We start from the raw sequence: 67,438 nt of genomic DNA, 5'->3' as shown, positions 1-67,438 counted from the left end.
TTATCAGCGACCATCACTCCCGTGTTCCAATGCCACGTGTTAGCAAATACAAGTTTATAATTTTAAAGGTAATTGATCATTAGAAAACCCTTTTGCAATTGTTAGCACAACTGAAAACTAGTACTGATTAAAGAAGCAATAAAACTGGCCTTCTTTAGAATAGTTGAGTATCTGGAGCGTCGACATTTGTGGGTTCGATTACAGGCTCAAAATGCCAGTCTCAACATCAACAGTGAAGAGGTGGCCACAGGATGCTGGCCTTCTAGGCAGAGTTGCAAAGAAAAAGCCATATCTCAGACTGGCCAATAAAAATAAAAGATTAAGATGGGCAAAAGAACAGACACTGGACAGAGGAACTCTGCCTAGGATGCATCCCGTTGTTGCCTCTTCACTGTTGACGTTGAGACTGGTGTTTTGCGGGTACTATTTAATGAAGCTGTCAGTTGAGGCGTCTGTTTCTCAAACTAGACACTAATGTACTTGTCCTCTTGCCCAGTTGTGCACCGGGGCCTCTCACTCCTCTTTCTATTCTGGTTAGAGAATGGTACTGGTTAGACTGGTACTGTAAATAATTTTTTATATATTTCATTAAAATCATTCAATAACTTTGTCTTAGAGGCGATGATAATATATTATCAAGCTTATCCACAATTTATCTTCCCTGCAAGATGTTAGGTTGATCATTGTGGACAATATCAGATTTATTTGAAATACACAAACTATACATTTAGCAAATTCTTTTGGTATCACAACGCAGAAGTGTAAAATGACTCCAGCTGTGTATTATACAGTGCCTTTGGAAAGTATTCAGACCCCTTTTACTTTTTCCACATTGTTACATTACAGCCGTATTCTAAAATGGATTAAATAAATAAAAATCTACACACAAAACCCCAGAATGACAAAGCAAAAACAGGTTTAGACATTTTTGCAAATGTATCAAACCACAAACAGATATCTCATTTAGGTAAGTGTTCAGACCTTTTCTATAAGACTCTAAATTGAGTTTAAGTGCATCCTGTTTCCATTGATCATCTTTGATGTTTCTACATCTTGATTGGAGTCAACCAGTGGTAAATTCAATCGATTGGACATGATTTGGAAAGGCACACACCTCTAAATAAAGGTCCCACAGTTGACAGTGCATGTCAGAGCATAAACCAAGCCATGAGGTCGAAAGAATTGTCCGTAGAGCTCAGAGACAAATTTGTGTCGAGGCACAGATCTGGGGAAGGGTTAAAAAATAATTCTGCAGCAAAGGTCCCAAAGAACACAATGGCCTCCATCATTCTTAATTTGAAGTTTGGAACCACCAAGACTCTTCCTAGAGCTGGCCACTTGACAAAACTGAGCAGTCAGGGGATAAGGGCCTTGGTCAGGGAGGTGACCAAGAACCCGATGGTCACTCTGACAGAGCTCTGGAGATCCTCTGTGGAGATGGGAGAACCTTCCAGAAGGACAACCATCTCTGCAGCACACCACTAATCAGGCCTTTATGGTAGAGTGACCAGACGGAAAGCCACTCCTCAGTAAAAGGCACATGACAGTCCGCTTGGAGTTTGCCAAAAGGCACCTAAAGACTCTCAGCCCATGAGAAACAACATTCTCTTGTCTGATGAAACCAAGATTGAACTCTTTGGCCTGAATGCCAAAAGTCATGTCTGGAGTAAACTCTGGCACCATCCCTTCGGTGGGGATGTTTTTCAGCGGCAGGGACTGGTAGACTAGTCAGGATCGAGGGAAAGATGACCAGCGCAAAGTACAGATAGATCCTTGATGAAAACCTGCTCCAGAACCCTCAGGACCTCAGACTGGGGTGAAGTTTCAACTTCCAACAGGACAACAAGCCTAAGCACACAGCCAAGACAACACAGGAGTGGCTTTGGGACAAGTCTCTGAATGTCCTTGAGTGGCCCAGCCAGAGCCCGGACTTGAACCCGATCTAACATCTCTGGAGAGACCTGAAAATAGCTGTACAGCAACGTTCCCCATCCAACCTGACAGAGCTTGAGAGGATCTTCAGAGAAGAATGGGAGAAACTCCCCAAATACAGGTGTACCAAGCTTGTAGCGTCATACACAAGAAGACTCAAGGCTGTAATCGCTGCCAAAGGTGCTTCAACAAAGTACTGAGTACAGGGTCTGAATACTTAAGTAAATGTGATATTTCCGTTTAATATTTAAAGGGGAGCGAGGAGAAAATATTTTCTAAAAACCTGTTTTTGTTTTGTTATTGTGGGGTATTGTGTGTAGATTGATGAGGGAAAAACTATTTAATACATTTTAGAATGAGGCTGTAACATAACAAAATGTGGAAAAAGTCAAGGGGTCTGAATACTTTCTCTAGGCACTGTATATTTCTATTGACTGTATGTTTCCAGTAGTAATAATAAAGAAAATAACTGTTTTTTCAGTGTTTTCAGTATATGTGAATAATTAAAACATGCACATAATGGACCTTTGATATGTTTGTAGATTTTATACACTCAAATAAGAAAATCTACAAGACCTGGAGTTAAGACTGTGCTGAAATCGGATATTGTTATTGGACACAAAGTCTATTGTAGATAACAAATTAATGAAAAATTCCTGCTGCATGTGCAGGCTAGGTAAGATTAAGAATGCTGCACTTTATATAAAGTGATCTTATTTTTCACAGATACTGTATAATGAAAAGAACAGCTCCATTTGAAAATGTAGACTAATATTTAATTTAAAGCTGTGGGATTATCAGGGCTGTATTTACTAGGAACCAAACAAAAGTAAATCGGCCAAAACTGGGCGGGACTAACCTGTATTTGTCCAATAAGAAACACTTGTTTTCCTTGCTAAACGTTTTCCATTTTACCTGATCTCACTTCAGTTATTTTCTTTGATAATGCAATTGACTATTCGCCCTTTAATAAAAAATACTTAATATAAAAAAATGTGGAAGCATTGCAAAATTCTCCAAATAGGTTAAATGAGAGAGGAATGGAAATGTGTGTTGCTAATAGTAGCCAACTCTTTTTTTTCTCCTTGCCATGCATTAGCCAAATTACAATAAAAGCGTATGAACTTTTCTATACGAGTGCCTTTATATTTTTGAAAGGGTTTGCTAATGCTTATGCACTTTTCACACTACCAGAATAAACTTTTTTGCTTGTTTAACTGTTCATCACCATTTCAAAGAGCACCTATCATCTGTCATAGATTGCCAAAGAGGCGCTCCTCCTCTGTTTTGTTAAATAGATCATTATTAGATGTGATAATGATCTGTAGGAACTATACTGTTTAAACCTGCTAGAATGAGCCAGATTTATTTCTGGATACCTAGCCACTCCTGTGTTTTGTTAAATAGAGCATTATTAGATGTGACAATGATCTGTAGGAACTATACTGTTTAAACCTGCTAGAATGAGAGAGATTTATTTCTGGATACCTAGCCACTCCTCTTCTGCTAAACCTGAACCCTATAGAGGGCGGGGTCTACTGACAGTTGAAGTCGGAAGTTTACATACCCCTTAGTTAAATACATTTAAACTCAGTTTTTCACAATTCCTGACGTTTAATCCTAGTAAAAATTCCCTGTCTTAGGTCAGTTAGGATCACCACTTTATTTTAAGAATGTGAAATGTCAGAATAATAGTCGAGAGAGAGATTTATTTCAGCTTTTATTTCTTTCATCACATTCCCAGTGGCTCAGAAGTTTACATACACTCAATTAGTGTTTTGTAGCATTGCCTTTAAATTGTTTAACTTGGGTCAAACGTTTCAGGTAGCCTTCCACAAGCTTCCCACAATAAATTGGGGAATTTAGAAAGAAAATTGTTGTTTTGGCAGGATACAAGATGGTTAAGCAGGCGCTGGTGAATCAGGCAGAGGACTTTGGGGACAGGGACATCACTCCTGTGCTCAGTGAACTAAACCAAAGACATGGTAATGATTTTTGACTTATTCTGGCTTTGTCACATTCTTAAAGAGCTAGTTCACCAAAATTACAAAATCACATATTGGGTTTCCTTACCCTGTATGCAGTCTATGGACAAGCTAAGACAGCAATCCATGCTTTAGTTTTGTTTTCCTGGCCAGAACAGCCAAGTCAATATCCCCACATGTTTTGTTTTGTGTTTTATGTCCAAATCATCTTAAAGTAATTGTCCAGTGTTTCCACATATCTATGAAATATGACCGATAATTAGTTACAATATGAGGGACATATTTTCCATTCCAAAACAATTGTAATTGAGCATGTTAAAAATAAGCTTTTCTGTGTTGGAATGGTGTGGGCATACCACAACAAAATTGTGTGGGCGTATACCAAAATATTAATGTGAGTCGACTACTTTTTGGCATTTTTTAAATAGTCTGTTTGAGATAGAAGTTTTTGTGTTTTTCTCCAATTTATGTTAAGCCACAAGGAGGAGTCAACAATATTATGTGGGTATAAGTTAACAGAATATTAACTTTTAAAAGTGGGATTTTCACTGGAGAGTTACTTTAAAGCTGCAATAGGTACGTTTTTGGGCAACCTGACCAAATTCACATAGAAATTATAGATATGTTATTCTCATTGAAAGCAAATCCATCAAAGGTTCTTATACTAATCCTCTGCAAATAATATAAATGTCTATGATTAATTAGATGATGATCATGCCCAGAAAGGATGCATAGATAATTTGGCAGATTATTCATTTTCTTGGTATATGATAATTAATAGGAAAGAGTCAATAATTATGAAATGTCATATTATTGTGAATATATTATGTTTTTTTATTTCACTTTGAATTGTCATGGAAACCGACTAGCTTTTTTACAGGGATTCTGTTTGCCAATGGAGACTCATGGAAAGAGAAGAGGCTCTTTGCCCTGACAAACCACTATAAAGTCCATGGAGAACAAGAGCACCTCCTCCCAGCTGCCCACTGCACTGAGGCTAGGCAACACGGTCACCAATCGAAAATTTCAATAAGCATTTCACTACGGCTGGCCATGCTTTCCTCCTGGCTACCCCAACCCCGGCCAACAGCTCCGCACCCCCCGCAGCTACTTGCCCGAGCCTCCCCAGCTTCTCCTTCACCCAAATCCAGATCGCAAGATGTTCTGAAAGAGGTACAAAACCTGGACCCGTACAAATCAGCTGGGCTAGACAATCTGGACCCTCTCTTTCTAAAATTATCCGCCGCCATTGTTGCAACCCCTATTACCAGTCTGTTCAACCTCTCTTTCGTATCGTCCGAGATCCCTAAAGATTGGAAAGCTGCCGCGGTCATCCCCCTCTTCAAAGGGGGTGACACTCTAGACCCAAACTGTTATAGTCCTATATCCATCCTGCCCTGCCTTTCTAAAGACTTTGAAAGCCAAGTTAATAAACAGATCACTGACCATTTCAAATCCCACTGTACCTTCTCCGCTGTGCAATCCGGTTTCCGAGCTGGTCATGGGTGCACCTCAGCCACGCTCAAGGTACTAAACGATATCATAACCGTCATCGATAAAAGACAGTACTGTGCAGCCGTCTTCATCGACCTGGCCAAGGCTTTTGACTCTGTCAATCACAGTTTTCTTATCAGCAGACTCAATAGCCTTGGTTTCTCAAATGACTGCCTCGCCTGGTTAACCAACTACTTCGCAGACAGAGTTCAGTGTGTCAAATCGGAGGGCCTGTTGTCCGGACCTCTGGCAGTCTCTATGGGGATACCACAGGGTTCAACTCTCGGGCCGACTCTTCTCTCTGTATATATCAACGATGTCGCTCTTGCTGCGGGTGATTCCCTGATCCACCTCTATGCAGACGACACCATTCTGTATACATCTGGCCCTTCTTTGGACACTGTGTTAACTTCTTACATGTAGGGGGCAGTATTTTCACGTTCGGATGAAATGCATGCCCATATTAAACTGCCTCCTACTCAAACTCAGAAGCGAGGATATGCATAATATTAGTAGATTTGGATAGAAACACTCTGAAGTTTCTAAAAATGTTTGAATGATGTCTGTGAGTATAACATAACTCATATGGCAGGCAAAAACCTGAGAAAAATCCAACCAGGAAGTGGCGAATCTGATGCTTGGAATCTTTCCATGTCATTGCCTATCTAACACACAGTGACTTAGGTTTAATTTTGCACTTCTTAAGGCTTCCACTAGATGTCAACAGTCTTTAGAACCTTCTTGCAGCCTTTTGCAGTGAACAGAGAGCGAACAAGAAGGTGGGGAAGTTGGTGACCCAGAAAATGACATGAGTTCACTAGCGCGCATTCACTTGAGGAGGTAGCTGTGTTCCATAACATTTTTCAAGACATTGGAATTGTCCGGTTGGAATATTATTGAAGTTTTATGTTAAAAAGGCCCTAAAGATTAATGCTTTACAACATTTGACATGTTTCAACAAACATAAATATAACTTTTTTAAACTTTTTGTTATGAAATTTTCCACGCGCTTCCTACATTTGGAGTAGCTTACTGAACGCACAAACAACAAGGAGGTATTTGGACATAAATTATGGACTTTATCGAACAAAACAACATTTATTGTGGACCTGGGATTTCTGGAAGTGCCTTCTGATGAAGATCATCAAAGGTAAGTGAATATTTCTAATGATATTTATGATTTTAGATGACTCCAAAATGGCGGGTATCTGGTGTATTTTTCTGAGCGCAGTACTCAGATTATTGCAAAGTGTGCTTTCCCTGTGAAGCTTTTTTGAAATCTGTCACAGTGGTTGCATAAAGGAGATGTTCATCTATAATTCATTGAATAACAGTTTAATATTTTATCAATGTTTATGATGAGTATTTTTGTAAATTGTTGTGCTGATTCACCAGAGGTTTTCGAAGAAAAAACATTTCTGAACATTACGGGCCAATGTAAAATGGGTTTTTTGGATATAAATATGAACTTTATCGAGCAAAACATACATGTATTGTGTAACATGAAGTCCTATGAGTGCCATCTGATGAAGACCATCAAAGGTTAGTGCTTAATTTTAACTGTATTTCTGGTTTTTGTACGAGGCGCGCTGGACTTGTCGTCACGTAATGTGAAAAAAAAATAGATTTAAGTTCGTTCAAACATGTCAAACGTTGTATAACATAAATCTTTAGGGCCTTTTTCAACCAGAGCTTCAATAATATTCAAGGGGGACGATTGCATTGTCTTACTAAATGTTTCGAAAGGGGAGGGTAGCCAGGGGAACCCGCGTCATAATGGTAATGGCCCTCCCCTGTGACCAAATTCCACAGCCTCTCTTTGGGTCCGTTTGTACCATAGAAGACTCAAACCACTTTGTAAAGACTGGGGACATCCAGTGGAAACCTTAGGAAGTGCTCAATGAATCCTAACTCACGGTGTGTTTTATAGGCAAAGTGCTGGAGGTGAGTCCGCAAATCAGATTTCCACTTCCTGTTAGGATCTGTCTCGGGGTTTTGACTGCCATATGAGTTCTGTTATACTCACAGACACCATTCAAACAGTTTTAGAAACTTTAGGGTGTGTTCTATCCACATCTACTAATTATATGCATATCCTAGCTTCTGAGTTTGAGTAGGAGGCCGTTTAAAATGGGCACGTATTCTTTTCAAAATTCGCTGTAGCGCCCCCTATCCTTGGCGTGCGTTAAGAGGATAATCTAATGTTTTGCTTTCGCTGTAAAGCCTTTTTGAAATCGGACAATGTGGTTACATTAAGGAGAAGTGTATCTTTAAAATGGTGTAAAATAGTCGTATGTTTGAGAAATTGAAATTATTAGATTTTTGATGTTTTGTATTTCGCGCCCTGCTGTTCCATTGGATGTTGGCTAGCGGAACGCCTGTCCTCAACATTAAATACAGGTGAAACAAAAAATTAATTGATTAGATGTTTTGTCTCTTACAGGTAAGGCATTTGACACCACCCAGCCTGTGATTTATGCCGTCTCCAACTTAATCTCGGCCATTGTCTATGGCAGCAGGTTTGAATACACTGACCCCCTATTCACCGGCATGGCGGATAGGACCAATGAGACCATACACCTTACAGGTTCTGCATCACTCCAGATACAGCCTGCTCATTCAGTCCACCCTGTTTTTAACTCTACTTTCTCACTAGACAATGGCTGTTTCAGTGCAATCAATGAAACTAGGGGGAAAAGAAATCAAGGACAAAAATGTAAGCATCTTCCCCGCTCTGCAGATGGCTATATCGGTCCACTGATACAGGACTATTAAAGGCCCAGTGCACTACTTTTGTGAAAAAATATGGCATTTTTTTTTGTACATGTTTCTCAGCACCCCAACTTCCCTGTGGATGTGAATTTTCTGGTAGCATATTCCTACCTAACCAGTTTGAAAACAATGGGAAGTCTATCCAATGTTGATGGACCATCAACAGGCTATTAAATATAATAAGTGAAAGGTCTGCGAAAAGGTCTGAGGGTTTTGTGTATGCAGGTAAAGTAATTTATTCTTTTTACAGAATAGTGTAGGTTAACAGGATGAAGAAAAACGACATCACAATATGCCTTGCTGACATTAATATAAAACAATATTGATATATCAAATTATCAATATTGTTGCCCACTACAAATAATGACATACAATAAATATACATATTCATAAATACACTATCTATAAAATGTATATATTATTGAATTGACATACGTTTAATATTATGGTAGTTGTGTATAGTATGTTATATGTAATATTGTTAGAAATAATTGATATAAGCAGATATTAAAATAGAGTTTTATGCATATTTTACCTGTATCTCTGTGTACATGTACATGTTTCCCTGGTTGGACCCATGGATAAATAGCCTGACACGTCTGAAAAAGAATATTGTTGATATGAAGATGGAGGTGACAGAGCTGGTGAGGGGCCTGAAGGAGACTCTGAACCCTCAGATGTGTAGAGGCTTTGTGGACTCGTTCCTTGTCCGAAAGCTGACCCTGGAGGTATGAAGACTTCATGCAGAATCTGCATACATAATAAAGTGTTGCATTAATATTGCTCAGTATAACTACAGAATCGAATTAATTGATAAGGTCCGCGGGGGTGTGGTATATGGCCAATTTAGGCGCAGTGCATGGATACAGCCCTTAGCTGTGGTATATTGGCCATATACCACAAACCCAGAGGTGCCTTGTTGGTACTATAAACTGTTTACCAACATAATTAGAACGGTAAACTAGTAATTTTGCATCATACCGGCCAATCAGCATCCAAAGAACCCAGTTTATAATTCTAATTATGCCACCATGTGGTGCACTTGGATACTGCAGCAGAACACAACTAACTTGACTTGTCCACCACTAACATACCAATGTGCACAGATGTCAATTCAACGTGTATTCAACATTGGTTCAACGTAATTTCATTGAAATTAAGTAGAAACAACGTAGATTCATCCAGTGTGTGCCCAGTATACATATGACTGAATGCCAGATGAGGGAGGATAGAATTACAGTTCTCCTTATCAGCAGAATCACATGGAAACTCAAACACTTCCTCAAGCTGCTTTAATAGAATGTGTTGATTATCTGTGAATAACTTACAACAGCTCCTTAAGTAACTGTTGTACATAATTCATATGTCATCTGAGGGTCTGTTTCTTTTAGGAATCTGGCAATATGGCAATATGGATTCTCTCTACCATGACAACAACCTGGTATTTAGTGTTGCTAACCTGTTTGGTGCTGGTACCGACACCACCGGGACAACCCTGCGCTGGGGTCTACTGCTAATGGCCAAGTACCCCCATATACATGGTAAGGATTGATATAAACACAAACACATGCACGCACACTCACCACAGGAGGCTGCTGAGGGGAGGACGGCTCATAATAATGGCTGGAATGGTATCAAATGCATGTGTTTGATACCATTCAATTAATTCTGTTCCAGCCATTACTGTGAGCCCGTCCTCCCCAATTAAAGTGCCAGCGACCGCCTGTGATGCACGGACGCACGAACACACAGAGAGAGAGACAAAATACTAAAGCACTCATGGTGTTACAAGTTATAAACATTGGCAAAGGGCTAACTTGAAGCAGAGGTTATGAAACTAGTTTAGGATGGCTGGGTTAATAAAGGTTAAACAACTCAGCTTTATAAGTTTCAATGCAGTAACTCCAACCCCTCTCTCGTTTCTGTCTCAGATTGAAGCACATACCTTGTTAAAGATCATTCAGATTAATCTTCACCTCTGGGTTAGAGTAACAGTGGCACTTTTCCTGTATTTTTTCCAGATCAGGTCCAAGAGGAGATCAGCAGCGTCATAGGAAGTCGTCAGCCCTTGGTAGAGGACAGGAAGAACCTGCCCTACACTGATGCAGTGATTCATGAGACCCAGAGACTGGCCAACATTGCACCCGTGTGTCACGCCCTGACCTGAGAGAGCCGTTTTTCTCTGTTTGGTTAGGTCAGGGTGTGACATGGGGTGGGCATTCTATGTGTTATATTTCTATGTTCCATTCATGTTTTCTATTTCTTTGTGTTGAGCCGAGTATGGTTCCTTATCAGAGGCAGCTGTCTATCGTTGTCTCTGATTAGGAATCATACTTAGGCAGCCCTTTTCCCTCCTTCAGTGTTGGATCTTGTTTTTGTTCAGCTCAGTTTAGCCTGCAGAACATGACGTTCGTTTTCCGTTGTTTATTGTTTTGTTTTAGTGTTCTGAGTTTAATAAAAATTGAAATATGTACACGTACCACGCTGCACCTTGGTCTACTCATTTTGACGATCGTCACAGAAGATCCCACCACCAATGGACCAAGCAGCGTGGTCGGGAGAAATGGACCTGGGAAGACATCATGGACGGAAAGGGATCCTGGACGGAAAGGGATCCTGGACGTGGGAGGAGATCCAGGCTGGATGGGATCGCCTCCCATGGGAACAGGTGGAGGCAGCGAGAGCAGAGCGGCGATGAGAAGAGGAACTAGCACGGCAACGAGGCAAGCACGATAGGCAGCCCCAAGATAATTTTTGGGGGGGGCACACGGGGAGATTGGCAGAGTCAGGGTGGAGACCTGAGCCAACTCCCCGTGCTTACCGTAGGCAGCGTAGGACTGGTCAGGCACCGTGTTATGCGCACAGTGTCTCCAGTGCGTAGCCACAGCCCGGTGTGCTCTGTTCAAGCTCCCCGCAGTTGCTGTGCTAGAGCTGGCATTCAGCCAGGAAGGATTGTGCCGGCTCAGCGTTCCTGGTCTCCAGTGCGTCTTTTCGGCCCAGGTTATCCTGCGCCAGATCTACGCACGGTACCCCCAGTTCGCCAGCACAAATCAGTGCGGCCTGTTCCAACTCCCCGCGCTTGCCGGGCTACGGGGCGAATCCAGCCAGGACGGGTTGTGCCAGCCATACGCTCCAGACCTCCAGTGCGCCTCCACGGCCCAGTATATCCTGCGCCAGCTCTGCACACCCGGTCTCCAGTGCGTCTCCCCAGTCCGGTGAGACCGGTTCCAGCTCCACGTACGAAGCCTCCAGTGATAATCCATGGCCCGGAGCCTGTAGGGATGATCCATGACACGAAGCCTCCAGTGAAGATCCATGGCGCAGAGCCTGCAGCGACGGTCCCCAGTCCGGAACCTCCTGAGACGGCCCACGGTCCGGAACCTCCTGAGACGGCCCACGGTCCGGAACCTCCTGAGACGGCCCACGGTCCGGAACCTCCTGAGACGGCCCAGAACCTCCTGAGACGGCCCAGAACCTCCTGAGACGGCCCACGGTCCGGAACCTCCTGAGACGGCCCACGGTCCGGAACCTCCTGAGACGGCCCACGGTCCGGAACCTCCTGAGACGGCCCACGGTCCGGAACCTCCTGAGACGGCCCACCGTTCGGAGCTTCCGGCGACGATCCACGGTCTGGTTCCTCCGGCGACACAAAAGCGGAGAGATCAGCGGGCGGAGTGTGGGCTACGCCCTGAACCGGAGCCGCCACTATGAGTAGATGCCCACCCGGACCATCCCCTATAGGTTCAGGTTTGCGGCCAGGAGTCCGCACCTTTGGGGGGGGTACTGTCACGCCCTGACCTGAGAGAGCCATTTTTCTCTGTTTGGTTAGGTCAGGGTGTGACATGGGGTGGGCATTCTATGTTTTCTATTTCTTTGTGTTGAGCCGAGTATGGTTCCTAATCAGAGGCAGCTGTCTATCGTTGTCTCTGATTAGGAATCATATTTAGGCAGCCCTTTTTCCCTCCTTCAGTGTGGGATCTTATTTTTGTACAGCTCAGTTTAGCCTGCAGAACGTGACGTTTATTTTTTCTTTGTTTATTGTTTTGATTTAGTGTTCTGAGTTAAAATTAATTTATCATGAGCACTCACCACGCTGCACCTTGGTCCACTCATTTTGACGATCATCACACCATGGCCATCCCTCACAACACCAGCCGAGATGTTACCTTCCAGGGATATTTCATCAGAGGTCAGGTTCTATAAATGGCTATCTAATAAAATAAGGCTGAAATGATTGTAATCCACTCATTAAAACAAGTTATCACTTTTACTCTTAATAATACAGTGTCCTACGCTTCACTCTCACTGCAGGGGGACGTCTGTGATTCCTCTACTGACGTCCGTCCTACAGGACGATAACGAATGGGAGAGCCCTAACACCTTTAACCCCTCCTACTTTTAGGGAGGATTTGTCAAGAGGGACGCCTTCATGGCTTTTTCTGCAGGTATATTAACTTAATTATTTAGTTTATTATTTCATTGCAAGAAGTAGAGATTGTGGTATCCTTTTGGATAGACTTCATGCTATTTTCCATATCATTGGTCTCTCTCACAGGTCATAGGGTGTGTCTAGGGGAGGGTCTGGCCAGGATGGAGCTCTTCCTCTTCTTCACCTCCCTCCTGCAGCGCTTTCGTTTCACTCCTCCTCCTGGAGTAACAGAGGATGATCTGGACCTGACACCATCCATGGGGTTGACCCTCAATCCTTCACCTCACCAGCTCTGAGATTTGAACATGAAAATATTGGTGGGGCAAACTCAATCAAAAAAGCTAATATGCATCGAAACCACTACACATGAAATGCACCATTCTAATAAATAATCCCAGAAATGAGTTTGCGCGACACACACAAACATTATTATATTTAGTTTGATCAATGCGTAGGCTAATTCCAATATCCTTTTTGATCTAATTGCACGTAAGACCACAGTAGTCGAATATACTTAATAGAGTAAAGTTTATTTTAATTCCAAATGTCATGTTCCAGTTAAGAATAAAGTTTATTAAGCTTCTGCTTTGCTTCAACCATTGCATTGTATAACGTTCCATGGGTAATTAAAACAGTCTGATATCAGGGTAAATCCATTTAAATTCCATCACTTTTTGACAGCACCCCATTTGATTTGAATGAAACCTTCCATACATATACTCACCAGCCAGTTTATTAGGTACACCCTGTTCACGAAAATGGATTGCACTTATACAGTGAGTCACGTCAATTGCTATATAAAGCTGGCAGACAGACATTGAGACATTCATTTACTGTTCGAACATTAGAATGGGCAAAACGTGTGACCTAAGTGACGTTGAAGGTGGTATGATCGTCGGAGCAAGGCACGCCGGATCAAGTATCTCCTTTCACGCACGGCATTGTCTAGGTTTTACAGAGAATGATGTGACAACAAAAAACATCCAGTCAGACGCAATCCTGTGGGGGAAAACAGCTCATTGATGAGGGAGGTTGAAGGAAAATGGCAAGAATCGTGCAAGCTAACAGGCGGACAGCAAACAGACAAACAGTTGTGTGTAGAACGACATCTTGGAACGCACACCTTGTTGATCCTTGTCACAGATGGGCTGTTGACCACACAGGGTTCTACTCCTAACAGCTAAAAACAAGAGGAAGCTCCATTGGGAACGCAATAGCCAACACTGGACAATTGAGGAGTGAAAAACATTGCCTGGTCTGACGAATCCTGGTTCCTGTTTTATCATGCTGACAGCAGAGTCAGGATTTGGCGTAAGCAGCATGAGTCCATGGCCCCATCCTGCCGGTGTCAACGGTACAGGCTGGTGGCGGTGGTGTAATGGTGTGGGTGGTGTAATGGTGTGGTTAATGTTTTCCTGGCACATGTTAGGTCCCTTGATACCAATTGAGCAATGATTGAACACCACAGAGTATCTGAACATTGTTGCTGACCAAACCCAATAGAGTATCTTTGGGAAGAGATGGAACGGGCTGTATTCAAGAGCATGTTGGTGGGCACCACATAAAAACCTAGGGTCTAAGCTACATATGCAAATATATATAAAACGAGTTTAAGTGTTTTTAGATAGATGTTAAAGAACAACAAAGTAACAGAGTTATTTTCAATTAATAGTGTACAGAGTGAAATGCAATGATACAGAGTTAAATATCAACAATAAATTGAGCATATACAACTCTGAAAAAAATGACTCTGTTGCCAGAGTAGGTTTTACTCTCTTTAGACTGGGACCAAATGTTATCTGTGGCAGAGTTACATTTCTTCAATAAGAGTTAAATTTACTGTCATTTTTATTGTGCGGGCTATCCGGTACACCAGTATCTATAGGTAGACTTTATCTGTATGCTTTATCCCTCCAGCTATCCAATAAATATGGCTCCATCTTTACGGTTCACTTTGGACCCACAAAAGTGGTCATCCTGGTAGGATACAACCAACCAGAGGAGTTTGGGGACAGGGGAATGCCTCCTGTGTTCTAAGATTTCCCCAATGGATATGGTAATGTTTGATAAGTCAAACTTGAATTCTACTCAATGGTCTGTTAAGCAGGCATTCTTAGTGCTGTAACTCCAGCCCCAAATATTTGATAAAGATATTATTCTCTCATAACATGATTAATTCCTGACACCTGCACAATGTGACTTTTCTACAGGTATTCTGTTTGCCAATGGAGACTCATGGAAAGAGATAAGACACTTTGCCATGGCGAACCATAGACCTTGGCATGGGCTAGAAAGGAAGTGAAGAGGAAATTCGCTACCTAATTCAATTGTTTGAAAAACATGAGGGTAAAAATTTGAAGTTCTGATTTGTGAAAACCCCAAATAAGATAACAAATATATACATGTTCTTAGTTTTGCTAATTCTGTTGGTCTTTGTGACAGGTAAAGCATTTGATACAACCCAGCCAATGAATTATGCTGTCTCCAATGTAATCTCCAACATTATGTATGGCAGCAGGTTTGAATACTCTGACCCCAAGATCCAAGCCACTGTGAATCAAGCCAATGAGAACCTTAGAAATAGTGGCTCTGTTTCAATGCAAGTACATGATGTTTACTTTGTCATTTTTCTCTAAGAGTGAGAAACAAACTGGTCACACTTGACTAAACCAGGAAAATTAAATAAATATTATATTTGTAGCGGGCTACATTTATGCTTTACTCTTTGTTTATGTGAAAATAGTTGTACAACATGTTCCCATGGCTGGGACCTTGGCTGAAAACCAAGTAGCTTTTGTTAAAGAATATTGACAACAACAAGAAGGAGATGAGGGAGGTCTCCAGGAACAGGATTGAAGTTAAAACCTACAGGAGGGTACAGTATCTCTCCAGGAACCGACAGGATGGTAACTCTCCAGGAATAGGGTTAGAGTTAACCTACAGGAGAGTAGCACTACAGGAACAGGGTTAGAGTTAACCTACAGGAGAGTAGCACTACAGGAACAGGGTTAGAGTTAACCTACAGGAGAGTAGCACTACAGGAACAGGGTTAGAGTTAACCTACAGGAGAGTAGCACTACAGGAACAGGGTTAGAGTTAACCTACAGGAGAGTAGCACTACAGGAACAGGGTTAGAGTTAACCTACAGGAGAGTAGTACTACAGGAACAGGGTTAGAGTTAACCTACAGGAGAGTAGTACTACAGGAACAGGGTTAGAGTTAACCTACAGGAGAGTAGCACTACAGGAACAGGGTTAGAGTTAACCTACAGGAGAGTAGCACTACAGGAACAGGGTTAGAGTTAACCTACAGGAGAGTAGCTCTACAGGAACAGGGTTAGAGTTAACCTACAGGAGAGTAGCACTACAGGAACAGGGTTAGAGTTAACCTACAGGAGAGTAGCACTACAGGAACAGGGTTAGAGTTAACCTACAGGAGAGTAGCACTACAGGAACAGGGTTAGAGTTAACCTACAGGAGAGTAGCACTACAGGAACAGGGTTAGAGTTAACCTACAGGAGAGTAGCACTACAGGAACAGGGTTAGAGTTAACCTACAGGAGAGTAGCACTACAGGAACAGGGTTAGAGTTAACCTACAGGAGAGTAGCACTACAGGAACAGGGTTAGAGTTAACCTACAGGAGAGTAGCACTACAGGAACAGGGTTAGAGTTAACCTACAGGAGAGTAGCACTACAGGAACAGGGTTAGAGTTAACCTACAGGAGAGTAGTACTACAGGAACAGGGTTAGAGTTAACCTACAGGAGAGTAGCACTACAGGAACAGGGTTAGAGTTAACCTACAGGAGAGTAGCACTACAGGAACAGGGTTAGAGTTAACCTACAGGAGAGTAGCACTACAGGAACAGGGTTAGAGTTAACCTACAGGAGAGTAGCACTACAGGAACAGGGTTAGAGTTAACCTACAGGAGAGTAGCACTACAGGAACAGGGTTAGAGTTAACCTACAGGAGAGTAGCACTACAGGAACAGGGTTAGAGTTAACCTACAGGAGAGTAGCACTACAGGAACAGGGTTAGAGTTAACCTACAGGAGAGTAGCACTACAGGAACAGGGTTAGAGTTAACCTACAGGAGAGTAGCACTACAGGAACAGGGTTAGAGTTAACCTACAGGAGAGTAGTACTACAGGAACAGGGTTAGAGTTAACCTACAGGAGAGTAGCACTACAGGAACAGGGTTAGAGTTAACCTACAGGAGAGTAGCACTACAGGAACAGGGTTAGAGTTAACCTACAGGAGAGTAGTACTACAGGAACAGGGTTAGAGTTAACCTACAGGAGAGTAGCACTACAGGAACAGGGTTAGAGTTAACCTACAGGAGAGTAGTACTACAGGAACAGGGTTAGAGTTAACCTACAGGAGAGTAGCACTACAGGAACAGGGTTAGAGTTAACCTACAGGAGAGTAGCACTACAGGAATAGGGTTAGAGTTAACCTACAGGAGAGTAGTACTACAGGAACAGGGTTAGAGTTAACCTACAGGAGAGTAGCACTACAGGAACAGGGTTAGAGTTAACCTACAGGAGAGTAGCACTACAGGAACAGGGTTAGAGTTAACCTACAGGAGAGTAGCACTACAGGAACAGGGTTAGAGTTAACCTACAGGAGAGTAGCACTACAGGAACAGGGTTAGAGTTAACCTACAGGAGAGTAGCTCTACAGGAACAGGGTTAGAGTTAACCTACAGGAGAGTAGCTCTCCAGGAACAGGTTTGGAGAGCCCTGTGATAGAGGACAGCGTAAAGATGAAGATAGCTGAAATAGCAGTGGGCTGCGTTCAAACCCATACAGCAGTGGCATCTGTTCTGGAGGCTAGACCATCCTATGCCACGCCCCTTTTGACAAATAATTCCTACCCTTTAAAATGCATTGTGTTTTTATGTATGTATGTATAAGGAATCAGGCAACAAACTCTCATTAACATGACAACAACCTATATCTTCTGTTTTCTGCTGTTACAGACACCACAGGGACAACCCTACGCTGGGTTTTGAAGCTAATGGCCAAGAACCCCCTTATACAGGGTAAGCATCAATGAGCACACAGACCACCACACACAGACAGTGCAGGTGATTAAAGTAATGCAAGACAATCAACATTTTACTTCCTGTTAACATTGGCAAATTGCCCACCTGCGTTTTACCCAAGCAAAACTGTTTTGGAACAGGGAAACCTGGTTCGAGAAAAGTGTTCAAGCAATCGAGAAAACCTATATAAGGTCAAGGGTAAATGTTCTCTGAAGGTAGTCATTTTGGCTCTTCCTTTCCTTTATTTTACAGACCGGGTCCAAGAGGAGATCAGCAGCGTCATAGGAAGTCGTCAGCCCTTGGTAGAGGACAGGAAGAACCTACCCTACACTGATGCAGTGATCCATGAGACCCAGAGACTGGCCAACGTTTTACCCATGGCCATCCCTCACACCACCAGCCGAGATGTCACCTTCCAGGGATATTTCATCAAGAAGGGGACACTTGTTTCCTCTACTGACATCTGTCCTACAAGACGGGAGCGAATCGGAGAGCCCACACACCTTTGACCCCGCCCACTTTCTGGATGAGGAAGGTCGATTTGTCAAGAGGGATGCCTTCTTGCCCTTCTCTGCAGGTGATTCCACTGTTTAATTTACACAGTCAGGAATTAAATAAATCAGATATCAGATATCATTCTATGGTGCTCATTACTTTGGCCCAGAGAAAGTTGACGGGATGGAAGTGTCTGTGACAGATATCGATATTGATAACACTAAATGAATCATTCAGAATCCATGGTGCTCTAAACTTTTTGGGCATTGCTTTGACCCAGAGATGTTATGGTATAGTTGATGGTATAGAAATGTGTGAACAATTTGACATATATTGATATTGTTGTCTTCCTCATGTTATCTTCTTCCAGGTATTAGGGTGTGTCTAGGGGAGAATCTGGCCAGGATGGAGCTCTTCCACTTCTTCACCTCCCTCCTGCAGCGCTTTAGTTTCTCTCCTCCTCCTGGAGTAACAGAGGATGATCTGGACCTCACACCATCCGTGGGGTTCACCCTCAACCCTTCACCTCACCTGCTGTGTGCTGTGAGCCGAATCTGAGATGAGAGACCTGTCCCTCATAATGGTTTTGGTTGAATTTGACTGCTCTACATTGCGACAATGTAATTGATTGATACAAAGCAGCGCTATTATGTGTATGTCCAGAAAGCTTGTTTTTTTTTGCTTGATGTCCTGCCTTGTCTGGGACTACAGCTGTTGCCCAGCTTAGCAAAGTCAATCAGTTTTCTAGCTAATGTTCAGTAGTTGACACTAAATATATATATATACATGACTAGCAAGAATACTTATTTCTTAGTTCTAGCTAGCAAATATGGTTAACACTAACTAACCAGCTAGCTAGCTCCAGCAGGAGTGGAAGTTCTGCTGCCTACTTTCCCTCCATGAGTGGTACCAGTTATGAAAGTACACTTGAAACAAAGAAATACTGCACTTACACAGGCAGCCCGATTCTGATATTTTTCCACTAATTGGTATTTTGACCAATCATATTAGCTCTTTGGGCAAAATACCAGAATTGGGATGCCTGTGTAAACGCAGCCAAAAAGTCTCACTTAAAGTAAAGTTTTTTACAAACAGTTCGCTAGCTGGTGGCTAGTTTAACCTAGTCCTTGTCCAATGACGTTAGCTAGTGGTTAGCATTAGCCACATTAGCTACTAATTACTTTTTACATATAATACATTTGGCTAAATTTGGGCAAGAAAATCCAACTTATTGCACCTTTAAACTTTCTTGTCCTATTCAAACAGGCCAACCAAAGGTACATAACACTAACAATGTCAGTTATTGATAACAGTTAGATGAATGACTTTTCTAAGCTTGGATACACCCCAAAGATAAGACGTAGACTTCTGATTAGCCTTTGACTATTTGGTTAGCAGTTTGTCAGACTGCTCCATATAAATTGCTAATCAATGAGTATACTTGACATCGGCAACTTTTTTCTCGAGTTGGAGTCTGGATATTCAATTCCAACGAATTCCAAATCCAAAAATCCTGGAGTCGTTCACCAAAAAAGCACTCAGAATGTTTGTATAGAATATACCTCGGCACAGCACTGTGATCTATCAATCCACTGGGCACACACACTGGTTGAATCAACGTTGTTTCCACGTCATTTATATTTCACACCCCACTAAAGTGTCAAATGTGAAAGACTCCTCAAATGTGTGCATTTGTGAAAAAAGGTTGGAAATATGTATCTAATAGTTGCTAAATGACATTCAAAAGATATTGGTTAACACAGTCAAACTGCAAAGGTTTTACACTTGCCTTCAATTGTATCTAGTGTTTATCAAAGTCTATTAAACTATGGGAAATCCTCATAGGACGATGACCGGTAACCTTCGCATAGATAAGAGCACATTTTTTTCAGAATGTTTAGCCCCTCCCCTGAGGCTGTTTCATGCTCTATAAAAGGTGAGTCTCCATTGGCAGGCAGATCAACGAGCAGGAAGTAGTCACTGTTTTTTTTTTTTTTTTAGCCCTGTGTAGGCATAAGAGCTGTTTGAAGATGTCTCTTTTAGAATGTCTTCTCCAGACATCGAGCACAGTGACACTGCTGGGGGCTCTGCTGTTTCTGCTGGTCCTTTACCGCCTCTCCTCTGGTTCCAACTCTGAGGAACAGGGGAAGGAGCCTCCAGGACCCAGGCCTCTGCCCCTGCTTGGTAACATGCTCCAGCTGGATCTCAAGAGGCCCTACCGCACCCTCTGTGAGGTGAGAGGAAGTCCTGAGATTAAACTATGTTATGGTTGTTGAGATGATATGTGACATTGTTTTATCTGGCTAAATATTTTCAAAATGTTTATTTTAGCAGGTTTAAAACTTACAGTTAGTTTCAATAGGCATGTATTGTCAAAGCAACATATTAATATATGTTGAGTACATGGTGTTTCAACCAGTTAGCAAAAGTTTTTGTCAACACAGGAGCCCTCTAAAATGTTTTTATTTTGATGTGGCCCTACTTACCACACTCGCTCTGAGTTTATGAATGTTTTCAGAGAATGTTCCTCCGTTAATGTTCCATTTCAGTTTTTTTAAATGCCAAGTGTTGTCAAATAATACAGGTGAAATGATGACCACCGTGCATTCACTCACATAATAGAGGCATTTGGCTTGAGAATCGTATCTGTCATAAATGCTTAAAGGGATTGTTTTTTTGTGTGTTTTTACCCCAATCTCAATAGTTTTCATTTCACAGACCAAACAACTCACCAAAATAGCTCACACATACTTCAATCCAACTTATATTGCAATGATATCACTCCAAAAGATATGTATCAACATAGAAGTATACTTTTTTTGTTACAGAACTGCTTCCAACAACCTTTAGTTCAAGTTTTTATATTTACATTTCATGCATTGTTTACTTCACAGGGCTTTTCGTAGCACCTGCATTTTTTTTAAGTCACACACTGATCTCCACAGTCTGTGTTTGGTTAATTGATTTTGAATAACTTTTAGATGTTTTGAGTGCTTAGTTAAAGGGACAATCTGCAGTTCAAACAATAAAGCTTACACCCCACTACTGTTTTAGGTTAACAGCTAAGGAATGGGGCTGGAGAAATATAACCCCTCTGAAATTATAGACAGACCTAAAGATGCAATGACTGACCACCCATAATAATACAATTATAGTTTTAACCATGTTTAGAGGCTACATGTATTTATTTTTATGTTTAACAATCTCATACTTTGGGTTCTGATGGGGTATGACAGTTGCGCTAAGCTCATAAGGTGTTTCTAGTTATATTCTTCAAGAGTCATTAGCTAAAAAGTAAAAAAATGGATGTACCAATGACAGATTGACCCTTTTTTAAACTGGTTTACTCTTTAGAACTCAGTGTTTGTTTGTTTGTAAACAATGTGATTCTAAACAAACACTGTATAGCTTCACATGATGGTTAAGGGCTAGATTGAATCCGGTCGCATTTGTCCACTATGCACGTTTTTAAGGCAATGTTCCCGCATTCTCGGAGACCACGTTCACGGTAAAAGCTGCATATGTCTGCTCAATTGGAAATTACCTTTACATTTTGCATTGTCCAAATCAGCAATCGGATTGAATCCTGGCCTAAAAAGATCATTTCATGGATGGTCAGTCCTTGCATCCATAGCGCCATCTGTGAATTTGAGTGGTTGCATTTCTCCAGCCCCATTCCTCAGCTGTTTACCAAAATAAGTGATGGGACAGATGTTTTGATGTTGTTTGAATTATGGACTGCAGCTTTGAGATTGGTGTAAAACTCAGGAAAACATTGACCCGCCTGCTCTTTGAAACACCCTTGTGGTCGTTGCCTGGTAACAAGGTAAACAATGGGCCACATGTCATTATGAGCCTAAATAGTATACTCCCAGTCAGTATAGTATTAGATAGAACGTCAAGGCCCCGCCCGCCTGTGGGAAAACGACCTGTGGTTACATAGGTTACCCCATTGGCTCACTGCAAAAACTTGTCTGCTTGTTTTAGTCAATTACAAGACTACATTTAAGAAAAGTACAACATGTCTAAACATTACTTTTTTAATCATAATGGCACACCTCATGTAGCCTAGCCCATAGGCTTATGTTAAGGTTTGTATCACAACTAAAGTGGCCAAATAACTTCTTAAAATTAAGCACATTAATTTGCGTTACAACTGGTGTAGAGCCTAACTGGCATACATATGAAGCGCGGGAGTTTCAAGTTTGGGAGAAAACATTTTACCATAAAAATGCACCTTTTATAATAAAATAAATACATGCAGAATTGCATTTGCTGTCACTTTTGAGAATGGTGTTTTCCTGCTAATGGAACATTCACGCGTATAGCCTACTGCCATGTGCACATTGCTGCGCTTATGTGAAGAAATGGCATAATCGTTTATCAACAATTTAAGCTAAACGTTCTGATCTGTTGTGTCAGGCTCATTGCTTAAAACAGTTTTTTTATGCTATTGGTTGTATTCATTCGGGATCTATCGCATCCCACAACTGTCCCAGACAATGTTTGGAATATTTATTTCTAGTTAACCTTTGTACTGGGGGATAGTAGATTGACATGGGGTAGTGCTTTTGCTGTTTGTTAGGCCCACTTATCTTGTTGGCTGACCAAAAGTCAATTACAGTTCTTCAAATATGCGCCTCGAATTTGGATGAGGATGCGAGCAGTTATGTCCCTCTTCATTTGTAGCCTGTGAGAAAGACCCAATCACTGACAGAGAGCCATGTGAGTGAGAGGTTTTTGGCAAGCAGCCAGGAGAAGGGAATTATACATATTTTTCATTTTAACCTTTATTTAACTAGGCAAGTCAGTTAAGAACAATTTCTTATTTACAATGACGGCCTACCAGGAAACAGTGGTTTAACTTCCTTGTTCAGGGGCAGAAAGACAGATTTTTACCTTGTCAGCTCGGGGATTTGATCCAGCAACCTTTTGGTTACTGGCCCAACACTCTAACCACTAACCTACCTGCCGCCCCTTCAGCCCAAGGGCAAAACGGCCACTCGCTGCAAAAGGCACAGATTTTTTTTAGGTGGTACACTAAGGGAATGCAGCGAAGAAATTCGAGGCATTATCAAGCGATTGTCAAATTGTGAATGACAGACTGATGAAGTGTGTACAGCCTGCGCAAAAAAACAAAGAAGAGCTCATGTCTTTCATGCTTTTTTCAAATTATCATTAGTCGCATCATGCAGCCTTACAATGTATTAAAAATCAAAACACATAGTCCAACATTTTGTATCACAACCAAAGCTACATAAATAACTCTAAATTAAGCATATAGGAGTACCTGTTTCTTTGTTAACCACTCAACACAGAATAGCTGCATGTGTGCACTCACTCAAATCGTTTGAGAAAATAGCCTTTCTATTTTTTTCAGCTATGTTAAATTTCATTCTTCATACTATAAAATATTTCCACGGAATTCTAAGCAAATCTGCTGCTGCTGAATGAACTAGTGTAGCCCACAGCCATATGGCATAGCCAGATCAGGGCCTAACATAAGGACAACTCAGAGTATGCTATTCTGTTCTTCTGAAATAGACTACATTTTCTTCATATCATGTTTCTTTAGACCTGTCTAAAATAAATAATGGATTTATTGTGATGGTGTAGGCTATATTACACGGATTTATTAGACTTTTTAAAATGTGGATGTTCCGAAGGTCTGTATCAGTGGCTTGTAGGCTATGCGTGGAAGCCAGGAGATGGTAAATGTGCTTATGTCAATTACCGTGAGACCGACAATTATTTGCTTGACAATCACTGGCTCTTTCATGACCGCCACAGCCCTAACTATGACTTACAGTATGTTGGGTCTGTCTTCCCAGGCTTCACAGCATATCCCCGTTTCTTTGCCTCAGGAAAGCTGATTTTTGTATCGCAGCATTCCTAATGCGGTGGTTGCCTGGGAAGCTATGCAGACCGAGTAGATGTTTAATTTTCTAAAATGTCTCATTACAGCTTGATGATAGTGGAAAGACAAAAGGAGATGGAAAGTGTAATAATCATAATAATACCTCCCCACCATTATGATTAGCCCCAATGACACAAGCTACATCAACTGTAAGACAACCCACACAATGGAATAGAAGAATATGATTTTCAGGGGCAAATTACAAGTACTATACACAGGGGCACAACTTTCACTGGGGACGGGGGGAAGCTTTGCCTTCACACAGCCTGTCAGCACGCTCTGTTTGTGCAGTCCTAAATCCAGTCAGATGAACACTCCAAACAGCCTACCCGACAACTCGGAGGCGTCCGCATGGTCCTAAAGCACATGTTGTCACGTTAAAAAAAAAAAAAAAAAAACACATTTCAATAATAAAACTGGGGGGGACAGAAATGCAATTTCATAATGTGGGGGGACATATCTGAAATAGCATTTTTGTCCCCCCCAGTTTTATCATTGGAATGTGATCAAATTGTGGCAACGGTGTGCTTTAGGGCCATACAGACGCCTCATAGTTGTAGGGTAGGCTGTTTGGAGTGTTCATCTGACTGGATTTAGGACCATGCGGATACCACAGAGTGGGCTGACAGGCTGTGTGAAGGCAAAACTTCTGGAAGGCTCTCCAGCACTGGAGAGTTGAGCATAATTCAGTCAGTGTGTATGTGTTCCGCTCTTTCATCGAGTTGTAAAAGGAAGCAGAACAGAAAATGGCTACTTTAGTTGACTGATATAGCTGGCAAGGTAACTGCTGTTTAAATTAACAGAAAAAAATGAACTAATGTTTATTCACAGTGCTGGGCTAGTATTGTAACTGACATGTAATGTTATCTAATGTTTCATCCCCTCTCGATTGAGGTGAATGAATAAGCTACGCTAGTGAGTAGCTACCACAGCCAGGTCAGCTCTAGCCTCTAGTTATCTGGCAGATAGCGAGATGAGGTGGCTATTATTACTATCTAACCACAGTTGTTTGTATGGAAATGTTTGTAGCCTTTGTTTTGTCCCATTTCAGAAGTAAATTAACTTGGCAAGTGAGAGAGAGCTGGCCAAAAGTTGGCTTACATTAGCTATTATTTTTTTGCCTCAATCAAACTAGACCTGAATCAAACGATGAAGCAATTGGCCAAACAATTGAAGATTGCACTGAAAACATGTCAGAATATCAATGTGAGTTGTATTAGTCAGTATGGCAATGTAACGTAATTGATCTGTCAGTTTCCCAAGCTAGTTCCCTACTTTTCACACTGACAGTCATAAATAGCTCTAACGTTACAGGCTTCACTGTCATGGTGCACAGTAGAGGTCTGTGCAGGACCGATTTCTTCATCCCACTCCTCCACCCGCTACCGCAAGAACTGGTTCCAAACCTAACCGAAGTCCCGCAATGTTATTTTAGGCGTATGTGAAGCAGCTCACTAGCCAGCCATGGTCCCAGCAATTTTGCGCCCTATAGGCAATATCAAATGCTAAAAAATAACTTAAGAAATGGGTTAAATTAGCCGAGATTCTCACATGGCCCTTTGTATTACTGGGCTATATCAGGAAATATGCTAGATGTAGTTTAACCTGTTGGGACGAGGGGGCAGTATTTTCGCGGCCGGATAAAAAACGGACCCGATTTAAACTTTCTTTTCCAGAAACGAGAATATGCATATAATTAGTAGATTTGGATAGAAAACACTCTAAAGTTACTAAAACTGTTTGAATGGTGTCTGTGAGTATAACAGAACTCATATGGCAGGCCAAAACCTGAGAAGATTCCATACAGGAAGTGCCCTGTCTGACAATTTTTGGTCCTTCTAGGTTATCTCTATCGAAAATACAGTATCTCTGCTGTTACGTGACAATTTCTAAGGCTTCCATTGGCTGTCTGAAGGCGCCAGAAAGTGGATTGGGGCGTCTGCTGTCTCTGGGCGAAGAACTGCAGCAGATTTTGTGAGTGGTCAGGCTGGGGACAGTGACACTGGATAGGCGCATTCATGAGAATCCTCCATTTTTTTCTTTCAGCCTTTGAATGAAAACAACGTCGCCCGGTTGGAATATTATTGCTATTTTACGAGAAAAATCACAATTTTTTTATTTAAACAGCGTTTGACATGCTTCTAAGTACGGAAATGGAATATTTTGAAAAATTTTGTCACGATATGCGCTCGCACGTCACCCTTCGGATAGGGACCTGAACGCACGAACAAAACGGAGGATATTTGCACATAACTATGGAATATTTTGAACCAAACCAACATTTGTTGTTGAAGTAGATGTCCTGGGAGTGCATTCTGACGAAGAACTGCAAAGGTAATCCAATTTTTCTTATAGTAATCCTGAGTTTAGTGAATGCCAAACTTGGTGGGTGTCAAATTAGCTAGCCTGTGATGGCCGAGCTATCTACTCAGAATATTGCAAAATGTGCTTTTGCCGAAAAGCTATTTTAAAATCTGACACAGCGATTGCATAAAGGAGTTCTGTATCTATAATTCTTTAAATAATTGTTATGTATTTTGTGAAGGTTAATCGTGAGTAATTTAGTAAATTCACCGGAGGTATGCTAGTTCTGAACATCACATGCTAATGTAAAAAGCTGGTTTTTGATATGAATATGAACTTGATTGAACAATACATGCATGTATTGTATAACATAATGTCCTAGGAGTGTCATCTGATGAAGATCATCAAAGGTTAGTGCTGCATTTAGCTGTGGTTTTGGTTTTTGTGACATATATGTTTGCTTTGAAAATGGCTGTGTGATTATTTTTGGATGGGTACTCTCCTGACATAATCTAATGTTTTGCTTTCACTGTAAAGCCTTTTTGAAATCGGACAATGTGGTTAGATAAAGGAGAGTCTTGTCTTTAAAATGGTGTAAAATAGACATATGTTTGAGAAATTGAAGTTATAGCATATTTAAGGTATTTGTATTTTGCGCCACTCGATTCCACTGGCTGTTGACTAGGTGGGACGCTCACGTCCCACGTAGTCCAGGGAAGTTAAAGAGAGCAGAGTTGGAGAAACTTGCACTTTCTCTTGAGCTATTTTTATAGCCTACGTTTTAGGAGTGGGAAGATTTTCAGACTGAGAAATATGGGTGATCAATATTTAGCCCTATTTCTAGGCAATGTAGTAAACTATAGCCTAATCATAGGCCTATTAAGGAAATATAATTAATTGGAAAGATAACTACCCTGTGCTTCTCCGACCATGTATACATAGGCTATAGTCTACTCTGTTTAGTTGAGAACACACGCACACCTGATCTCGAAAGGTACTGCTACTGAACTGGAAGCAGCAAGAATGATGACAGCGACAGTTGACGTTTAGCATAGTCCTATAGGTTAGCCTACCTTTTAGGAGGACAATTTGCAGGCATAGACAAATAAATGGGTATTCAATACTGAAGACCCATTGAATGTTTTCCCCAATTGATAAAGCAACTTCGCTCGAATGTGCACTGCACACTCGATCATATTGTCTTTATTATTTGATAAACAACGTTAAATTAACACTATGACATCCGGCATGCTGTTAAGTAGCTTGCTAGCTAAAAGCCACAACACATGAAAAGGGGTTAGTTACCAGTATCGTTCTGCTTGAGCTATCTTACGGTTTGTAAACAAAGCTGTTTGATGACTGTTTTAAAGTGTAACACATTTAAACTGGTTAAGATAAGAGCTAGCATTGGTGTTTTAAAATGTCGGTTTTACCTGAAATTGAATAAAGCCAGAAGTAATGCCTGCCTCATTAATCCAAGTGTTTGACATGGGGGGAAGGGTCCAGTAACTTTATGATCAACTTTGTCAATGTACCAGCTACAGTACTTTTTCATACTTGGGTCAACCTGCTATGAACTGGTTACATCCAAAAATCATCCAACTTGATGAACAACATGATTTTCACTGTCCGGGACCTTTAATAAACCATGCATTTAGTCTTATTTTACGTTCTACAGCTGTCTAAGAAGTATGGGTCTGTTTTCACGGTTCACTTGGGACCCACAAAAGTGGTCATCTTGGCAGGATACAAGACGGTCAAGCAGGCACTGGTCAACCATGCAGAGGAGTTTGGGGACAGGGGCATGCTTCCTGTGTTGTATGATTTCACCAATGGACATGGTAATGTAGGATATGTGAAACTTGTAATCCCGGTTAACTGTTGCATTCGACAATATTCTATCAAGCAAGCATATTTGGGTCTGTAACAACAGCCCCAAATATATGATTCTCTCCTGACATGATTAATTCCTGACACCTGCGCAATATAACTTTTAAATAGGTATTCTGTTTGGCAATGGAGACTCATGGAAAGAGATGAGGCGCTTTGCCCTGGCGAACCTTAGAGACTTTGGGATGGGCAAGAAAGGGAGTGAGGAGAAAATCTCAGAGGAAATTCACTACCTGATTGAAGTGTTGGAAAAACATGAGGGTAAGAATTCGTAGTTCTGATTTTGAAAACCAAAAAAAGGGTTATATAAAAAAGAAATCCTTAGGCTTCCTAACTAAATTTCTGATCTTGATCTTTTTAACAGGTAAAGCATTTGACACAACCCAGCCATTGAGTTATGCTGTGGCCAACGTAATCTCCAACATTGTGTACGGCAGCAGGTTTGAATACTCTGACTCCAAGTTCCGAGCCACAGTGGATCGAGCCAATGAGAACCTACGAATTGCAGGATCTGTTTCAGTTCAGGTACTGTACTATGTGCTCATGATGTTTACTTTGCCATTATTCTCAAAGTGAAAAACAAACTGGTCACACTTGACTAAACCAGGAAAATTAGATAATTATTCAAATTTGTACTAGGCTACTGGAATAATAGAGAGTAATTCATGCTTTACTTTTTGTTTATGGGGAGATAGTTGTACAACATGTTCCCCTGGCTGGGCCCTTGGCTGAAAAGCAGGAAGCTTTTGTTGAAGAATATTGAGAACAACAAGAAGGAGATGGAGGAGCTGGTGAGGGGGCTGAAGGAGACTCTCAACCCTCAGATGTGTAGAGGCTTTGTGGACTCGTTCCTTGTCCGAAAGCAGACCCTGGAGGTATGAAATCTCACTACAGTTAAAATCATCTCAATTAAAAACAAGATAACTCATGTAAAATATACTGTGTTGGTAAAATGTATATAGGTTCAGAACTTTTGTGAAACAGCACAGTTATAAATACACTGCTCAAAAAATTAAAGGGAACACTTAAACAACACAATGCAACTCCAACTCAATCACACTTCTGTGAAATCAAACTGTCCACTTAGGAAGCAACACTGATTGACAATAAATTTCACATGCTGTTGTGCAAATGGAATAGACAACAGGTGGAAATTATAGGCAATTAGCAAGACACCCCCAATAAAGGAGTGGTTCTGCAGGTGGGGACCACAGACCACTTTTCAATTCCTATGCTTCCTGGCTGATGTTTTGGTCACTTTTGAATGCTGGCGGTGCTTTCACTCTAGTGATAGCATGAGACGGAGTCTACAACCCACACAAGTGGCTCAGGTAGTGCAGCTCATCCAGGATGGCACATCAATGCGAGCTGTGGCAAGAAGGTTTGCTGTGTCCAGAGCATGGAGGCGCTACCAGGAGACAGGCCAGTACATCAGGAGACGTGGAGGAGGCCGTAGGAGGGCAACAACCCAGCAGCAGGACCGCTACCTCCGCCTTTGTGCAAGGAGGAGCAGGAGAAGCACTGCCAGAGCCCTGCAAAATGACCTCCAGCAGGCCACAAATGTGCATGTGTCTGCTCAAACGGTCAGAAACGGACTCCATGAGGGTGGTATGAGGGCCCGACGTCCACAGGTGGGGGTTGTGCTTACAGCCCAACACCGTGCAGGACATTTGGCATTTGCCAGAGAACACCAAGATTGGCAAATTCGCCACTGGCGCCCTGTGCACTTCACAGATGAAAGCAGGTTCACACTGAGCACGTGACAGAGTCTGGAGACGCCGTGGAGAACGTTCTGCTGCCTGCAACATCCTCCAGCATGACCGGTTTGGCGGTGGGTCAGTCATGGTGTGGGGTGGCATTTCTTTGGGGGGCCGCACAGCCCTCCATGTGCTCGCCAGAGGTAGCCTGACTGCCATTAGGTACCGAGATGAGATCCTCAGACCCCTTGTGAGACCATATGCTGGTGCGGTTGGCCCTGGGTTCCTCCTAATGCAAGACAATGCTAGACCTCATGTGGCTGGAGTGTGTCAGCAGTTCCTGCAAGAGGAAGGCATTGATGCTATGGACTGGCCCGCCCGTTCCCCAGACCTGAATCCAATTGAGCACATCTGGGACATCATGTCTCGCTCCATCCACCAACGCCACGTTGCACCACAGACTGTCCAGGAGTTGGCGGATGCTTTAGTCCAGGTCTGGGAGGAGATCCCTCAGGAGACTATCCGCCACCTCATCAGGAGCATGCCCAGGCGTTGTAGGGAGGTCATACAGGCACGTGGAGGCCACACACACTACTGAGCCTCATTTTGACTTGTTTTAAGGACATTACATCAAATCAGCCTGTAGTGTGGTTTTCCACTTTAATTTTGAGTGTGACTCCAAATCCAGACCTCCATGGGTTGATAAATTGGATTTCCATTGATTTATTTTTGTGTGATTTTGTTGTCAGCACATTCAACTATGTAAAGAAAAAAGTATTTAATAAGATTATTTCTTTCATTCAGATCTAGGATGTGTTGTTTAAGTGTTCCCTTTATTTTTTTGAGCAGTGTATATATGGCAAATAGAAATCAAACTGAATGGTCTTCAGAGATAGCTGGGTAGGGTTGGGTAGCTGAAGGATGGGATTAAATACAAACAAAAGATAACTATTGTAAAATGTATATAGTGTGTATAAGCTGGAAGTAGAAGCCTAAGTGTAGTTGTCCATTAGTTTACTGCAATTAGGGGAGGGGTGGAAGGGTTAGTGAAAAATAATAAAGGTAAATATATTTAATCTCTCTCAATTCAATTTCAATTCAAGGGCTTTATTGGCATGGGAAACATTTGTTAACACTGCCAAAGCAAGTGAAGTTAATAAACAAAAGTGATTTAAACAATAAAAATGTACAGTAAACATTACACTCACAAAAGTTCCAAAAGAATAAAGACATTTCAAATGTCATATTATGTGCAAATAGTTAAAGTACAAAAGGGAAAATAAATAAGCATAAACATGGGTTGTATTTACTATGGTGTTTGTTCTTCACTAGTTGCCCTTTTCTTGTGGCAACAGGTCACAAATATTGCTGCTGTGATGGCACACTGTGGTATTTTGGGTAGCCAAATAAAACCGCCCGCAGGCCAAATACGGGCTACCAGATGGGGAAACCTTACATAGACTGACCAGGTAAATCCAGCTGAAAGCGACGATCCCTAATTGATGTGACTTGTTAAATCCACTTCAATCAATGTAGATGAAGGGGAGGAGACATGTTAAAGAAGGATTTTTAAGCCTTGAGGCATGGATTGTGTATGCGTGCCATTATTTTCTACATTGTAGAATAATACTGAAGACATCAAAACGATGAAATAACACATATGGAATCATCTAGTAACCAAAAAAGTGTAAAACAAATCAACATTTATTTTAGATTCTTCAAAGTAGTCACTGTTTGCCTTGATGACAGCTTTTGCACACTCTTGGCATTCTCTCAACCAGCTTCATGAGGTAGTCACCTGGAATGTACTTCAATTAACATGTGTGCCTTGTTAAAAGTACTTGTGGAATTTCTTTCCTTAATGCATTTGAGCCAATCAGTTGTGTTGTGACAAGGTAGGGGTGGTATACAAAAGATAGCCCCATTTGGTAAAAGACCAAGTCCCTATTATGTCAAGAACAGCTCAAATAAGCAAAGTGAAATGACAGTCCGTTACTTCAAGACATGAAATTCAGTCAATCCGGAACATTTCAAGAACTTTGAAAGTCTCTTCAAGTGCAGTCGCAAAAACCATCAAGCGCTATGATGTAATTGGCTCTCATGAGGACCGCCACAGGAAAGGAAGACCCAGAGTTACCTCTGCAGCAGAGGATAAGTTCATTAGAGTTACCAGCCTCAGAAATTGCAGCCCAAATAAATGCTTCACAGAGTTCAAGTAACAGACACATCTCAACATCAACTGTTTAGAGGAGAAAGCGTGAATGAGGCTTTCATGGTCGAATTGCTGCAAAGAAACCACTACTAAAGGACACCAATAATAAGAAGAGACTTGCTTGGACCAAGACACACGAGCAATGGACATTAGACCGGTGGAAATCTGTCCTTTGGTCTGATGAGTCCAAATTCAAGATTTTTGTTTCCAACTGACGTGTCTAATCGAGATGCAGAATTGGTGAACGTTTTATCGCTGCATGTGTGGTTCCCACCTCAAGGCATGGAGGTGTGGTGGTGCTTTGCTGGTGACACTGTCAGTCATTTATTTAGAATTCAAGGCACACTTAACCAGCGTGTGTTTTATTTAATCATTTTGATGTCTTCACTATTATTCTACAATGTAGGAAAAAAATGAAATTAAGAAAAAACATGGAATGAGTGTGTCCAAACTTTTATGTATACATACATACATACATACATACAGTTGAAGTCGGAACTTTACATACACTTTAGCCAAATACATTTAAACTCAGTTTTACACAATTCCTGATATTTAATCCTTGTAAAAATTCCATGTCTTAGGTTAGTTAGGATCACCACATTATTTTAAGAATGTGAAATGCCAGAATAATAGTAGAGAATGCTTTATTTCAGCTTTTATTTCTTTCATCACATTCCCAGTGGGTCAGATGTTTACATACACTCAATTAGTATTTGGTAGCAGTGCCTTTAAATTGTTTAACTTGGGTCTAAGCTTCCCACAATAAGTTGGGTGAATTTTTGCCCATTCCTCCATACAGCTGGTGTAACTGAGTCTGGTTTTTAGGCCTGCTAGCTCACCCACGCTTTTTCAGTTCTGCTCACAAATGTTCTATGGTATTGAGGTCAGGGCTTTGTGATGGCCACTCCAATACCTTGACTTTGTTGTCCTTAAGCCATTTTGCCACAACTTTGGAAGTATGCTTGGGGTCATTGTCCATTTGGAAGACACATTTGTGACCAAGCTTTAACTTCCTGACTGATGTCTTGAGATGTTGCTTCAATATATCCACATAATTTTCCTGCCTCATGATGCCATCTATTTTGTGAAGTGCACTAGTCCCACCTGCAGCAAAGCACCCCCACAACATGATTCTGCCACCCCTGTGCTTCACGGTTGGGATGGTGTTCTTTGGCTTGCAAGCTTCCCCCTTTTTCCTCCAAACATAACGATGGTCATTATGGCCAAACAGTTCTATTTCATCAGACCAGAGGACATTTCTCCAAAAAGTACGATCTTTGTCCCCATGTGCAGTTGCAAACCGTATTCTGGCTTTTTATGGCAGTTTTGGACCAGTGGCTTCTTCCTTGCTGAGTGGCCTTTCAGGTTACGTTGATATGGGACTTGTTTTACTGTGGATATAGATACTTTTGTATCTGTTTCCTCCAGCATATTCACATGGTCCTTTGCTGTTGTTCTGGGATTGATTTGCACTTTTCGCACCAAAGTACGTTCATCTCTAGGAGACAGAACGCGCCTTCTTCCTGAGCGGTATAGTGGCTGCGTAGTCCCATGGTGTTTATACATGCGTACTATTGTTTGTACAGATGAACGTGGTACCTTCATGTGTTTGGAAATTGCTCCCAAGGATGAACTCTACATTTTTTTTCTGATTTCTTGGCTAATTTCTTTAGATTTTTCTTAATCAATCTACACAATAACCCATAATAACAAAGCCAAAACAGGTTTTAATAGTTTGTTTTGCAAATTTATACCAAATAAAAAAACTTGCCTAATTGACATAAGTATTCAGACTCTTGGTATGTCCACCTGTGGTAAATTCAATTGATTGGACATGATTTGGAAAGGCACACACCTGTCTATATAATGTCCCACAGATGACGGTGCATGTCACAGAAAAAACCAAGCCATGAGGTCAAAGGATTTGTCTGTAGAGCTTTGAGACAGGATTGTCGATGCACAGATCTGGGGAAGGGTACCAAAAAATGATCGAAGCATTGAAGGTCCCAAAGACGACAGTGGCCTCCATCATTCTTAAATGGAAGAAGTTTGGAACCACCAAGACTAACTAGAGCTGGCTGCCCGGACAAACTGAGCAATCAGGGGAGAAGGACCTTGGTCAGGAAGGTGACCAAGAACCCAATGGTCATTCTGACAAAGCTCCAGAGTTTCTCTGTGGAGATGGGAGAATTTTCCAGAAGGACAACCATCTCTGCAGCACTCCACCAATCAGGCCTTTATGGTAGAGCGGCCAGATGGAAGCCACTCCTCAGTAAAAGGCACATGACAGCCCGCTTGGAGTTTGCCAAAAGACACCTAAAGGACTCTGACCATGAGAAACAAGATTATCTGGTCTGATGAAACCAAGATTGAACTCTTTGGCCTGAATGCCAAGCGTCACCTCTGGAGGAAACCTGCCACCATCCCTACAGTGAAGAATGGTGGTGGCAGCATCATGCTGTATGGATGTTTTTCAGCGGCTGGGATTGGGAGACTAGTCAGGATCGAAGCAAAGATAAACGGGGCAAAGTACAGAGATATCCTTGATGAAGACCTGCTCAGTACCTCAGAGTGGGGCGAAGGTTCACCTTCCAACAGGACAACAGCCAGGACACACAGTGAAGACAACGCAGGAGTGGCTTTGGGACAAGTCTCTGAATGTCCTTGAGTGGCCCAGCCAGAGCCCAGATTTGAACACAATCGAACATCTCTGGAGAGACCTGAAAATAGCTGTGCAGAGGCGCTCCCATCCAACGTGACAGAGCTTGAGAGAATCTGCAGAGAACAATGGGAGAAACTCCCCAAACACTGGTGTGCCAAGCTTGTAGCGTCATACCCAAGAACGCTCGAGGCTGTTATCGCTGTCAAAGGTGCTTCAAGAAAGTACTGAGTAAATGGTCTGAATACTTATAAATGTGATATTTCAGTTGTTTTTTTATACATTTGTAAAAATGTATAACCTGTTTTTGCTTTGTCATTATGGGGTACTGTGTGTAGATTGACAAGGAAATATGTATTCAATCCATTTTAGAATAATGCTGTAACGTAACAATATTTGAAAAAAAACAAGGGGTCTGAATACTTTCCGAATGCACTGTACAGTGAGGGAAAAAGTATTTGATCCCTGCTGATTTTTTACGTTTGCCCACTGACAAAGTAATGATCAGTCTATAATTGTAATGGTAGGTTAATCTGAACAGTGAGAGACAGAATAACAACAAAAAAATCCAGAAAAATGCATGTCAAAAGTGTTATAAAATGATTTGCATTTTAATGAGGGAAATAAGTATTTGACCCCTCTGCAAAACATGACTTAGTACTTGGTGGCAAAACCCTTGTTGGTGTAGCGTGGTTCGTTCTGCGTTGTGTACTTTTATTTAGGACACTGCCACAACTGGAATTCTGATGGTTGGATCATTTTTATTCGACCTGCACACGAAGAGACAACACACAATATGTTAGCCCTCGGTGCAGTCACAGCTCTCGGGCACCTTGCTAGTTGAAGGTCAGGCAAAAGACAGCGGGAACTGCATGCACACATTCAGTGCCCAACAGCACACTATACAATACAAGTAAAATGATATACAACATAATTCGGTCAAAATAAAAGACATACCTGCACACGAAGAGACAACACAAAATATGTTAGCCCTCGGTGCAGTCACAGCTCTCGGGCACCTGCGTGAGCACATAGAAACTCACTCAAACACGGTCCCAAATACTCCCGAGTTACAATAGGTACCCTAATTAGCGAGCTCTGTGAAAGTTGTTAACATAAATCTTTATAATTGTCCACATTGTAACAAAACCTATAGTTGCATAATAGCACTTTATGTAACTTTACCACAGTTTTATATTGCCAAATTACGGCGCCAAGGACAACATACCTTGCTAGCTGAAGGTCAGGCAAAAGAGAACAATAAGAGGGTACGTAAGTACAGATAACCCGCGATGGACCAAACCAAAATATACAAAACTTTTACAATTAGGTGTATTTACAATATAGATATCAAAAAAATGTTTGCACACCGAAAAATAACAAACTATGCAGCTGTAATTAAATAAAGAAAACACATTGAATTATTGTTATTAACTTACTAACATCCCCTCTTGACCGGCCTACTTGAACTGTCCTTGTGTGCAACTTGGTGCATAATCTAGGGGAACAACATCACTCTACTACATTGGCAATCACAGAGGTCAGACGTTTCTTGTAGTTGGCCACCAGGTTTGCACACATCTCAGGAGGGATTTTCTCCCACTCCTCTTTGCAGATCTTCTCCAAGTCATTAAGGTTTCGAGGCTGACGTTTGGCAACTCGAACCTTCAGCTCCCTCCACAGATTTTATATGGTATTACGGTCTGGAGACTGGCTAGGCCACTGCAGGACCTTAATGTGCATCTTCTTGAGCTACTCCTTTGTTGCCTTGGCCGTGTGTTTTGGGTCATTGTCATGCTGGAATACCCATCCACGGCCCATTTTCAATGCCCTGGCTGAGGGAAGGAGGTTCTCACCCAAGATTTGACGGTACATGGCCCCGTCCATCGTCCCTTTGATGCAGTGAAGTTGTCCTGTCCCCTTAGCAGAAAAACACCCCCAAAGCATAATGTTTCCACCTCCATGTTTGACGGTGGGGATGGTGTTCTTGGGGTCATAGGCAGCATTCCTCCTCCTCCAAACACGGTGAGTTGAGTTGATGCCAAAGAGCTCCATTTTGGTCTCATCTGACCACAACACTTACACCCAGTTGTCCTCTGAATCATTCAGATGTTCATTGGCAAACTTCAGACGGGCATGTATATGTGCTTTCTTGAGCAGGGGGACCTTGCGGGTGCTGCAGGATTTCAGTCCTTCACGGCGTAGTGTGTTACCAATTGTTTTCTTGGTGACTATGGTCCCAGCTGCCTTGAGATCATTGACACGATCCTCCCGTGTAGTTCTGGGCTGATTCCTCACCGTTCTCATGAACATTGCAACTCCATGAGGTGAGATCTTGCATGGAGCCCCAGGCCGAGGGAGATTGACAGTTCTTTTGTGTTTCTTCCATTTGCAAATAATCGCACCAAATGTTGTCACCTTCTCACCAAGCTGCTTGGCGATGGTCTTGTAGCCCATTCCAGCCTTGTGTAGGTCTACAATCTTGTCCCTGACATCCTTGGCGAGCTCTTTGGTCTTGGCCATGGTGGAGAGTTTGGAATCTGATTGATTGCTCTGTGGACAGGTGTCTTTTATACAGGTTAGAAACTGAGATTAGGAGCACTCCCTTTAAGAGTGTGCTCTAATCTCAGCTCGTTACCTGTATAAAAGACACCTGGGAGACAAATCTTTCTGATTGAGAGGGGGGTCAAATACTTATTTCCCTCATTAAAATGCAAATCAATTTATAACATTTTTGAATTGCGTTTTTCTGGATTTTTTTGTTGTTATTCTGTGTCTCACTGTTCAAATAAACCTACCATTAAAATGATAGACTGATAATTTCTTTGTCAGTGGGCAAACGTACAAAATCAGCAGGGGATCAAATACTTTTTTCCCTCACTGTATATATTTACAACAGTATTGGGGATTGGAAATGATGCTGACAATTACATTGATGGAAGCTGCAATCTATCTGCAATATTAAAGCTAATCCACCCCCCCCACCCAATTTTTGTTTTTAAATAAATAAGAAAATGAATGAATAACTTGCATGTAGGGATTTAGTGTGCATTGAGAAATATTTAAATGGCCCATGTCATAGAGAAAATATAGGAGCGATTGTGCTGAAATAGCATTGGGCCCATGCTGCAGTGGTATACTGTACACTGAGTGTACAAAACATTAGGAACACCCCCCCCCTTTTGCCCTCAGAACAGCCTCAATTCTTTGGGGCATGGAATCTACAAGGTGTCAAAAGCATTCCACAGGGATACTGGCCCATGTTGACGCCAATGCTTCCCACCGTTGTTTCAAGTTGGCTGGATGTCATTTGGGTGGTGGAATATTCTTGATACACATGGGAAAATGTTGAGTGTGAAAAACCCAGCAGTGTTGCAGTTCTTGACACTCAAACAGGTGCGCCTGGCACCTACTGTACTACCATACCCCATCCAAAGGCACTTAAATCTTTTGTCTTGCCCATTCACCTTCTGAATGGCACACATACACAATCCATGTCTCCATTGTCTCAAGGCTTAAAAATCCTTCTTTAACCTTTCTCCTCCTGTTCATCTACACTAATTGAAGTGGATTTAACAAGTGATATCAATAAGGGATCATAGCTTTCACCTGGATTAACCTGGTCAGTTTATGTAAGGTTTCCCCAACTGGCAGCCCGCAGTCCGAATTTGGCCCGAGGGTGGTTTTACTTGGCCCCCTAGGTTTTCTGGAATTTAAAACTTTTTGTTCATTTCTTTTTTTCTTCTTTTATCTTTTTTTTACACAAGACTGTAAAACACCAGGAAATCAGCTCTAACTGATATTCATTTTGTATATCTGCTCCCAAGTATTCCCACGTATAATAGACACGTGATTGTCTACAACTCTGAGCAAGGTTTGAGAAATGATTGTTTGAGTCAAATATTATCTCTTGTGGTCAATTTGCAGTCTACAAATGTATATGTAATTATATTCCAGCCATCTGCTCAAGGGGATTTAAAAAAAAATATATAATAATAATTTTATAATCGGCCTGCGGGTGAATCTAGTTGATGATCCCTGGTCTATGCCATGGAAACAAATATTTTCTCCCCTTTTTTAAAATGCTTTTTCTGTGTTTTTCTGTATGTATAAGGAATCTGGAAACAAGAACTCTCACTACCATGACAACAACCTGATATCCTCTGTGAGAAACATGTTTTCTAACGGTACTAACACCACAGGGACAACCCTACGCTGGGCTTTGATGCTAATGGCCAAGTACCCTCTTATACAGGGTAAGTATCAATGTGCACACAGCCACACACCATTGTACATACATTGCAAGTGATTGTAGTAATGCAAGACAATCAAGGTGTTACTTGCTGTGAACATTTCCCACTTGAACCACAGGCCAGTTTATAGTTTGTTTCAATTGCTTGAACACTGAATGAAGCTGTAGTCCACATGAATGAAACAACCAGTTTTGTTTCCTGGGATAACCTACATGTGTAAGGAAGCCAAGTGATAGATATATAATGGAGTTGAACTATGGTGTGGTATTTATGTGGTAATATAGGATACCATAGCCATAGAGGACAACAGGTTCTTAACTTGAGGGAGAGCAGTGGAGCAAAAACCCGGAAGGAGCAGTGATCGGAGAAGAATACACAATTATAATATTTGTTCTAATAACAAATCTTTTTTTTTTTTAAACTAGTCTACAAAAAGTATTTAGAAATATTCTCAAAAAAATCCACTTGCAAAAATAACATCCTTCCATGTTGATCAGATAATGCACTTTCCCCACTGTCTAGCTTGACTTTCCCCACTGTCTAGCTTGACTTTCCCCGCTATCCATTTTGTTCCAACCTTCCAGCTTGGACAGGTGTATATTTTGTGTGTAGTTTTTTTGTCATTGCTTTTAAGCATTTTATTTGGAACAATGTTTTACATTTTCAAAACGGTGTACACAAGACACAGTCCTGTTTTTCATAGCACTAAATGTACACTGAACAAAAATATGAACGCAACAATTTCAACGATTTTACTGATTTACAGTTCATATAAGAAAATCATTAAATTGAGAAAAATCTATGGATTTCACATGACTGGGAATACAGATATGCATCTGTTGGTCAGAGATACCTTAAAGGTAGGGGCAGTATCTGGTGTGACCACCATTTCCCTCATGCAGTGCGACATCTCCTTTACATAGAGTTGATCAGGCTACTGATTGTGGCCTGTCGAATGTTGTCCCACTCCTCTTCAATGGCTGTGCGAAGTTGATAGGTATTGGCAGGAACTAGAACACTCCGTCGATCCAGAGCGTCCCAAACATGCTCAATGTGTGACATGTCTGGTGAGTATGAAAGCCATGGAAGAACTGGGACATCAGCTTCCAAACAACTGTTGTGTACAGCATGTAAAATAACTAAATCAGTACTCCATAATGGTATATATTTTACCATTCATGTAAACTCTTTGTACAGTGACTGGTTTTACAGTACTTCAGTCACAATTTCACTTTCAACATCTCTTCTCTTTGATTTATCTTTACTGCATTGTAAAGCGTTACAATATACAGCACCGAACACTTTTGCAATTCTAAACAGTATCAGGTTTAGTGAAATTCTTCCTGCTTTTGTATTAAATGCTAATTGAGAGAACAAGAATACAGCTCTTTTCTAGTAAATGTTTGATAACCATATCCTACCATTTACTCTTTAAAAGAAAAATAGTCTATTGATGGTGATAGTGTCACGCCTGCTCGCTCCCTCCTGCATCAACATCGCCGGTCTACTTTCCACCGGTCCTGGCAACCCACTTTGCGCATAGCTGCTCCCATCGTTAAGCCCACCTGGGCTTCATCACCACCCTGATTACTCTCCCTTCTTATAGCCCTCACCAACCCCAGTCATCAGGCAGTACTGGTTCTGTCTTCATGTCCTGATGCGTCTCTTGTTTTGTACTTGCTATGGTCGTTATTATTAAACTCACCATCTGCTTCCTGACTCAATGTTACAGATGGTTAGTATTTGTTGAGCCATTATGCAATGAATGGTGAGATTACCATCTTGTTCTATGACAAATTATACTGTTTTGATAGTTACTTAATTTAGTGACAGGTTTTGATGGGGTTAGTGCATTTTGCTAGGGAAATGTGGTGTTTTGGCAAACACTTACAATTTAGTGGTTTGCGTTATCCCTGTTTTGAGGGAAGTGTTCAAACAATTCAGAAACAAACAGTTTTGTTGGACTTGATTTACACTATTTACTTATTGTGTAGCTGTTGTCTACTGTTTTACAAAAAGGTGTTATGCATTTAGTGTGAACTGTGCAGAAAAGGTAACTGTTTTGGTACGTGGGTTAAGGTATCATTCCCAGCTTAATTCAGTTATCAAGCCATCTTGGAAAAACAATAAAATGCCCAGGGTAAAGATTATTAACATGACATTTTCTGAGGGTAGTAACTTTGGTCCTCCCTCCTTTCTGTCTCAGACCGGGTCCAAGAGGAGATCAGCAGCGTCATAGGAAGTCGTCAGCCCTTGGTAGAGGACAGGAAGAACCTACCCTACACTGATGCAGTGATCCATGAGACCCAGAGACTGGCCAACGTTTTACCCATGGCCATCCCTCACACCACCAGCCGAGATGTCACCTTCCAGGGATATTTCATCAAGAAGGGGACGCTTGTGTTTCCTCTACTGACGTCTGTCCTACAAGACGGAAGCGAATGGGAGAGCCCACACACCTTTGACCCCGCCCACTTTCTGGATGAGGAAGGTCGATTCGCCAAGAAAGATGCCTTTATGCCCTTCTCTGCAGGTGAGTTCCGCTGTTTCTGTATTCATACTGACTGGGTAAGTGAATCCTTCTATGGTACTCTAAACTTAAGAGTTTGGGGAATTGCTTTGACCCAGAGTTTATGGTATAAAATGTGTGTACAATTTGACAAATATTTATGTGAACTATAGGAAATCTATGTAGACCTAATTGTCATATGTTGTCTTCCTCATTTTATCATCTTCCAGGTCGTAGGGTGTGTATGGGGGAGGGTCTGGCCAGGATGGCGCTCTTCCTCTTCTTCACCTCCCTCCTGCAGCGCTTTCGTTTCTCTCCTCCTCCTGGAGTAACAGAGGATGATCTGGACCTCACACCATCCGTGGGGTTGACCCTCAATCCTTCACCTCACCAGCTGTGTGCTGTGAGCCGGATCTGAGATGAGTCTGGGCCTAATGTATATTATACATGACTTAGAACAAACGCTCCACTTTAGACAAACATGCTGAAATGGGTTACCTCACCGGCTGTGCTGTGAGCCAGGTCTGAGATGAAACCAGTCCCTCAATGGTTTTGGTTTAATTTGATTGCTCTATATTCCGACAATGTAATTGATTGATTCAAAGCACTGCTATTATGTATGTACAGAATGCTTGTTGTTTTTGCTTGCTGTCCTGCCTTGTCTGGGACTGGACAGCTGTTGCCAAGCTTAGCAAAGTCAATCAGCTTTCTAGCTAATGTTATCGGTAGTTGATATACAGTGAGGGGAAAAAAGTATTTGATCCCCTGTTGATTTTGTACGTTTGCCCACTGACAAAGAAATGATCAGTCTATAATTGTAATGGTAGGTTTATATGAACAGTGAGAGACAGAATAACAACAAAAAAATCCAGAAAAACGCATGTCAAAAATGTTAGAAATTGATTTGGCCTTCCCTGTGGCTCAGTTGGTAGAGCATGGTGTGTGCAACGCCAGCATGGTGTGTGCAACGCCAGCATGGTGTGTGCAACGCCAGCATGGTGTGTGCAACGCCAGCATGGCGTGTGCAACGCCAGGGTTGTGGGTTCGATTCCCACGGGGGGCAAGTACAAAAAAATGCATGCATTCACTACTGTAAGTCGCTCTGGATAAGAGCGTCTGCTAAATGACTAAAATGTAAATTTGCATGTTAATGAGGGAAATAAGTATTTGACCCCTCTGCAAAACATGACTTAGTACTTGGTGGCAAAACCCTTGTTGGCAATCAGAGGTCAGATGTTTCTTGTAGTTGGCCACCAGGTTTGCACACATAGGGGGATTTTCTCCCACTCCTCTTTGCAGATCTTCTCCAAGTCATTAAGGTTTCGAGGCTGACGTTTGGCAACTCGAACCTTCAGCTCCCTCCACAGATTTTCTATGGGATTAAGGTCTGGAGACTGGCTAGGCCACTCCAGGACCTTAATGTGCATCTTCTTGAGCCACTCCTTTGTTGCCTTGGCCGTGTGTTTTGGGTCATTGTCATGCTGGAATACCCATCCACGACTCATTTTCAATGCCCTGGCTGAGGGAAGGAGATTCTCACCCAAAATTTGACGGTACATGGCCCCGTCCATCGTCCCTTTGACGCGGTGAAGTTGTCCTGTCCCCTTAGCAGAAAAACACCCCCAAAGCATAATGTTTCCACCTCCATGTTTGATGGTGGGGATGGTTTTCTTGGGGTCATAGGCAGCATTTCTCCTCCAAACACGGCAAGTTGAGTTGATGCCAAAGAGCTAAATTTTTGGTCTCATCTGACCACAACATTTTCACTCAGATGTTCATTGGCAAACTTCAGACGGGCATGTATATGTGCTTTCTTGAGCAGGGGAACCTTGCGGGCGCTGCAGGATTTCAGTCCTTCACGGCGTAGTGTGTTACCAATTGTTTTCTTGGTGACTATGGTCCCAGCTGCCTTGAGATCATTGACAAGATCCTCCCGTGTAGTTCTGGACTGATTCCTCACCGTTCTCATGATCATTGCAACTCCACGAGGTGAGATCTTGCATGGAGCCCCAGGCCGAGGGAGACTGACAGTTGTTTTGTGTTTCTTCTATTTGCGAATAATCGCACCAACTGTTGTGACCTTCTCACCAAGCTGCTTGGCGATGGTCTTGTAGCCCATTCCAGTCTTGTGTAGGTCTACAATCTTGTCCCTGACATCCTTGGAGAGCTCTTTGGTCTTGGCCATGGTGGAGAGTTTGGAATCTGGTTGATTGATTGCTTCTGCTCCCAGGTGTCTTTTATACAGGTAACAAATTGAGATTAGGAGCACTCCCTTTAAGATTGTGCTCCTAATCTCAGCTCGTTACCTGTATAAAAAACACCTGGGAGCCAGAAATTTTTCTGATTGAGAGGGGGTCAAATAGTTATTTCCCTCATTTAAAATCAATTGATAACATTTTTGACATTCGTTTTTCATTTATTTTTGTTGTTATTCTGTCTCTCACTGTTCAAATAAACCTACCATTAAAATTATAAACTGATCATTTCTTTGTCAGTGGGCAAATGTACAAAATCAGCAGGGGATCAAATACTTTTTTCCCCTCACTGTACCTGGTTAAGTAAAGGCATATTAAAAAAAAGTTGTAATTTATCCCCGCGTGTGAATCCTTTATCTTACAACTGTTTGGCAACCAACATGACATTTTCTGTAGACCCCAAGCCAGTGTCCCATTTTCAGTTCCAATATTACGCATTTAAACAGTAGGCTACAGTTCCCTTGACATGCCATAGGCCTATTTGAAGTGCCGTATTCATTTGAATTTGTATAACGCCAATTATCACACACTGCTATCATCCTCTTTTACAACTTCACCAAATTACTTTTCTGGCGCTGCCTTTGATTTATTTTCAACTCTCTTCGCAGCTTTTGTCTTATTGAATTAAACTTCGACAATGTCATTTTTGCCTCCATGGATTGACGTTGACTTTTTCTGCATGCTCCCAAAAGTATTACTTGGCGATTGGCTTTGTAGGATATTTGGCACACTTACAGTTAAACCCTAAAGTTTAGGCTAATGCACTAATGCCAGATAATGAATGAAATGCCTATTTTAGGCTGTAGATATAAATTGGACAATAATTATACATAACAATACCTTAAGTATATATTTTCTCTTTATTCAACCCGCCCGACATCCACCTGCCCTTCAGCAACACATGATTTAATTTAATATAATCGCAGAGACTGCGGGCAAACTGAAAGACTTAAGTCAAGCTGCATGTCAAGGATGACGTCTTAGCTGTCGCTCAGCCCCACAGAAGAGTACTCTGCCATGTCAGAAAACACATTGAGGCTGAATTTGTCATGCTCTGATCTGTTTCACCTGTCCTTGTGCTTGTCTCCACCCCCCCTCCAGGTGTCGCCCATCTTCCCCATTATCCCCTGAGTACTTATACCTGTGTTCTGTTTGTCTGTTCATCTTGTTTGTCAAGTCAACCAGTGTTTTTTCTCAGCTCCTGCTTTTCCCCAGTCTCTTTCTCGCTCTCCTGGTTTTGATCTTTGCTTGTCCTGACTCTGTGCCCACCTGCCTGACCACTCTGCCTGAGCCTGCATGCCTGCCGTCCTGTGCCTTTACCCCTACTCTGGATTACTGACCTATGCCTGACCTGAGTCTGCTTGCCATCCTGTGCCTTTGACACTACTCTTGATTATCGACCCATGCCTGCCTTGGCCTGTCGTTTGCCTGCCCCCGTTGCTGTAATAAACATTATTTCAACAGTCTGCATTTTGGTCTTACCTGAAATGTGATAGAATTACATTATGTCTGGTGGACCTTTAAATCGTTGAGACAGTAGAGGGTCCAACACCATGGGTGTCACCAGTCATCGCGATCCCCAGACCAAAAGACCCTGAGGCTGTAAGTAGATATGCGCTTCCCAAACAAAGCCATCAAAAGAGAAAGACACCTTACACCTACTGTTGATGTCATACAGGCACTCAGTGGTACCAAATTCTTTTCAAAACTGGATTTGAAATGTGGGTACCACTAACTGGAATTGGAACCAACATCACGATACATCACCACCTTATCAACCCATGTGGGACTATGGCAACACAAAATACAGAAATGACCTCTGCAGCAGAGGTGTTCCAAAATGCTGTACAGCTGACACTGCTTGGAATACCAGGTGTGACCAACCTCCGTGATGATATACTGGTTTTTGGTAAGACAAGGGCTGAGCGTGATCAAGCACTCAGACACATTCCAGAGACAAGAACCTAACCCTGAACGAGGCCAAGTGGAATTGGAATGATTTGGTAACACGTTCTCTGATGAGGGTTTCTCTCCTGACCCCATGAAAGTGAAAGCACTTCACAATGCTGCTGCCCCTGCCAGTGTTGGTGAGATCCAGAGCCTACTTGGCATGGGGAATTACAGCGGCCGTTTCATAAAAGTCGTTGCCACTACAACACAACCATTCAGAGAACTAACAAGGAAGAATGCAAAGTGAAACTGGACACAGGAGCACCAAAACTCACTGGACAACCTCAAACGGTGTCTGACAAGTGACTAATGACCTACTTTGACCCAAACAATCACATAGCTGGTTGTTGATGCAAGCCAGTTGGCTTGTGGGGCGGTGCTAGTACAGAGAGCCTCCTCAGGTAAGCCAGCTAAACTAGTGAGCGATGCCAGCAGGGTATTGTCTTCCATAGAGCAGGAATACTCACAAACTGAACTAGAGGCACTTGCCATTGTGTGGCGGTGGGATCATTTCCACATCTATCTGTATAGGGCTCCCTTCACTCTCGTAACTGACCACAAGCCCCTCGGATGGATCTTCAACAATCCAAAGTCCAAACCACCTGCCCGCATCGAACCCTAGAGTCTATGTCTGCAACCATATAGCTACACAGTCCGCTACAAGCAGGGTTAGGTCAATCCTACTGATTTATATTTCATGCGACCCTAATCAACTCTTATGTATCTCATACCACTCCTCTACTCAAGCAGAAGAATATGTGAACTTTATTACTGTGAATGCAGTAGCGAAAGCCATGACCTTGGCTGAAATTCAGTGTGCAACCAAATCTGACCCCACCCTCTAAGGTTATTGAATGCATCAAGATTGGCACATGGGGGTTGCTGCCAGACACACAGCAGCTTGGTGACAGCATTGATTTGTCTGCCCTAGCATCACTTAAAAAGATAAAAGACAAGCTGACTGTTACAGCCACTGATGACACTGTGCTCGGGGGCACAATAATTGTCGTTCCTCTCCCTCTACAGGACATAGCAACATCTCTTGCACACAAAGGACACCAGGGACTGGGAAAACAAAAAAGCTAATCATAGAGAAAGTGTGGTTTCTTGGAATTTATAAATCAATGGAGACTATGGTCAGGGGCTGCATTCCATGCCAAGTTGCAGTGCCAACCAATCATAGGCAACCTTTAAACATGTCAGACCTGCAATCAACACCCTGGGAGAAAGTGGCAGTTGACCTCTGTGGGCCGTTTTCCCTCTGGCGAGTACCTCCTGGTGGTCATAGATAAGTACTCTAGGTGGATATTATTCATTCCACATCAGCTCAGGCAACAATTCCAAAGTTGAATAAAATATTTTAATCCTTTGGAATTCCTGTCTCATGTAAAAGTGACAATGGGTCCCACTTCCAAAGTTTAGAGTTTGCAGATTTAGCTAAATATCTAGGGCTTAAACACAGAAAGATCACTCCACTGTGGCCTCAGGCGAATGCGGAAGCAGAACGTTTCATGGGTACTCTTGAAAAGACCATCCCGACAGCCCACGTGGAGCACCGTCCATGGAAACAGGTTCTATACACTTTCCTTCGTAACTACCGTGCTACACCACACTGCTCAACAGGGATGGCTCCAGCTGATGTACTGTCCGGCAGGCCAATGAGGATCAAGCTGCCTGGGCCCCCCATCAGGCGAAAGCAGGATGTCACTGCGACGTGCTGACGCTGCAGCCAAACAGAAGATGAAAGAGCATGCTGACAAGACATACCATGCCATCCACACTGAAAGTGGGTGACACAGTTCTCTGTCCTCAAAGAAAGGAAGGGAAACTGCCATCTCTATTCAATCCAAGACCACACCAGGTGATAGCTGTCAAAGGACCAATGGTCACAACAATCATGTCATTACCAGAAACTATTCCCACTTCAAAGTCATATGACTGCCTTGCACAGACCTCCCACTGGATATAGAATGGGGCAATACTGAGAGTGACATGGACTGGAGTGTAGGTGAGGTAGAACAAGCCCGTGCTCCCTGAAAACCCCCCTCCCCAGTCAGAAGATACCCTCTCAGCAAGAACGGGTCAAACAGCACAGTTATCTGACTTTAAAAAGTAACACAGACTGGTTGTCAGTTACACCATTGAAAAGACTAATACTGTAGTTTGTTTTAGGCCCAAAAGAAAGGAGGATTGTAATGTTCTTGATATTACCTGCCTGTTAGGTGTTTATGGTATTTACTTCAGGCATGGAGAAACAGGAATTTAGTTATACGGGTGAGAGTGTGGGAAGCACAATGGAGATTCTTAATCCAAGTTCTAATAAAGAAGTTCTGCATAATAATCAATCAGGATTCATTCCTCAATTAAACATTACATGCCTGTGGTTGTACACAGATATGAAAAATGAATTCATGAGTTTCTGGTTGATAGACCATATGGTTGAAGAGAAAAGCCTAATTAATGAAAAAAGCATCTAATCAACCATGGTGTTATTTTAAATTAACTCCGCATCTCTTCCAACTATTGACTTGTACAACTACCACCAGTTTGGGGCCAAAACATTTACAAAGACATATCAGTAAAATAAATGAAAGTGTGTAAAAATAAATATAAAGCATATTTCATACTGAAACCCTCATATTAAACACCAATGTTATTCACTAAGTTGATGGTTTGTATTTAGGATTATGTTTTACAGCTTTGTCATTCATTTTCTTCATAATGTTACTTACGGCCACACCGAGGGCCAGAGATCATTACAAATACCTGTGAGGATCTGAAGTACCCCAAAAGGCCACTAGATGTCATCTGATACAATAAAATGAAAAACATTGAAAGCTACCAACATGCTGGTATTTTACTGGTAAACTTAGAAAATCTCCAGTTATATACCTTCCCTTTACAACCCTACTCCTGACTATATTAAACTATGAGGAAAAAAATTTTGTATGAAACATGCTACTTTCATTAATCTGTCCTTCTTAATAGATCTTGATTCTTGTGCAAATGTCACTCAACTACTCCACCAGAACAATGTTGTTTCACTGTACTTTTCTATAGGGATTCTGTTTGCCAATGGAGACTCATGGAAAGAGATGAGACGCTTTGCCCTGACAAAGCTTAGATAATTTGGCATGGGCAAGAAAGCGAGTGAGGAGAAAATCATAGATGAAGTTTGCTACCTGACTGAATTGTTTGAATAACACAAAGGTAAGCGTTGATATCAAAAACATATTCAATACAAGTCTAAGGGCTCTACTCAATCCATATCGCGGAAGTTCAGCGTTGTAGAGTGAATGAAATTTAAAGGCAATGTTCCCGTGTTAGAAAAGACTGCATGCATGGTAAATAATGCATATGTTGGCTCAATCGGAAATTACATTAAAATTTGTATCGCGCAATCTCAGTTTTTCTTATTTTGATTCTGTTGTCGCTCTTTGTCACAGGTAAAGCATTTGACACAACCAAGCCAATGTATGGCAGCCGGTTTGAATATTCTGATCTGAGGCATGATGGAATGAGCCAATGAGACCATCCAACTTGGAGGCTCTGTTTCAATACGGTATTGTACTGTGCTTATGATGATGGTTACTTTGAGAACAATGACAGACTGGTCACACTATGCTAGATTATTCCAATTATAACATACATGTTGAAGACAAAATAAACGTTTTTTGTTTTCATTTTTGTTTATGGGGAAATTGTTGTACAACATGTTTCCAAGGCTGTGCCCATCGCTGAAGACCAGGACACAAAATTGAGAACAACAAGAAGGAGATGGGGGAGCTGGTGAGGGGCCTGAAGGAGACTCTCAACCCTCAGATGTGTAGAGGCTTCGTGGACCCATTCCTTGTCCGAAAGCAGAAACACACGCTGTGTGCTGTGAGTGCGTCTGAGATGAGAGTATGGGCCAAATGTATACTACACACTAGACTCTCAACTTCACACAAACATAGAACTATGCTGAAAAAAGTACTGTGACTGAACATGGACATTAATTATATGATTTTATACCTGGCTACAGGGATCTGAGGCTTTAAGTTGATTGGATCAAAATGAACCAAAACAGCTTTTGAACATCATTCAGAGTGGGTTTGCAGTCTTAGATGCTGACACCATAATGAGGTCTGATGGGCATTTGTGCAAACGATCACTGTTGATCTGTTGACATGACATTTAACTTACCTTTAGGGATGTTCCCACGGAGGGTCCTCTGTAAAATTGTGTCCAAAGGAAGTGGACGTTAGGGTTGAGAGACCAAACTTGGATGTTAGGATCCTATTATTAGATTGGATGAGCACTTACCCCCACTGAGATCCAATGAAATTATCCCCCCACCCCCCACTCAAAGGATCATATTCATGGTTTGTCAATCAAGAATACAGTCCCAGGATCAGTTTCTTGGTTTGTCATTCAAGATCAAATCAAATCAAATTGTATTTGTCATATGTGCCGAATGCAACTGGTGTAGACTTTACGTAGAAATGCTTGCTTACGAGCCCTTCCCAATGATAGAGTTTAATAAGAATAATAGAACAGTAACACAAGAATGGATCGACAGTATTTCCTCCATAGAGATCCTGTTAGTATTCTAATTCTTTGAACACCTCCTGTCTTTTTGCCCACTATCACATTCTCAGTATAGAATTAGAACAGGTATTATATTTCCATGATTCCAACAGTTCAACCAAGTGTTTTGATCTAAATCGCAAATCAAATCACAAATGCAATATTTTGTAAAAAATAAGGCCTAGATTTTTTGCCTATATTGTGGAAATGATCTCAAATGAGATCAACTTCTGGTTGAAGTTTATTAAACAGTATAAACTACTCAGAATGGAAAAAGCACCTCTGAAATCACTTAGAATTTACAGTTGAAGTCGAAAGTTTACATAAACTTAGGTTGGAGTGATTAAAACTCATTTTTCAACAACTCCACAAATTTCTTGTTAACAAACGATAGTTTTGGCAAGTCGGTTAGGACATCTACTTTGTGCATGACATGAGTAATTTTTCCAACAATTGTTTAAAGACAGATTATTTCACTTATAATTCACTGCATCACAATTCCAGTGGGTCAGAAGTTTACATACACTAAGTTGACTGTGCCTTTCAACAGCTTGGAAAATTCCAGAAAATTATGTCATGACTTTAGAAGTTTCTGTCAGGCTAATTGACATCATTTGAGTCAATTGGAGGTGTACCTGTGGATGTATTTCAAGGCCTACCTTCAAAACTCAGTGCTTCTTTGCTTGACATCATGAGAAAATCAAAAGAAATCAGCCAAGACCTCAGAATTTTTTTGTAGACCTTCACAAGTCTGGTTCATCCTCAGGAGCAATTTCCAAATGCCTGAAGGCACCACGTTCATCTGTACAAACAATAGTACACAAGTATAAACACCATGGGACCATGCAGCCATCATACCGCTCAGGAAGGAGACGCATTCTGTCTCCTAGAGATGAATGTACTTTGGTGCGAAAAGTGCAAATCAATCCCAGAACAACAGCAAAGGACCATGTGAAGATGCTGGAGGAAACAGATACAAAAGTATCTATATCCACAGTAAAACGAGTCCTATATCGACATAACCTGAAAGGCCGCTCAGCAAGGAAGAAGCCACTGCTCCAAAACCGCCATAAAAAAGCCAGACTACGGTTTGCAACTGCACGTGGGCACAAAGATCGCACTTTTTGGAGAAATGTCCTCTGGTCTGATGAAACAAAAATAGAACTGTTTGGCCATAATGACCATCGTTATGTTTGGAGGAAAAAGGGGGAGGCTTGCAAGCCGAAGAACACCATCCCAACCGTGAAGCACGGGGGTGGCAGAATCATGTTGTGGGGGTGCTTTGCTGCAGGAGGGACTGGTGCACTTCACAAAATAGATTGCATCATGAGGCAGGAAAATGATGTGGATATATTGAAGCAACATCTCAAGACATCAGTCAGGAAGTTAAATCTTGGTCGCAAATGGGTCTTCCAAATGGACAATGACCCCAAGCATACTTTCGAAGTTGTGGCAAAATGGCTTAAGGACAACAAAGTCAAGGTATTGGAGTGGCTATCAAAAAGCCATGACTTTAATCCTATAGAAAACTTGTGGGCAGAACTGAAAAAGCGTGTGTGAGCAAGGCGGCCTACAACCCTGACACCGTTACACCAGCTCTGTCAGAAGGAATGGGCCAAAATTCACCCAACTGATTGTGGGAATCTTGTGGAAAGCTACCCAAAATGTTTGTCCCATGTTAAACAATTTAAAGGCAATGCTACCAAATACTAATTGAGTGTATGTAAACTTCTGAGCCACTGGGAATGTGATGAAAGAAATAAAAGCTGAAATAAATCTTTCTCTCTACTATTATTCATCATTTCACATTCTTAAAATAAAGTGGTGATCCTAACTGACCTAAGACAGGGAATTTTTACTAGGATTAAATGTCAGGAATTGTGAAAAACTGAGTTTAAATATATTTGACTTAGGTGTATGTAAACTTCCGACTTCAACTGTAAGTAGACCCCGCCCTCTATAGGGTTCAGGTTTAGCAGAAGAGGAGTGGCTAGGTATCCAGAAATAAATCTGTCTCATTCTAGCAGGTTTAAACAGTATAGTTCCTACAGATCATTGTCACATCTAATAATGATCTATTTAACAAAACACAGGAGGAGTGGCTAGGTATCCAGAAATAAATCTGGCTCATTCTAGCAGCTTTAAACAGTATAGTTCCTACAGATCATTATCACATCTAATAATGATCTATTTAACAAAACAGAGGAGGAGCGCCTCTTTGGAAATCTATGTCAGAGAATAGGTGCTCCTTGAAATGGTGATGAACAGTTAAATGGTCACAACTTGCAGACTTGTTTACGTGCTGCTGTGCGTTTTGTTGCTAACCTTACTTTGGTACCTGACAACTTTCCGGTTTTTACTTTTTAATTACGTTTATATTTTTAGTTTTTCCCTCACTCAACTTTTTTTTCATTCAACTTTTTCACTCCGGACGCTTTATCTGGACATGGTTCGTCAAGACCTCCAACAGCCGAAGCTAAGTAATAACATTAACATGATGCCTTCTAATTGCAGTCGATGTACTCATAATTTACAGGAGAACGATTGCCTTACGGCGAGGATAGCTGTGCTGCAAGCCCAGCTTCAGACGCCATCGTTAGCCTGTTAGGGCTAGGGGGCAGTATTGACACGGCTGGATAAAAAACGTACCCGATTTAATCTGGTTACTACTCCTGCCCAGTAACTAGAATATGCATATAATTATTGGCTTTGGATAGAAAACACCCTAAAGTTTCTATAACTGTTTGAATGCTGTCTGTGAGTATAACAGAACTCATATGGCAGGCCAAAACCTGAGAAGATTCCATGCAGGAAGTGGCCTGTCTGACAATTTCTTGCCCTTCTTGATTATCTCTATCCATTACAGAGGATCTCTGCTGTTACGTGACACTTCCTACGGCTCCCATGGGCTCTCACAAGGCGGCAAAAAGCTGAATCGTGGCTTTGCAGGCTCTGGTTGAAAGAAAGTAGCGCGTTTGGGTAGTGGCTGGTTACAGTACTGTGAGACTCAGGCGTGCCCGCGTCGACAGAATGCTTTGTTTTCTTTTGTCTGTTTACCTAAACGCAGATTCCCGGTCGGAATATTATCGCTTTTTTACGAGAAAAATGGCATAAAAATTGATTTTAAACAGCGGTTGACATGCTTCGAAGTACGGTAATGGAATATTTAGAATTTTTTTGTCACGAATTGCGCCATGCTCGTGACCCTTATTTACACTTCGGATAGTGTCTTGAACGCACGAACAAAACGCTGCTGTTTGGATATAACGATGGATTATTTTGGACCAAACCAACATTTGTTATTGAAGTAGCAGTCCTGGGAGTGCATTCTGACGAAGAACATCAAAGGTAATCAAACTTTTGTAATAGTAAATCGGAGTTTGGTCAGGGCTAAACTTGGTCGGTGTCTAAATGGCTAGTCGTGATGGCTGGGCTATGTACTCAGAATATTGCAAAATGTGCTTTCACCGAAAAGCTATTTTAAAATCGGACACCTCGATTGCACAAAGGAGTTCTGTATCTATAATTCTTAAAATAATTGTTATGTTTTTTGTGAACGTTTATTGTGAGTAATTTAGTAAATTCACCGGAGGTTTGCGGGGGGTATGCTAGTTCTGAACGTCACATGCTAATGTAAAAAGCTGGTTTTTGATATAAATATGAACTTGATTGAACAAAACATGCATGTATTGTATAACATAATGTCCTAGGTGTGTCATCTGATGAAGATCATCAAAGGTTAGTGCTGCATTTAGCTGTCTTCTGGGTTTTTGTGACATTATATGCTAGCTTGAAAAATGGGTGTCTGATTATTTCTGGCTGGGTACTCTGCTGACATAATCTAATGTTTTGCTTTCGTTGTAAAGCCTTTTTGAAATCGGACAGTGTGGTTAGATTAACGAGATTCTTTTTTTTTAAATGGTGTAAAATAGTGATATGTTTGAGAAATTGAAGTAATAGCATTTCTAAGGTATTTGAATATCGCGCCACGGGATTACACTGGCTGTTGCGTAGGTGGGACGATTTCGTCCCGCCTAGCCCAGAGAGGTTAAGCAAGGGTAATTTCAGTGTAGGAAAGGATGAAACAGCGTCTGTGCCACCAGTAAGTACGGATAGTAGTGTCGTGTCTTTGGCTATGCCGGATTAAGTGATATGACATGCTAACCTATAAAATCCTTTCTCTGTAATTAATATTACCTGATTAAGCTAATCATGTAAATGTAATTAACTAGAAAGTCGGGGCACCACGGAAGAACGTTTATAGAGCCGTTATCTTCCGAATAAACTCTTAAAATACTTAGTAATATTTTACATCGATAGCAGTCAATATTAACCCTTATTTTATTTTCAGTCTCATAATGAAAGTTGTAAATTCTTGGCTATCTTCACGAACCCTGGCTAACAAGTTGAATCAGCAATACAAAATTGGGTTTAATTATTTATTTACTAAATACCTAAACTAATCACACAGAATTACAAATACACCGAATACAAATTATGTCATACATGATGGCTGGTTACACAAAGGAAAGGGGGTTGGGCTTGAATGAAAGAGCGGGAAGACTTAGGAATAAAGAAACAGCAGCTATGCTATCGTAAATACATTATCTTCTGCATTCTAAATTACCGCCCATTTGGAAAAGGAAAATGCAATAAATATTTACTCTGAGCTGCGCTTCGGTAGATTGGTCGTAGATGCTGGCCGGGTTGGCCAACAGATCTTCCTGTCCTCGGAAGAATGTCTCTGGTGGTAAATTGGATGCGTGGTGGTATCTTCGTCTGGTTGTTAGACTGAATCCATCGTCCGTCCTTTCCTAGCCCACGTCTACAGCGGCCGCTGCTAACTCAACGGCTAGGAAGTATCACTTCTGTAGTGAATAAGCTCAAAGTTCATACCAATCGCCACCAAAGCTCACGCCGAGGTTGGCTTAGTTCTGTACTTGACATGTGTGTCCTTCTAACGTAGAGGCTGCAGACCTCACGTACTGGAACATGTGGTTATCTTTTCGTCAAAGGCTTATATAGTGGAGAGGGGGAAGGATGTGTTTCATCGTTTATAACCCCTGTCTCTTCACAGGGGTGGGCCACTGATCAAGCAGGGCACTTTCCTTATGAAAACCCAAATCTCTCATTCGGAAGCTAAAATTACATTTAATCTCCTAACAAACAATTTCAATATCAAACATTTCAATTGCATAACAATTCCATGTTACTCTGATAACTAGAGGGTGTATACTTTCTCAGGTACAGTTTATGTCGTCCTGTCATCAGTCATAATGTCTCAGATGACAACCGAACTGACATCCATACTCATTACGTTCCCAAGCATATTTCCAACTGGTTTTATTACCAAAATATGGTTCCTTTTCCCCATTTGTTTGATGTTCCCAGACTCTCTATATTTAACACAGGCTATTCAAGTCCTTCAGTAGGGTCAGAAAGAGAGGGGAAGGGAGAAAGGTATTTATGGGGGGGTCATAAACCTTACCCACAGACCAACGTCATGACAGTAGTATAAATCCCCTCGCACGGTCCCCGCAGCAGGACAATTTTCTCATGGCTTCTGGAGGGGAATGCTCAACCGGTGTCGCTCAATCAGCCGACAAACTTTCAACCGGTTCTCCCCATTACGCAGCGAGTCTGAGGCCGAGCCTTCTCTGGCCTCTACTCCTCCCGTTACGGGGTCTGAGATGCCGAAGGCTCCCACCATTAGCTCTGACAAATTGAAAACCCTAGTCATTGGCGACTCCATTACCCGCAGTATTAGACTTAAAACGAATCATCCAGCGATCATACACTGTTTACCAGGGGGCAGGGCTACCGACTTTAATAAAAGGCTAATCTGAAGATGGTGCTGGCTGAAGCTAAAACTGGCGAGTGTAGAGAGTATAGAGTATAGTATAGAGATTGCCTACGGAGCTGTGAAGGGAACGGCACCTCCATACCTTCAGGCTCTGATCAGGCCCTACACCCAAACAAGGGCACTGCGTTCATCCACCACTGGCCTGCTGGTCCCCCTACCTCTGAGGAAGCTCTACAGCAGAGTCTCAGAACTCAATCGCTGGTTGAAAACTGTTTTCTGCCCCTCAAAAGATAGAATTTGTAGATAATTGGCCCTCTTTCTGGGACGCACCCACAAACAGGACCACGCCTGGACGGTTGAGGAGTGACGGACTCCATCCTAGCTGGAGGGGTGCTCTCATCTTATCTACAAACATAGACAGGGCTCTAACTCCCTTAGCTCCACAATGAAATAGGGTGCAGGCCAGGCAGCAGGCTGTTAGCCAGCCTGGCAGCTTAGTGGAGTCTGCCACTAGCACAGTCAGTGTAGTCAATTCAGCTATCCCCATTGAGACCGTGTCTGTGCCTCGACCTAGGTTGGGCAAAACTAAACATGGCGGTGTTCGCCTTAGCAATCTCACTAGAATAAAGACCTCCTCCATTCCTGCCATTATTGAAAGAGATCGTGATATCTCACATCTCAAAATAGGGCAACTTAATGTTAGATCCCTCACTTCCAAGGCAGTCAATGAACTAATCACTGATCATAATCTTGAAGTGATTGGCATGACTGAAACATGGCTTAAGCCTGATGAATTTACTGTGTTAAATGAGGCCTCACCTCCTGGTTACACTAGTGACCATATCCCCCGCACATCCCGCAAAGGTGGAGGTGTTGCTAACATTTACGATAGCAAATTTCAATTTACAAAAAAACCCTAACGTTTTCGTCTTTTGAGCTTCTAGTCATGAAATCTATGCAGCCTACTCAATCACTTTTTATAGCTACTGTTTACAGGCCTCCTGGGCCATATATAGCTTTCCTCACTGAGTTCCCTGAATTCCTATCAGACCTTGTAGTCATAGCAGATAATATTCTAATTTTTGGTGACTTTAACATTCACATGGAAAAGTCCACAGACCCACTCCAAAAGGCTTTCGGAGCCATCATCGACGCAGTGGGTTTTGTCCAACATGTCTCCGGACCTACTCACTGCCACAGTCATACTCTGGACCTAGTTTTGTCCCATGGAATAAATGTTGTGGATCTTAATAATTTTTCTAATAATCCTGGACTATTGGACCACCATTTTATTACGTTTGCAATCGCAACAAATAATCTGCTCAGACCCCAACCAAGGAGCATCAAAAATTGTGCTATAAATTCTCAGACAACCCAAAGATTCCTTGATGCCCTTCCAGACAAAAATCAGTTAACCTGTTGTGGTATAGGGGGCAGTATTTTCACGGCCGGATAAAAAACGTACCCGATTTAATCTGGTTACTACTCCTGCCCAGAAACTAGAATATGCATATAATTAGTAGATTTGGATAGAAAACACTCTACAGTTTCTAAAACTGTTTGAATGGTGTCTGTGAGTATAACAGAACTCATATGGCAGGCCAAAAAAACCCTGAGAAGATTCCATGCAGGAAGTGCCCTGTCTAACAATTTGTTGTCCTTCTGTTGCATCTCTATCAAAATTACAGCATCTGTGCTGTAACGTGACACTTTCTAAGGCTTCCATTGGCTCTCTAAAGCCGCCAGAATGTGGAATGGAGTGTCTGCTGTCTCTAGGCAAAGTATAGGAGCAGAGTTTGTAAGTGGTCAGCCTGGGGACAGTGAGACTGGAGATGCGCGTTCACGAGACTTCTCCATTTTTTTTCTTTCAGTCTTTGAATGAATACAACGTTGCCCGGTTGGAATATTATCGCTATTTTACGAGAAAAATAGCATAAAAATTGATTTTAAACAGCGTTTGATATGCTTCTAAGTACGGTAATGGAATATTTTGATTTTTTTTGTCACGAAATGCGCTCGCGCGTTACCCTTCGGATAGTGACCTCAACGCACGAACAAAGCGGAGGTATTTGGATATAACTATGGATTATTTGGAACCAAAACAACATTTGTTGTTGAAGTAGAAGTCCTGGGAGTGCATTCTGACGAAGAACAGCAAAGGTAATCCAATTTTTCTAATAGTAATTCTGAGTTTAGGTGACCCCGACGTTGGCGGATGTCAAAATAGCTAGCCGTGATGGCCGAGCTATGTACTCAGAATATTGCAAAATGTGCTTTCGCCGAAAAGCTATTTTAAAATCGGACATAGCGATTGCAGAAAGGAGTTCTGTATCTATAATTCTTAAAATAATTGTTATGAACTTTGTCAACGTTTATCATGAGTAATTTAGTAAATTCACCGGAAGTTTTCGGTGGGTATGCTAGTTCTGAATATCACATGCTAATGTAAAAAGCAGTTTTTTGATATAAATATGAACAAAACATGCATGTATTGTATAACATAATGTCCTAGGAGTGTCATCTGATGAAGATCATCAAAGGTTAGTGCTGCATTTAGCTGTGGTTTTGGGTATTTGTGATGCATGCTAGTTGCTTGGAAATGGCTGTGTGTTTTTTTGTGTCTATGTACTCTCCTAACATAATCTAATGTTTTGCTTTCGCTGTAAAGCCTTTTTGAAATCAGACAACGTGGTTCGATTCAGGAGAAGTGTATCTATAAAATGGTGTAAAATAGTCCTATGTTTGAGAACTTTGAATTATGACATTTTGTGGTTTTAAATTTGGCGCTCTGATTTTTCACTGGCTGTTGAATAGTATGGGACGATTTCGTCCTACCTCCCCTAGAGAGGTTAACCACCTAACTGAGGAACTCAATTTAACCTTGCGCAATACCCTAGATGCAGTTGCACCCATAAAAACTAAAAAGATTTGTCATAAGAAACTAGCTCCCTGGTATACAGAAAATACCCGAGCTCTGAAGCAAGCTTCCAGAAAATTGGAACGGAAATGGCGCCACACCAAACTGAAAGTTCCGACTAGCTTGGAAAGACAGTACCGTGCAGTATCGAAGAGCGCTCACTGCTGCTCGATCATCCTATTTTTCGAACCTAATTGAGGAAAATAAGAACAATCAAAATCTATTTTTGATACTGTCGCAAAGCTAACTAAAAAGCAGCATTCCCCAAGAGAGGATGGCTTTCACTTCAGCAGTAATAAATTTATGAACTTCTTTGAGGAAAAGATCATGATCATTAGAAAGCAAATTACGGACTCCTCTTTAAATCTGCGTATTCCTCCAAAGCTCAATTATCCTGAGTCTGCACAACTCTGCCAGGACCTAGGATCAAGGGAGACACTCAAGTGTTTTAGTACTATATCTCTTGACACAATGATGAAAATAATCATGGCCTCTAAACCTTCAAGCTGCATACTGGACCCTATTCCAACTAAACTACTGAAAGAGCTGCTTCCTGTGCTTGGCCCTCCTATGTTGAACATAATAAACGTCTCTCTATCCCCCAGATGTGTACCAAACTCACTAAAAGTGGCAGTAATAAAGCCTCTCTTGAAAAAGCCAAATCTTGACCCAGGAAATATAAAAAACTATCGGCCTATATCGAATCTTCCATTCCTCTCAAAAAGTTTAGAAAAAGCTGTTGCGCAGAAACTCACTGCCTTCCTGAAGACAAACAATGTTTACGAAATGCTTCAGTCTGGTTTTAGACCCCATCATAGCACTGAGACTGCACTTGTGTAGGTGGTAAATTACCTTTATAATGACGTTAGACCGAGGCTCTGCATCTGTCCTCGTGCTCCTAGACCTTAGTGCTGCTTTTGATACCATCAATCACCACATTCTTTTGGAGAGATTGGAAACCCAAATTGGTCTACACGGACAAGTTCTGGCCTGGTTTAGATCTTATCTGTCGGAAAGATATCAGTTTGTCTCTGTGAATGGTTTGTCCTCTGACAAATCAACTGTAAATTTCGGTGTTCCTCAAGGTTCCGTTTTAGGACCACTATTACTTTCACTATATATTTTACCTCTTGGGGATGTCATTCGAAAACATAATGTTAACTTTCACTGCAATGCGGATGACACACAGCTGTACATTTCAGTGAAGCCCCAAAATTGCCCTTGCTGGAAGCCTGTGTTTCAGACATAAGGAAGTGGATGGCTGCAAACTTTCTACTTTTAAACTCAGACAAAACAGAGATGCTTGTTCTAGGTCCCAAGAAACAAAGAGATCTTCTGTTGAATCTGACAATTAATCTTGATGGTTGTACAGTCATCTCAAATAAAACTGTGAAGGACCTCGGCATTACTCTGGACCCTGATTTCTCTTTTGACGAACATATCAAGATTGTTTCAAGGACAGCTTTTTTCCATCTGCGTAACATTGCAGAGATCAGAAATGTTCTGTCAAATTGATGCAGAAAAATAATCCATGCTTTTGTTACTTCCAGGTTAGACTACTGCAATGCTCTACTTTCCAGTTACCTGGATAAAGCACTAAATAAACTTCAGTTAGTGCTAAATACAGCTGCTAGAATCCTGACTAGAACCAAAAAATGTGATCATATTACTCCAGTGCTAGCCTCCCTACACTGGCTTCCTGTTAAGGCAAGGGTGGATTTCAAGGTTTTACTGCTAACCTACAAAGCATTACATGGGCTTGCTCCTACCCATCTTTCCGATTTGGTCCTGCTGTACATACCTACACGTACGCTACGGTCACAAGACGCAGGCCTCCTAATTGTCCCTAGAATTTCTAAGCAAACAGTTGGAGGCAGGGCTTTCTCCTATAGAGCTCCATTTTTATGGTCTGCCTACCCATGTGAGAGACGCAGACTCGGTCTCAACCTTTAAGTCTTTACTGAAGACTCATCCCTTCAGTAGGTCCTATGATTGAGTGTAGTCTGGCCCAGGAGTGTGAAGGTGAACGGAAAGGCACTGGAGCAACGACCGCCCTTGCTGTCTCTGCCTAGCCGGTTCCCCTCTCTCCACTGGGATTTTCTGCCTCAAACCCTATTGCAGGGGCTGAGTCACTGACTTACTGGTGCTCTTCCATGCCGTCACTTGAGTGGGTTGAGTCACTGACGTGGTCTTCCTGTCTGGGTTGGCACCTCCCCTTGTGCCGTGGCGGAGATCTTTGTGGGCTATACTCGGCCTTGTCTCAGGATGGTACGTTGGTGGTTGAAGCTATCTCTCTAGTGGTGTGGGAGCTGTGCTTTGGCAAAGTGGGTGGGGTTATATCCTGCCTGTTTGGCCCTGTCCGGGGGTTTCATCGGATGGGGCCACAGTGTCTCCTGACCCCTCCTGTCTCAGCCTCCAGTATTTATGCTGCAGTAGTTTATGTGTCGGGGGGCTAGGGTCAGTCTGTTATATCTGGAGTATTTCTCCAGTGTCCTGTGTGAATTTAAGTATGCTCTCTCTAATTCTCTCCTTTCTTTCTTTCTCTCTCTCTCTCTCTCTCTCTCTCTCTCTCGGGGGACCTGAGTCCTAGGACCATGCCCCAGGACTACCTGGCATGATGACTCCTTGCTGTCCCAAGTCCACCTGGCCGTGCTGCTGCTCCAGTTTCAACTGTTCTGCCTGCGGCTATGGAACCCTGACCTGTTCACCGGACGTGCTATCTGTCCAAGACCTGCTACCTGTCCAAGACCTGCTGTTTTCAACTCTCTAGAGACAGCAGGAGCAGTAGAGATACTCTCAATGATCAGCAATGAAAAGCCAACTGACATTTACTCCTGAGGTGCTGACTTGTTGCACCCTCGACAACTACTGTGATTATTATTATTTGACCATGCTGGTCATTTATGAACATTTGAACATCTTGGCCATGTTCTGTTATAATCTCCACCCGGCACAGCCAGAAGAGGACTGGCCACCCCTCATAGCCTGGTTCCTCTCTAGGTTTCTTCCTAGTTATTGGCCTTTCTAGGGAGTTTTTCCTAGCCACCGTGCTTCTACACCTGCATTGCTTGCTGTTTGTCGTTTTAGGCTGGGTTTCTGTACAGCACTTTGAGATATCAGCTGATGTAAGAAGGGCTATATAAACAAATTTGATTTGATTCAACAAGCAACAATGTAGATTCTGGTAGTGTGAACAGTGCATAAGCATTAGCAAACCCTTTCAAAAATATAAAGGCACTCGTATAGAAAAGTTAATAGGCTTTTACTGTAATTTGGCTAATGCATGGCAAGGAGAAAAAAAAGAGTTGGCTACTATTAGCGAGAAACATTTCCATTCCTTTCTCATTTAACCTATTTGGAGAATTTTTCAATGCTTCCGCATCATTTTTTTATTTTAAGAGGTTTTTATTAAAGGGTGAATAGTCAATTGCATTATCAAAGAAAATAATAGCTGAAGTGAGATCAGGTAAAATGGAAAAAGTTTTTCAAGGAAAACAAGTGTTTCTTATTGGACAAATTCACGTTAGTCCCGCCCAGTTTTGGCCCGGTTACTTTTGTTTGGTTCCTAGTAAATACAGCCCTGATAATCCCACAGCATTAAATTAAATATTAGTCTACATTTTCAAATGGAGCTGTAATTTTCATTATACTGTATCTGTGAAAAATAAGATCACTTTATATGAAGTGCAGCATTCTTAATCTTACCTAGACTGCACATGCAGCAGGAATTTTTCATTAATTTGTTATCTACAATAGACTTTGTGTCCAATAACAATATCCGATTTCAGCACAGTCTTAACTCCAGGTCTTGTAGATATTCTTATTTGAGTGTATAAAGTCTACAAACTTATCAAAGGTCCATTATGTGCATGGTTTAATTATTCACATATAAAATGTGGCCTCCAACACTGAAAAAACAGTTATTTTCTTTATTATTACTACTGGAAACATACAGTCAATAGAAATATACAGTGCCTAGAGAAAGTATTCAGACCCCTTGACTTTTTCCACATTTTGTTATGTTACAGCCTCATTCTAAAATGGATTAAATAGTTTTTCCCTCATCAATCTACACACAATACCCCACAATAACAAAACAAAAACAGGTTTTTAGAAAATATTTTCTCCTCGCTCCCCTTTAAATATTAAAAATGTAAATATCACATTTACTTAAGTATTCAGACCCTGTACTGAGTACTTTGTTGAAGCACCTATGGCAGCGATTACAGCCTCGAGTCTTCTTGGGTATGACGCAACAAGCTTGGCACATCTGTATTTGGGGAGTTTCTCCCATTTTTCTCTGAAGATCCTCTCAAGCACTGTCAGGTTGGATGGGGAGTGTTGCTGTACAGCTATTTTCAGGTCTCTCCAGAGATGTTAGATAGGGTTCAAGTCCGGGCTCTGGCTGGGCCACTCAAGGACATTCAGAGACTTGTCCCAAAGCCACTCCTGTGTTGGCTCGTTGTCCTGTTGGAAGTTGAAACTTCATCCCAGTCTGAGGTCCTGAGGGTTCTGATCAATGATCTATCTGTACTTTGCGCTGTTCATCTTTCCCTTGATCCTGACTAGTCTACCAGTCCCTACCGCTGAAAAACATCCCCACCGAAGGGATAGTTTCCTCCAGACATGACTTTTGGCATTCAGGCCAAAGAGTTCAATCTTGGTTTCATCAGACAAGAGAATGTTGTTTCTCATGGGCTGAGAGTCTTTAGGTGTGTGACGATCGCCTGGAAGAGGGGACCAAGATGCAGCGTGGTAAGTGGTCATAATTATAGTTAATGAAACACTTTAAAACAAACAAGAAAACGAAAGCCAACAGTTCTGCCAGGTGAACACACACAAGACAGAAAACAACTACCCACAAAACTCCAAAGGAAAACAGGCTGCCTAAGTATGACTCCCAATCAGCTACAACGATGTACAGCTGTCCCTGATTGAGAGCCATACCAGGCCAAAACAAAGAAATACAAAAACATAGAAAAAAGGAATGCCCACCCAAATCACACCCTGACCAAACCTAAATAGAGACATAAAAAGGCTCTCTCAGGTCAGGGCGTGACAAGGTGCCTTTTGGCAAACTCCAAGCGGACTGTCATGTGCCTTTTACTGAGGAGTGGCTTCCGTCTGGCCACTCTACCATAAAGGCCTGATTGGTAGAGTGCTGCAGAGATGGTTGTCCTTCTGGAAAGTTGTCCCATCTCCACAGAGGATCTCCAGAGCTCTGTCTGACCAAGGCCCTTATCCCCTGACTGCTCAGTTTTGTCAGGCGGCCAGCTCTAGGAAGAGTCTTGGTGGTTCCAAACTTCCAATTAAGAATGATGGAGGCCATTGTGTTCTTTGGGACCTTCAATGCTGCAGAATTCTTTTTTAACCCTTCCCCAGATCTGTGCCTCGACACAAATGTATCTCTGAGCTCTACGGACAATTCTTTCGACCTCACGGCTAGGTTTTTGCTCTGAAATGCACTGTCAACTGTGGGACCTTTATATAGACAGGTGTGTGCCTTTCCAAATCATGTCCAATCAATTCAATTTACCACTGGTGGACTCCAATCAAGCTGTAGAAACATCAAAGATGATCAATGGAAACAGGATGCACTTAAACTCAATTTTCTTTTAGAAAAGGTCTGAACACTTACGTAAATGAGGTATCGGTTTGTGGTTTGATACATTTGCAAAAATGTCTAAACCTGTTTTTGCTTTGTCATTGTGGGGTTTTGTGTGTAGATTTGTATTTATTTAATCCATTTTAGAATACGGCTATAACGTAACAATGTGGAAAAAGTAAAAGGGGTCTGAATACTTTCCGAAGGCACTGTATAACACACAGCTGGAGTCATTTTACACTTCTGCGTTGTGATACCAAAAGAATTTGCTAAATGTATAGTTTGTGTATTTCAAATAAATCTGATATTGTCCACAATGATCAACCTAACATCTTGCAGGGAAGATAAATTGTGGATAAGCTTGATAATATATTATCATCGCCTCTAAGACAAAGTTATTGAATGATTTTAATGAAATATATAAAAAATTATTTACAGTACCAGTCTAACCAGCACTAATCTCTAACCAGAATAGAAAGAGGAGTGAGAGGCCCCGGTGCACAACTGGGCAAGAGGACAAGTACATTAGTGTCAAGTTTGAGAAACAGACGCCTCAACTGACAGCGTCATTAAATAGTACCCGCAAAACACCAGTCTCAACGTCAACAGTGAAGAGGCAACAACGGGATGCGTCCTAGGCAGAGTTCCTCTGTCCAGTGTCTGTTCTTTTGCCCATCTTAATCTTTTCTTATTATTGGCCAGTCTGAGATATGGCTTTTTCTTTGCAACTCTGCCTAGAAGGCCAGCATCCTGTGGTCACCTCTTCACTGTTGACGTTGAGACCGGTGTTTTGTGGGTACTTTTTAATGAAGCTGCCTCCCACTTCTTTCTATTCTGGTTAGAGCCAGTTTGCGCTGTTCTGTGAAGGGAGAAGTACACAGCGTTGTACGAGATCTTCAGTTTCTCACATGGAATAGCCTTCATTTCACAGAACAAGAATAGACTGACAAGTTGCAGAAGAAAGGTCTTTGTTTCTGGTCATTTTGAGCCTGTAATCGAACCCACAAATGCTGATGCTCCAGAGTCTCTCCGCACTGCTAAAGCTAACTCTCTCTCCTCTGCTCTCATCTTTCTAGACCTATCTGCTGCCTTTGATACTGTGAACCATCAGATCCTCCTCTCCACCCTTTCCGAGTTGGGCATCTCCGGCGCGGCTCACTCTTGGATTGCATCCTACCTGACAGGTCGCTCCTACCAGGTGGCGTGGTGAGAATCCGTCTCCGCACAACGTGCTCTCACCACTGGTGTCCCCCAGGGCTCAGTTCTAGGCCCTCTCCTATTCTCGCTATACACCAAGTCACTTGGCTCTGTCATATCCTCACATGGTCTCTCCTATCATTGCTACGCAGACGACACACAATTAATCTTCTCCTTTCCCCCTTCTGATAACCAGGTGGCGAATCGCATCTCTGCATGTCTGGCAGACATATCAGTGTGGATGACGGAGCACCACCTCAAGCTGAACCTCTGCAAGACGGAGCTGCTCTTCCTCCCGGGGAAGGACTGCCCGTTCCATGATCTCGCCATCACGGTTGACAACTCCATTGTGTCCTCCTCCCAGAGTGCTAAGAGCCTTGGCGTGACCCTGGACAACACCCTGTCATTCTCCGCTAACATCAAGGCGGTGACCCGATCCTGTAAGTTCATGCTCTACAACATTCGCAGAGTACGACCCTGCCTTACACAGGAAGCGGCGCAGATCCTAATCCAGGCACTTGTCATCTCCCGTCTGGATTACTGCAACTCGCTGCTGGCGGGGCTCCCTGCCTGTGCCATTAAACCCCTACAGTTCATCCAGAACGCCGCAGCCCGTCTGGTGTTCAACCTTCCCGAGTTCTCTCACGTCACCCCGCTCCTCCGCACACTCCACTGGCTTCCAGTTGAAGCTCGCATCTGCTACAAGACCACGGTGCTTGCCTACGGAGCTGTGAGGGGAACGGCACCTCCGTACCTTCAGGCTCTGATCAGTCCCTACACCCAAAGAAGGGCACTGCGTTCATCCACCTCTGGCCTGCTCGCCTCCTTACCTCTGCAGAAGCACAGTTCCCGCTCAGCCCAATCAAAACTGTTCACCTTCCGGAGACACCTGAAACCCCACCTCTTTAAGGAATACCTGGGATAGGATAAAGTATTCCTTCTAACCGCCCCCAAAAAAAAAGATATAGATGTACTATTGTAAAGTGGTTGTTCCACTGGATATCATAAGGTGAATGCACCAATTTGTAAGTCTAAATGTAAATGTAGTTTAACCTGTTGGGTCTAGGGGGCAGCATTTGCACGTCTGGATAAAAAAAATGTACCCGATTTAATCTGGTTACTAATCCTACCCAGTAACTAGAATATGCATATACTTATTATATATGGATAGAAAACACTCTAAAGTTTCCAAAACTGTTTGAATGGTGTCTGTGAGTATAACAGAACTCATTTGGCAGGCAAAACCCTGAGACATTTTCTGACAGGAAGTGGATACCTGATGTGTTGTATTGACTTTAAACCTATCCCATTGAAAAACACAGGGGTTTAGGAATATTTTGGCACTTCCTATTGCTTCCACTAGATGTCACCAGCCTTTACAAAGTGTTTTGAGTCTTCTGGAGGGAGATCTGACCGAACAAGAGCCATGGAACGATGATGTCCCACTAGACACCTGGCGGCGAGTTCATGTTGGGTACCCTCGTTCCAATACGTTATAAAAGAGTATGCATTCGTCCACCTTGAATATTATTCATGTTCTGGTTAA

General features: G+C 42.0%; 1 protein-coding gene and 2 pseudogenes across 1 annotated transcript; all 3 read left to right on the top strand.

The window, feature by feature from the left end:
* The first annotated feature begins 8,767 nt into the window (after positions 1-8,767).
* LOC106581614 (cytochrome P450 2K1-like) lies at positions 8,768-18,804 on the top strand (annotated as a pseudogene).
* Positions 12,246-13,048, top strand: LOC123723887 (cytochrome P450 2K1-like; annotated as a pseudogene).
* A 1,309-nt stretch (positions 18,805-20,113) lies between the features above and the next one.
* On the top strand, positions 20,114-42,402 carry LOC106606453 (cytochrome P450 2K1). The gene is made up of 8 exons (XM_014202661.2): positions 20,114-20,386; positions 28,052-28,214; positions 28,375-28,524; positions 28,628-28,788; positions 28,959-29,138; positions 38,949-39,090; positions 41,294-41,620; positions 41,827-42,402. The coding sequence occupies exons 1-8, from the start codon at positions 20,183-20,185 to the stop codon at positions 42,012-42,014; spliced, it is 1,515 nt and encodes a 504-aa protein (XP_014058136.2). The 5' UTR covers positions 20,114-20,182; the 3' UTR covers positions 42,015-42,402.
* Positions 42,403-67,438: the final 25,036 nt, after the last annotated feature.

This window comes from Salmo salar, chromosome ssa06 (assembly GCF_905237065.1).
Source record: "Salmo salar chromosome ssa06, Ssal_v3.1, whole genome shotgun sequence".
Taxonomy (NCBI): domain Eukaryota; kingdom Metazoa; phylum Chordata; class Actinopteri; order Salmoniformes; family Salmonidae; genus Salmo; species Salmo salar.
The sequence above is the reverse complement of the archived record's forward strand: the minus strand, read 5'-3'. Positions and strand labels throughout refer to the sequence as shown.

Bases quoted from the DNA above. Each gene is read 5' to 3' on its own strand.
- LOC106606453 (XM_014202661.2), top strand. From the start codon at position 20,183: ATGTCTCTTTTAGAATGTCTTCTCCAGACATCGAGCACAGTGACACTG. The intron at 28,789-28,958 runs GTACTGTACTAT...ATGGGGAGATAG, and splicing joins CAGGATCTGTTTCAGTTCAG to TTGTACAACATGTTCCCCTG. The intron at 41,621-41,826 runs GTGAGTTCCGCT...ATCATCTTCCAG, and splicing joins CTTTATGCCCTTCTCTGCAG to GTCGTAGGGTGTGTATGGGG.